Raw genomic sequence first — 54919 nt, 5'->3', positions numbered from 1 at the left:
TTAAGGCTTGTTGAGTTTTCGATTGCATCGGTTGTGTTAATTTGCTGGTCTTAGTGTTAGGCGATTAGAGTTTCGAGTTCTTGCCACCACCGCACATCGCCACCTTCATCAATTTTGCCGTCACCACCGTCGCAGTCACCCACCAAATCACTTTCTATTTGTGTGTGATCTGTTGCCGATAGCTTTTGTGAGTTGCCTTGTATCCTGCCGCCACTAGAAAGGAAATAGACCCTGATTCGAGTGACCTTCCTTAAAACAGTCATATCTTTTTCATACGGACTCGAAATTAGGCTTATAATATATCCACGGACATCTACAAAAAAAGTTACATCCGATTCTCCCCGGCTTTGCCGGGTTCGGCAAATTTAAAATCGCCAAATTCCTCTTGCAAAATTCTGTTTTTGTGGCGAGAAGCTTCGGGACCTATTCGCATAGAACTTTGAAAAAATTCTACAAGCTTCATACTTTGTCCGTTTGAGATAAGATTTTCTGTGGTTGGTTCTAGTGTGCTCCTGGTTGTGAAAAAAATATCAAAAAAATAAAAAAAAAGTTGTGTCTCTCTCCTCAGCACTAGAGAGAGCAAGCAAAAAAAAAAAAAAAGAGAGGATCCAGCGAGCACACCCCACCATTCCCCCTTTGTCACCACCTTCCACCACCGGTTCTTGTTTTCGTTGCTGTTTGGGTTTTGTGTTTTGTGGCGTCCTTTGTGGTTAGGCTCGCGTCTCTACTTCGACTAGCCTAGGACCAGCACTGTACACTATACCCTTGAGCGATTATTCAATTTGCTTTGACTAACGTGGTTTCTAGTTTTCTCTTGAGCATTGCTTTCAGCCCACCAACAGCTCCACCACAAACCCGACTACAGCTTGACAGGTCTTGTTGCTACAGCACCGATACACCTCGCTCCACAGTTGCTAACTTGTGGGTTGCTGTCCCCCTCCTGTGGGCAAGGTAAGAACTGGTAAGAGCTTGTGAGACAAGCTGCAAGTGAAGTGAGAGTGAGCGTCTTGCAAAAGCTACATCCCAATAGTTGTGTAGGGCTTACATTACATCCTCCATTGTTTTGTTGTCCTTCATTTCTAAACCATGGCAGGTCCAGAGGATAAAGATGAGGAGGGTGCATCTCATTCCCCACGCACCAAAGGCATCATCCAATACTTTACAAGGCAAGTGAAGCAGCACACAGAAGGACTTGATACAGATTTGCAGGTGACAAATGAGAAGATTGGACAATTGGAGTCCACGCAGATCTCCACCAGCACTAAGCTTACAGGGCTGGAGACAGCGGTCGCCCGCATTGACACTAGCCTTGCTGCTCTTGTGAGGCATTTTGATGCTCTCAATGCTGGAGGCAATGGTGGGAGTAATGACGATGACATTGACGGAGAGTACGTCGAGGATAATTTGGAGGATGAATATATTGCTGACACTGAACAAGATGATCGAGATGCTCGAGATCATCGACGGCTACACAACAATCGACGAGGTATGGGTGGTCGCCGCCGACGCGAGGTACGCAACAATGATGATGCTTTTTCTAAAATTAAATTTAAGATTCCTCCTTTTGATGGAAAATATGATCCTGATGCGTACCTCTCTTGGGAGATTGCTGTTGACCAAAAATTTGCATGCCATGAGTTTCCTGAGAACACTAGAGTTAGAGCTGCTACGAGTGAGTTCACCGATTTTGCTTCGGTTTGGTGGATAGAACATGGCAAGAAAAATCCTAATAACATGCCACAAACTTGGGATGCTTTGAAACGGGTCATGCGGGCTAGATTTGTTCCTTCTTACTATGCACGTGACTTGCTGAATAGGTTGCAACAATTGAGACAGGGTGCGAAAAGTGTAGAGGAATATTATCAGGAGTTACAAATGGGCTTGCTTCGTTGTAATTTAGAGGAAACTGAGGACGCTGCCATGGCTAGATTTTTGGGTGGGTTAAACCGCGAGATTTATGACATCGTAGACTATAAAGATTACACTAATATGACCCGATTGTTTCATCTTGCTTGTAAGGCTGAAAGGGAAGTGCAGGGACGACGTGCTAGTGCCAAGGCTAATTTTTCTGCAGGTAAAACTTCATCATGGCAGACACGCACCACTCCTCCGGGCGGCCGTACTGCTTCTCCATCTTCCACACCCACAACCAGTCGAGCAGCACCTCCTCCATCTAGTGACAAGTCAGCGACAAAGGCTGCTCAGCCAGCACCGAGTGCTTCTTCAATGGCATCCACAGGCCGAATGAGAGATGTTCAGTGCCACCGTTGCAAGGGTTTTGGGCATGTACAGCGTGACAGCCCTAGCAAGCGAGTTTTGGTAGTCAAAAACGATGGTGAGTACTCCTCTGCTAGTGATTTCGATGATGATACACTTGCTTTGCTTGCGGCTAACCATGCAGATAATGAGCCACCGGAAGAGCACATTGGGGCTGCATTTGCGGATCACTATGAGAGCCTCATTGTGCAGCGTGTCCTTAGCGCACAAATGGAGAAGGCGGAGCAAAATCAGCGACACACGTTGTTCCAAACAAAGTGTGTCGTCAAAGAGCGTTGTTGCCGCATGATCATTGATGGAGGTAGATGCAACAACTTGGCTAGCAGCGAGATGGTGGAGAAGCTTGCACTTAGCACCAAACCGCACCCACATCCATACTACATCCAATGGCTGAACAACAGTGGTAAGGCGAAGGTAACAAAACTGGTGCACATTAATTTTGCAATTGGAAATTACCATGATGTTGTTGAATGTGATGTTGTGCCCATGCAAGCATGTAATATTCTGCTAGGTAGACATGGCAATTTGATAGGGATTCTATGCATCATGGTAGGTCAAACCAGTACTCTTTTCTGTACCATGATAAGAAAATTGTGTTGCATCCCATGTCTCCTGAAGATATTTTGCGTGATGATGTTGCTAAGGCTGCCAAATCCAAATGTGAGAGTGATAAAAAAGCCCAATCTGATGGCAAGAAACCTGAGACAATCAATTTGAAACCCAAATGCTTACTTGCTACTAAATCTGATATTAATGAGTTGATTGCATCATCTTCAGTTGCCTATGCTTTGGTATGCAAAGATGCTTTGATTTCACTTCACGATATGCAGCATTCTTTGCCCCCTGCTGTTGCTAACATTTTGCAGGAGTACTCTGATGTGTTTCCCAAGGAAGTGCCACCGGGGCTGCCACCGGTGCGCGGCATTGAGCATCAAATCTACTTGATCCCAGGTGCTTCCCTACCGAACCGTGCGCCATACCGAACCAACCCTGAGGAAACCAAGGAGATTCAGCGTCAAGTTCATGAGTTGCTTGATAAAGGGTATGTACGCGAGTCTCTTAGTCCATGTGCGGTTCCGGTAATCTTGGTACCAAAGAAAGATGGTTCATGGCGTATGTGTGTTGATTGTAGAGCTATTAATAACATTACCATTCGATATCGTCATCCTATTCCTAGTTTAGATGATATGCTTGATGAATTGAGTGGCTCTGTTGTGTTCTCCAAAGTTGATTTGCTTAGTGGTTACCACCAGATTCGTATGAAGTTGGGTGATGAATGGAAAACAGCATTTAAAACAAAGTTTGGGTTGTATGAGTGGTTAGTGATGCCTTTTGGTTTAACTAATGCACCCAGCAGTTTCATGAGGTTGATGAATGAGGTTTTGCGTCCTTTCATTGGAAAATTTGTGGTGGTCTACTTTGATGATATCTTGATTTACAGCAAGTCTATGGGTGAACATTTTAATCATTTACGTGTTGTTTTTAATGCTCTTCGTGATGCACGTTTATTTGGTAACCTTGAGAAGTGCACCTTTTGCACAGATCGAGTTTCTTTTCTTGGCTATGTTGTAACTCCGCAGGGGATTGAGGTTAATCAAGCCAAGGTTGAGGCAATTCAGAGTTGGCCGACTCCTAAAACGGTCTCACAACTGCGGAGCTTTCTAGGACTCGCGGGGTTCTATCGCCGCTTTGTGCAGGATTTCAGCACCATTGCTGCACCATTGAATGCGCTTACAAAGAAGGGAGTGCCTTTCACTTGGGGCACATCACAAGAGAACGCCTTCCACATGTTGAAAGATAAGTTGACCCATGCACCTCTCCTCCAACTTCCCGATTTTAATAAGACTTTTGAACTTGAATGTGATGCTAGTGGGATTGGATTGGGTGGTGTTTTGCTACAAGAAGGAAAACCTGTTGCATATTTTAGTGAAAAATTGAGTGGGCCTATTCTGAATTATTCTACTTATGATAAGGAATTATATGCTCTTGTGCGAACTTTAGAAACATGGCAGCATTATTTGTGGCCCAAGGAATTTGTCATACATTCTGATCATGAGTCTTTGAAGCATATTCGTAGTCAAGGGAAGCTGAACCGTAGACATGCTAAATGGGTTGAATTTATTGAATCTTTTCCTTATGTTATCAAACACAAGAAAGGGAAGGAGAACATCATTGCTGATGCTTTGTCTAGGAGATACACTTTGTTGACACAACTTGACTACAAGATTTTTGGCCTGGAAACAATCAAAGACCAATATGCGCATGATGCTGATTTTAATGATGTGTTGCTGCATTGTAAGGATGGAAGAACATGGAACAAATTCGTCATCAATGATGGGTTTGTTTTCAGAGCTAACAAGCTATGCATTCCAGCTAGCTCCGTTCGCTTGTTGTTGTTGCAGGAAGCGCATGGAGGCGGTTTGATGGGACATTTTGGTGCCAAGAAGACACATGACATCCTTGCTAGTCATTTCTTTTGGCCACAGATGCGAAGAGATGTTGGCAGGTTCGTTGCTCGCTGCGCTACATGTCAAAAGGCTAAGTCACGCTTACATCCACATGGTTTGTATATGCCTCTTCCTGTTCCTACTGTTCCTTGGGAAGATATTTCAATGGATTTTGTGTTAGGATTGCCTAGGACCAAGAGGGGGCGTGATAGCATTTTTGTGGTTGTGGATAGATTTTCTAAAATGGCACATTTCATACCATGTCATAAAACTGATGATGCTTCTCATATCGCTGATTTGTTCTTTCAAGAAATTGTTCGCTTGCATGGTGTGCCAAACACAATTGTTTCTGATCGTGACACAAAATTTCTTAGCCATTTTTGGAGAACTTTGTGGGCTAAATTGGGGACTAAACTTTTGTTTTCTACTACTTGTCATCCCCAAACTGATGGACAAACTGAAGTGGTGAATAGAACCTTGTCTACTATGCTTAGGGCTGTTTTGAAGAAAAATATCAAGATGTGGGAAGAATGCTTGCCTCATATTGAATTTGCTTATAATCGTTCCTTGCATTCTACTACAAAAATGTGCCTATTTCAGATTGTGTATGGTTTGTTGCCTCGTGCTCCAATTGATTTGATGCCTTTACCATCTTCTGAAAAACTGAATTTTGATACTAAGCAACGTGCTGAGTTGATGTTAAAACTGCATGAGACAACTAAAGAAAACATAGAGCGCATGAATGCTAAGTATAAGTTTGCTGGTGACAAAGGTAGAAGGGAATTGAATTTTGAACCTGGAGATTTGGTTTGGTTGCATTTGCGAAAAGAACGATTTCCTGATTTGAGAAAGTCTAAATTGATGCCTAGAGCTGATGGACCATTTAAAGTGTTAGCAAAGATTAATGAGAATGTATATAAGCTTGATTTGCCTGCAGATTTCGGGGTTAGTCCCACATTTAACGTTGCAGATTTGAAGCCGCATTTGGGAGAAGAAGATGAGCTTGAGTCGAGAACGACTCAAATGCAAGAAGGGGAGGATGATGAGGACATCAACACCATCGATACATCCACGTCCCCCCATGTACAGCATGATGGTCCTATTACCCGCGCTCGTGCACGTCAACTAAATTATCAGGTGAGTTCTTTCTTGAGTTCATATTCCTCGTCTTTATACCCCGGAGACGCGTGCACTCGTGTTTTACTCAGGAACGATGGAGAGGATCCAAAGGGAAGAGGATTCGCGCGGGGTGGATTCGGACTGCAGGGCAGCGCCAACTTCTGACGGCCGCCACGACTTCAAGCGAACTCCGATTTGGGCGTGCCAGTACTTCATGGAAAGCTTATCAAGTCTAGTTTCAAATGGATCCAGCCACATGTCCATATCTGTTCTGGAGAGGCCGCAATTGTCATTTTACTCCCGACTGTTTTCTGTCCATGGTGCTGCGTCACCTCTTTTGGTCCAATAGGCTGTGTATCCAAGTTGGGCCCATTAGGGGCGCGTCCTAGGGTTGGAGCACGACCCTATGGTCGTTCTTCCCCTCTTCTTATACCTCTAGTCGCCGCCAAGAACATTCGGGTTTTGATGATAGAGATAGCTACTTGCTACCGGCTCGCAGCGCGCGTGTTGGCTAAACCGCCCGTCTGCCTGTAATCGGAACCCCACCATATTGAGTTTGATAGTGAAACTTTCATCTTTATCTAGCAATTTCAGTGCTTGTTCTCTACTTGTTCTTGCTTGTTCTTCGATTGCTTGCAGGACGAGTGCCCTCATGGCCGGGTTGACGCGCACCACAAGTTCGCGGCGACCATTCCAGACGGTGTATCGGTTGCTAAGGCGCAGCGTCTTTGGATAGTTGTAGTCGGGCCGTGAACGTCGTCTTCATCCAATCGAGTTATCCCTTACCTCTCATCGAAAGATCGGGCCACAAACCCTAGCGGGATCGCATCACGCACGAATCACGATGTGATTTTTTTCCACGAACGCACCCAATACACTCCAATATGTCCAAAAATCATGTTTTGGTGGTTTTTAAACTTTTGCATTCCGGTGAAAAACTTCGCACTCACGTGTGCCAATATTGGCATTAATTGACAAAAGTTCGCCGCGCGAATCACGAAGTGAGTTTTTACCACGAACGCACCCAATACACTCCAATATGTCTAAAAATCATGTTTTGGTGGTTTTTGAACTTTTGCATTCCGGTGAAAAATTTCACACCAACGTGTTCCAATATATGCCAATATTGGCATTAATTGACAAAAGTTCGCCGCGCGAATCACGAAGTGAGTTTTTGCCATGAACGCACCCAATACACTCCAATATGTCTAAAAATCATGTTTTGGTGGTTTTTGAACTTTTGCATTCCGGTGAAAAACTTCACACCCACGTATACCAATATATGCCAATATTGGCATTAATTGACAAAATTTCGCCGCGCGAATCACGAAGTAAGTTTTTGCTACGAACGCACCCAATACACTCAATATGTCTAAATATTATGTTTTGGTGGTTTTTGAACTTTTGCATTCCGCTGAAAAACTTCGCACCCACGTGTGCCAATATATGCCAATATTGGCATTAATTGACAAAATTTCGCCGCACGAATCACGAAGTGAGTTTTTGCCACGAACGCACCCAATACACTCCAATATGACCAAAAATCATGTTTTGGTGGTTTTTGAACTTTTGCATTCCGGTGAAAAACTTCGCACTCACGTGTGCCAATATTGGCATTAATTGACAAAAGTTCGCCGTGCGAATCACGAAGTGAGTTTTTGCCACGAACGCACCCAATACACTCCAATATGTCCAAATATCATGTTTTTGTGGTTTTTGAAGTTTTGCATTCCGGTGAAAAACTTCACACCCACGTGTGCCAATATTGGCATTAATTGACAAAAGTTCGCGCGCGAGTCACGAAGTGAGTTTTTGCCACGAACGCGCAAAATACACTCCAGTATGTCCAAAAATCATGTTTTGGTAGTTTTTGAACTTTTGAATTCCGGTGAAAAACTTCGCACCCACGTGTGCCACTATTGGCATTAATTGACAAAAATTCACCGCGCGAATCACGTAGTGAGTTTTTGCCACGAACGCACTCAATACACTCCAATATGTCCAAAAATCATGTTTTGGTGGTTTTTGAACTTTTGCATTCCGATGAAAAACTTCACACCCACGTACGCCAATATATGCCAATATTGGCATTAATTGACAAAATTTCGCCGCGCGAATCACGAAGTGAGTTTTTGCCACAAACGCACCCAATAAACTCCAATATGTCTAAAAATTATGTTTTGGTGGTTTTTGAACTTTTGCATTCCGGTGAAAAACTTCACACCCACGTATGCCAATATATGCCAATATTGGCATTAATTGACAAAATTTCGCCGCGCGAATCACGAAGTGAGTTTTTGCCACGAACGCACCCAATACACTCCAATATGTCCAAAAATCATGTTTTGGTGGTTTTTGAACTTTTGCATTCCGATGAAAAACTTCACACCCACGTGTGCTAATATGGGCATTAATTGACAAAAGTTCGCCGCGCGAATCACGAAGTGAGTTTTTGCCACGAAAGCACCCAATACACTCCAATATGACCAAAAATCATGTTTTGGTGGTTTTTGAACTTTTGCATTCCGGTGAAAAACTACACACCCACGTGTGCCATTATTGGCATTAATTGACAAAAGTTCGCCGCGCAAACCACGAAGTGAGTTTTTGCCACGAACGCACCAATACACTCCAATATATCCGAAAATCATGTTTTGGTGGTTTCTGAACTTTTGCATTCCAGTGAAAAACTTCGCACCCACGTGTGCCAATATATGCCAATATTGGCATTAATTGACAAAAGTTCGCCGCGCGAATCACGAAGTGAGTTCTTGCCACAAACGCATCCAATACACTCCAATATGTCCAAAAACCTTGTTTTTGTGGTTTTTGAACTTTTGCATTCCGGTGAAAAACTACACACCCACGTGTGCCATTATTGGCACTAATTGACGAAAGATCGCCGCGCAAATCACGAAGAGAGTTTTTACCACGAGCGTACCCAATACACTCCAATATGTCCAAAAATCATGTTTTTGTGGTTTTTGAACTTTTGCATTCCGGTGAAAAACATCGCACCCACGTGTGCCAATATATGCCAATATTGGTATTAATTGACAAAAGTTCGCCGTGCGAATTACGAAGTGAGTTCTTGCCACAAACGCATCCAATACACTCCAATATGTCCAAAAATCACGTTTTCGTGGTTTTTGAACTTTTGCATTCCGGTGAAAAACTTCGCACCCACGTGTGCCAATATATGCCAATATTGCATTAATTGACAATAGTTCACAGCGCGAATCACGAAGTCACTTTTTGCCACGAACGCACGCAATACACACCAATATTTCCAAAAATCATGTTTTGCTTCTATTTGAACTTTTTCATTCCCGTCAAAAACATCGCACCCATGTGTGCCAATATACACCAATATTGGCATTAATTGACGAAAGTTCGCCGCATGAATCACGCACGTGTGCCAATATATCCCAATATTGGCATTAATTAACAACAGTTCACCGAGCGAATCACGAAGTGTTTTTCTTGCCACGGACGCACCCAATACACTCCAATATGTCCAAAAATCTTTGTTGGTGCTTTTTCAACTTTTTCATTCTGGTCAAAAGCATCGCAACTACGTGGGCCAATATATGCCAATATTGGCATTAATTGACAAAAGATCGCAGCGCGAATCGCCAAGTGTTTTTTTTTTTGCCACGAACGGACCCAATCCACTCCAACATGTTCAAAAATCATGTTTTGGTGTTTTTTGAACTTTTTCTTTCCTGTCAAAAACATCGCACCCACGTGTGACAATATATGCCAATATTGGCATTAATTGACAATAGTTCACCGCGCGAATCACGAAGTCACTTTTTGCCACGAACGCACGCAATACACACCAATATTTCCAAAAATCATGTTTTGCTTCGTTTTGAACTTTTTCATTCCCGTCAAAAACATCGCACCCATGTGTGCCAATATATACCAATATTGGCATTAATTGACAAAAGTTCGCCGCATGAATCACGCAGTGATTTTTTGCGATGAACGCACCCAATGCACTCCAATATGTTCAAAAATCATGTTTTTTTGCCAATATTGCATTAATTGACAAAAGATCGCAGCGCGAATCACTAAGTGATTTTTTTGCCTCGAACGCACCCAATACACTCCAATATGTCCAAAAATCATGTTTTGGTGCTTTTTGAACTTTTTCATTCCCGTGAAAAACATATCACCCACGTGTGCCAATATATCCCAATATTGGCATTAATTAACAACAGTTCGCCGACCGAATCACGAAGTGTTTTTCTTGCCACGGACGCACCCAATACACTCCAATATGTCCAAAAATCTTGTTTTGGTCCTTTTTCAACTTTTTCATTCTGGTCAAAAGCATCGCAACTACGTGGGCCAATATATGCCAATATTGGCATTAATTGACAAAAGAACGCAGCGCGAATGACCAAGTGTTTTTTTTTTTTGCCACGAACGGACCCAATGCACTCCAACATGTTCAAAAATCATGTTTTGGTGCTTTTTGAACTTTTTCTTTCCTGTCAAAAACATCGCACCCACGTGTGACAATATATGCCAATATTGGCATTAATTGACAATAGTTCACCGCGCGAATCACGAAGTCACTTTTTGCCACGAACGCACGCAATACACACCAATATTTCCAAAAATCATGTTTTGCTTCTTTTTGAACTTTTTCATTCCGGTCAAAAACATCGCACCCATGTGTGCCAATATACACCAATATTGGCATTAATTGACAAAAGTTCGCCGCACGAATCACGCAGTGATTTTTTGCGATGAACGCACCCAATGCACTCCAATATGTTCAAAAATCATGTTTTTTTTGCCAATATTGCATTAATTGACAAAAGATCGCAGCACGAATCACTAAGTGATTTTTTTGCCACGAACGCACCCAATACACTCCAATATGTCCAAAAATCATGTTTTGGTGCTTTTTGAACTTTTTCATTCCGGTCGAAAACATCGCACCCATGTGTGCCAATATTGGCATCAATTAACAAAAGTTCACCGCGCGAATCACGAAGTGATTTTTTGCCACGAACGCACCCAATACACTCCAATATGTCAAAAAATCATGTTTCGGTGCTTTTTGAACTTTTGCAATCCGGTGAAAAACATCGCATCCACGTGTGCCAATATATGCCAATATATGCCAAAAGAAATGATCAGCAAGGATATCCTCCGTCTTCTTCACACCAAAGTGTCCCATCAGCCCTCCACCATGCGCTTCCTGCAATAATAGCATACGCACGGAGCTAGCTGGAATGCATAACTTATTAGCTCTGAACACAAACCCATTGGTGAGAACGAATTTGTTCCAAGTCCTTCCCTCCTTGCAATTCAACAACACATCTTTAAAATCATCATCGTGCGCATACTGCTCTTTTATTGTTTCTAAGCCAAAAATTTTGAAGTCAAGTTGGGATAGCATTGCGTAACGTCTAGACAAAGCATCAGCAATGACATTTTCTTTTCCCTTCTTATGTTTGATGACATATGGAAAAGATTCAATAAATTCAACCCATTTAGCATGCCTACGGTTAAGTTTTGCTTGACTTTGAATGTGTTTCAAAGATTCATGATCAGAGTGTATAACAAATTCTTTGGGCCATAAATAATGCTGCCATGTTTCCAATGTTCGCACTAGAGCAAACAATTCCTTATCATAAGTAGAATAATTCAAACTAGGCCCACTCAATTTCTCGCTGAAATATGCTACAGGTTTGCCTTCTTGTAACAACACACCACCCAATCCAATCCCACTAGCATCACATTCAAGCTCAAAAGTTTTGTTGAAATCAGGAAGTTGGAGTAAAGGAGCGTGTGTTAACTTATCTTTCAAAGTGTCGAATGCATTCCTTTGTGTTGCAGCCCAAGTGAATGTGACATTTCTCTTGGTAAGCTCATGTAATGGGGCTGCAATGGTGCTAAAATCCTTCACAAAGCGGCGGTAGAACCCAGCAAGTCCTAGAAAGCTTCTCACTTGTGTGATCGTTGTTGGAACCGGCCAGCTATGTATGGCTTCAACCTTGGCTTGATCTACTTCAATTCCCTGCGGAGTCACAACATAGCCAAGAAAAGAGACTCGATCTGTGCAAAATGTGCACTTCTCAAGGTTACCAAATAAACGTGCATCTCGTAGAGCATCAAAAACAGCACGCAAATGACCATGATGATCCTCTATTGATCTGCTATATATGAGAATGTCATCAAAATATACCACCACAAATCTGCCAATGAAAGCACGTAAAACTTCATTCATTAATCTCATGAAAGTACTGGGTGCATTAGTGAGACCAAAGGGCATGACTAACCACTCATATAGGCCGAATTTAGTTTTAAAAGCTGTTTTCCATTCATCTCCTAACTTCATGCGAATCTGGTGGTAACCACTACGCAAATCAATTTTAGAGAACACAAGTGAACCACTCAATTCATCAAGCATATCATCTAGCCTAGGGATAGGATGACGATATCTGATTGTGATGTTGTTAATTGCTCTACAATCCACACACATGCGCCATGAGCCATCTTTCTTACGAACTAAAAGCACGGGGACAGAACAAGGACTAAGAGACTCACGTACATACCCCTTGTCGAGTAACTCTTGCACTTGACGCTGAATCTCCTTTGTTTCCTCCGGGTTGGTCCTGTATGGCGCACGGTTTGGCAGAGAGGCCCCAGGAATGAGGTCAATTTGGTGCTCAATCCCTCGAATTGGTGGCAGCCCCGGTGGAACCTCCTTTGGGAAAATATCAGCATACTCCTGCAAAAGGTTAGTGACCGGAGGAGGCAAAGAAATAGGAGTATCCTCAATTGGAAATAAGGTTTCTTTGCAAACCAAAGCATAGCAAACAACAGTGTCAGTGTCAACTTCATCCAAATCTGATTTTGTTGCAATGAAACAAGATCCCTTCAGCTTAATCTCATTTTTATTATTTTGAACAGAGTTGGTGGGTTTCTTCTTATGCTTCTCAAGTTCATTAGCCGCAATAAGATGCTCACTCCTAGTATGCTCCTGATTTTTTTGTTTGCTAGCTCTAGCAAGTTCATCCTTTAAAATAACTTCAGGAGACATAGGATGTAACACAAGTTTTTTTCCATTATGCACAAAAGAGTATTGATTGGATTTGCCAAAGTGTAAAGAATCTTTATCAAACTGCCATGGCCTACCTAATAACATAGAACATGCTTGCATAGGCACAACATCACAGTTGATTGAATCATGATAAGAACCAGTGGCAAAATGTACTCTTACCAATCGTGTTACCTTTACCTTGCCGCTGCTATTAAGCCATTGAATATAGTAGGGCTGCGGATGTGGCTGTGTGCTCAATGCAAGTTTCTCCACCATTTCAGCACTAGCCAAATTATTGCAGCTTCCTCCATCTATGATCACGCGGCAAGAGCGTTCCTTGATCACACACTTGGTTTGAAACAAGGTGTGGCGCTGATTCTGTTCAGCCCTTTCCATTTGTGCGCTTAGCACTCGCTGCACCACGAGGCTCTCATAGTGCTCTGCAGCTTCAGCCCTAATGTGTTCCTCATCTTGGTGGGGCGCGTCACCTTCCCCTGCATTGTTAGTTGCAAGCAAAGCATAGGTTTCTTCATCTAAATCACTAGCGGAGGAGTACCCACCATCAGCTCTCACGATCATTACACGAGTGCTTGGGCAGTCCTTGCGCACGTGACCATAGCCCTTGCAGCGTAGGCACTGAATATCTCTTGTCCTTCCTGATGAAGCTACTGATGATGAGCTCTTGGAAGGTGTAGCAGCAACCCCTCTTGTTGGTTCACTCGGGCGTGGTGTAGAGTTTGTTGTAGAGGGACGCAGCTTGTTGCTTGAGGACGATGGTGCTGCTGCTCGAGTTGACGGTGCAGCAGCGTTGGAAGATGTCCAAGAGCTAGCACAACCTGCAGAAATGTTAGTCCTGAAGCTAGCTCTTCGTCCCTGTACTTCCCTTTCAGCTTTACAAGCAAGATGAAACAAACGATTAATTGAATTATATTCTTTGTAGGCTAGAATGTCCTGAATTTCTCGGTTCAGCCCACCCATGAATCTAGCCATACCAGCATCATCATTTTCTACCAATCCACAACGAAGCATTCCTGTTTGCAAAGCTTGATAATACTCCTCTACAGATTTGTTTCCCTGTCTAAGTTGTTGCAATTTGTGCAGCAAATCACGTGCATGATATGAAGGAACAAATCTAGCTCGCATGACTCTTTTCATTGCATCCCAGGTTTGGGGAGTGTTATTTGGATTGGAACGAACAAATTCACTCCACCAAATGGATGCAAAATCAGTGAACTCACTAGTAGCAGCCCTAACACGTTTATTCTCAGGAAAATCATGGCAAGCAAATTTCTGATCAATGGCTAACTCCCAAGTAAGATATGCATCAGGGTCATATTTTCCATCAAAGCAAGGAATGGTAAACTTGATCTTGCCTAAAGAATCATCATTATCACGTACCTCCCGCCGTGGTGGAGCGCCCATGCCATGGCGCTGCCGGCGCTGTTGTCTTTGTGGACGACCAAGTACCTCCTCATCATGCTCAGTGTCAGCAGCGTACTCCAGTTCTTCCCTTGCTGCGATGCTGCTATTAGCATCATGGCCATTGTGGTTGTGCCTAGCCGATCCATCATGACCATCTTGGCCCATTCTCTCCAACGTATTCAAGATACCTGCAAGAGAAGTGTTCACAGCCACAAGGGACCTCTCCAATGAGGAAAGCTTGGAGTTGGTGTCAATTTGAGCAGCCTCCAATTGACCAAGACGATCATTGGCAACCCTAACATCCTCATCAAGGCCTTCAGCATGCTCCCTCACTTGGCGCTCAAAATGTTGTATGATACCCCTCGTACGTGGTGAATGTTGAGGGTGCTCCCCCGATCCTCCTGTCATGGTTAATGGGAAGAAACAATTCACAAGAAATATGTCCTATCAACTATTGGAGCTAGGTGTTGTCCATCTCCACTTCTACCAAACTTGTGCAAACGAGTTCTTACATGTTCTTACTTTGTTATGTAAAAGGCGTTGGCAAACAGCAAGAACAGCAACAACGGTTAGTAGTACCGGAGCCGACAACAAGCACGATCCTGTGATATAGTAGATAAAAATTTGTGGAGCTATAGGTGGCTGCAAGTAATATCAAGTTACAGCTAGAACCACATTAATCAAAGCAAGTTGAATAATCATTCAACGATGGTATTGTGCTGGTCCTAGGCAAAACCCTTTAGAGACGTGAGCCTAGTCACAAGCGTAGCCACTCAAAATAGCACGAAAATAACACAAACAAAACAGCAACAACAACAACTTCCTCTCTTCCCTTCCTTTTTTTTTCTTCTCTTCACTTCTGATTTTTTTTCTTTCTTTTTTTTTGTTTTCTTTCTTTTTTTTTTTTTGTACAGCAAGCTCAAAGCTTCAGCCAACAAGTCAAAACAAGCCTTAGCAAAATAACCTTTTCTCAAACATTTTCGAAATTTCACAAGCTTCAGCCAACAAATCAAAACAAGAAGTAATGATGGGTTGGTTGGCTAGTTACATGATTCAGCCAACAAGTCAAAAGTGAGAGCACTTAAATGCTTTCTTGGGAAGGGCTGATTCACTTCAAAAAGTTGCAAAAGGGTTGGCTGTTGGTGGAGGCAGCAATAAATGCATTTGGGGGTGGCTGATGTGGTGATGAGGGTGCTGCTGGTTGTGGTGGACGAAATTTGGTGGGGTTGGAGGTGGATTTCGTGGTGAATATGGTGGTGATGGTGGCAGCGGGATGAAGATAAATGAAGTGATGGTGGAAGTGTTTGCGGTGACGAAATCGTGAGCAGAACTCGAAACTCTAAAGGACTAAATTACTAGAACCAGCAACTCAACCAATCGATGCAATCGAAAACTCAGCAAGCAAAGACTAAGTAGAACAGCAAGGGCTCAACATGTTTTGGTGATTTCGGGTCTGACCTATTTTAGTGGTTTTTCTTTTGGGCTGTAGGTAAAAACAAAGAAGTGATAAAATCTCTCACCGAGCAACTTGAGCTCTGATACCACTTGATGCAGCAACGGGGGTTCCCGATCTTTCGATGAGAGGAGGATAAACTTCGATTTGGGGAAGGATACGACGTTGGCGGTCCGACTACAACTACCACAGGGGTGCTGCGCCTTAGCAACCGGTACACCGACTCCACGTTGTTGCTGTTCTTGCCGTGCCAAGAACAACCTTGAACCTGCAAGCAATCGAAGAACAAGCAAGAACAAGTTGACAAGGAAACAGCTCACGGCACTTGTCAAATGATGAAACTTAAACAAACCAAAATGGGGTTCTGAATACAAGTATCCGGGTGGTCTAGCCGACACACGCGAGTACAAGGAAGTAGCTGCAGCTAAACTTACATCAAAACAAAACCCAAAGTGCAAAATGGTGGCTGCTAGGAGTTTATATAGGTGGAGGAATGACCAGGAGAGGAGGTGGGAGCAAACCCTAGGTTTTGTGGACCCCTAATGGGCTGTAATGATACAAGGCCCAAGCCCAAGTTTCTGATGTAAAGAACTATTTTCGTCATTCTGAGCAGCCTGGGTCAAACTTGATGGTGAGGCCACACATAGCTGAAAGTAGACGACGAGATCTTTCCAACAAGTACTCATTTGCCCCGTTTGCCCTCCGGAGTGAAGAGCATTGACTTCATCAAATCAGCGCTACTAGTGCTGCTTGCGATTTGGTTCCTCTCCCATATTCCTAACAACAAGTAGATCATAACAACCATTTAGTAGCACCCAATTCTGAGAAGAACTTGTATGATTAGCTAGGAATGACTTTACCTGATAATTAAGTTCACGAGCTCGAGCTCTAGTCATTGGTCCTTGCTGTGCAATAGGCGTGGTTGTATCGTTGGAAGGGATGTCCTCATCATCCTCCCCTTCTTGCATTTGAGTCGTCCTCGACTCTAACTCATCTTCTTCTCCCAAATATGGCTTTAAATCTGCAATGTTAAACATGGGGCTAACCCCAAAATCGGCAGGTAGCTCAAGCTTGTATGCATTGTCATTAATCTTTTGTAGCACTTTGAAAGGACCATCAGCTCTAGGTAGCAACTTAGATTTTCTCAAATTAGGGAACCTATTCTTTCTCAAATGCAACCAAACCAAATCACCAGGTTCAAAAGCAACATGTTTCTTTCCTTTGCTCCCAGCAAGTTTATACTTAATATTCATGCGCTCTATGTTCTCCTTAGTGGTCTCATGCAGTTTTAACATCAATTCAGCGCGATATTTTTGCATCAAAGTTCACTCTCTCTGAAGTTGGGAGGGGCAAAAGATCAGTTGGAGCACGGGGTAGAAGGCCATAAACAATCTCAAAAGGGCACTTCTTAGTAGTAGAATGTTGTGAACGATTATAAGCAAACTCAACATGTTTTGGTGTTTTTTAAACTTTTGCATTCCGGTGAAAAACATCGCACCCACGTGTGCCAATATTGGCATTAATTGACAAAAGTTCGCCGCGCGAATCACGAAGTGATTTTTTGCCACAAACGAACCCAATACACTCCAATATGTCCAAAAATGATGTTTTGGTGGTTTTTAAACTTTTGCATTCCGGTGAAAAACTTCGCTCCCACGTGTTGCAATATTGGCATTAATTGACAAAAGTTCGCCGCGCGAATCACGAAGTGATTTTTTGCCACGAACGCACCCAATACACTCCAATATGTCTTAAAATCATGTTTTTATGGTTTTTGAGCTTTTGCATTCCGGTGAAAAACATCGCACCCACGTGTGCCAATATATGCCAATATTGGCATTAATTGACAAAAGTTCGCCGCGCGAATCACGAAGAGATTTTTTGCCACGAACGCACACAATACAGTCCAATATGTCCAAAAATCATGTTTTGGTGGTTTTTTAACTTTTGCATTCCGGTGAAAAACATCGCACCCACGTGTGCCGATATATACCAATATTGGCATTAATTGACAAAAGTTCGCCTCGCGAATCACGAAGTGAGTTTTTGCCACGAATGCACCCAATACACTCCAATATGTCTTAAAATCATGTTTTTGTGGTTTTTGAACTTTTGCATTCCGGTGAAAAATTTCACACCCACGTGAACCAATATATGCCAATATTGGCATTAATTGACAAAAGTTCGCCGCGCGAATCACGAAGTGAGTTTTTGCCACGAACGCACCCAATACAGTCCAATATGTCCAAAAATCATGTTTTGGTGGTTTTTGAACTTTTGCATTCCGGTGAAAAACTTCGCTCCCACGTGTTGCAATATTGGCATTAATTGACAAAAGTTCGCCGCGCGAATCACCAAGTGATTTTTTACCACGAACGCACCCAATACACTCCAATATGTCTTAAAATCATGTTTTTATGGTTTTTGAACTTTTGCAATCCGGTGAAAAACATCGCACCAACGTGTGCAGATATATACCAATATTGGCATTAATTGACAAAAGTTCGCCTCGCGAATCACGAAGTGAGTTTTTCCCACGAACGTACCCAATACACTCCAATATGTCTTAAAGTCATGTTTTTATGGTTTTTGAACTTTTGCATTCCGGTGAAAAACATCGCACCAACGTGTGCCAATATATGCCAATATTGGCATTAATTGACAAAAGTTCGCCGCGCGAATCACGGAGTGATTTTTTGCCACGAACGCACCCAATACACTCCAATATGTCTTAAAACCATGTTTTTGTGGTTTTTGAACTTTTGCATTCCGGTGAAAAATTTGACACCCACGTGCACCAATATATGCCAATATATGCCGCGCGAATCACGAAGTGAGTTTTTGCCACGAACGCACCCAATACACTCCAATATGTCTTAAAATCATGTTTGGTGGTTTTTGAACTTTTGCATTCCGGTGAAAAACTTCGCACCAACGTGTGCCGATATATACCAATATTGGCATTAATTGACAAAAGTTCGCCTCGCGAATCATGAAGTGAGTTTTTTCCACGAACGTACCCAATACACTCCAATATGTCTTAAAATCATGTTTTCATAGTTTTTGAACTTTTGCATTCCGGTGAAAAACTTCGCACCAACGTGTGCCAATATATACCAATATTGGCATTAATTGACAAAAGTTCGCCGCGCGAATCACGGAGTGATTTTTTGCCACGAACGCACCCAATACACTCCAATATGTCCGAAAATCATGTTTTGGTGGTTTTTGAACTTTTGCATTCCGGTGAAAAACTTCGCACCAACGTGTTCCAATGTATGCCAATATTGGCATTAATTGACAAAAGTTCGCCGCGCGAATCACGGAGTGATTTTTTGCCACGAACGCACCCAATACCCTCCAATATGTCTTAAAATCATGTTTTTATGGTTTTTGAACTTTTGCATTCCGGTGAAAAATTTCACACCCACGTGCACCAATATATGCCAATATTGGCATTAATTGACAAAAGTTCGCCGCGCGAATCTCGAAGTGATTTTTTGCCACGAACGCACCCAATACACTCCAATATGTCTTAAAATCATGTTTTGTTGTTTTTGAACTTTTGCATTCCGGTGAAAAACTTCGCTCCCACGTGACCTAATATTGGCATTAATTGACAAAAGTTCGCCGCGCGATTCACGAAGTGATTTTTTGCCACAAACGCACCCAATACACTCCAATATGTCTTAAAATCATGTTTTTGTTGTTTTTGAACTTTTGCATTCCGGTGAAAAACTTCGCTCCCACGTGACCTAATATTGGCATTAATTGACAAAAGTTCGCCGCGCGATTCACGAAGTGATTTTTTGCCACAAACGCACCCAATACACTCCAATATGTCTTAAAATCATGTTTTTGTTGTTTTTGAACTTTTGCATTCCGGTGAAAAACTTCGCTCCCACGTGACCTAATATTGGCATTAATTGACAAAAGTTCGCTGCGCGAATCACGAAGAGAGTTTTTGCCACGAACGCACCCAATACACTCCAATATGTCCAAAAATCATGTTTTGGTGGTTTTTGAACTTTTGTATTCCGGTGAAAAACTTCGCACCAACGTGTGCCAATATATGCCAATATTGGCATTAATTGACAAAAGTTCGCCGCGCGAATCACGAAGTGATTTTTTGCCACGAACGCACCCAATACACTCCAATATGTCCAAAAATCATGTTTTGGTGGTTTTTGAACTTTTGTATTCCGGTGAAAAACTTCGCACCAGCGTGTGCCAATAGATGCCAATATTGGCATTAATTGACAAAAGTTCGCCGCGCTGATGAACCCTGAGTTCCTCTCGACACTCAAGGCTGTTGTTGGCCCGTTCTTTCGGTGAGTTGTGATAACTACGATTTGGGAGAAACGTTGACGGTCCGACTACAACCGTACGAGACGTTGTGTTGCGGCTTAGCGATCGATACACCTCTCCGTGGGTTGTTGATCTTGCCGGTGCAGATCAACCCTATTCTTGCAAGCAAATTGAAGAAACAAGCAAGAACAAGATAAAAGCAATCTGATATTGCAAATAGGAATTTAAAACAAATGATAAGTTGGGGTTCCAAAGAACAAGCAGACGGACGGTCTAGCCGACACGCGCGTTGCAAGCAAGTAGCAATGGCTAAACTTTAATCTAACAAAACCCAAGAAACCCTGAAGGGGTACCTAACTATTTATAGAGGTGGGAGGACGACCAAGAGGGTCCAAGGGTCGTGCTCCACCAGATTGGGGCGCACCCCACATGGGCCCCAAATAGGCCAGGGTCCAAAACAAAGTTACAAGCCCATTGGCCCAATACAGGAGACGCAGCACGTTGCTTCTGTGATTGCGGCCAAACGAGATAGATTTCCGAGATGAGGCTGGATCCGTTGGAAGGAGGACTTCGAGGGCTTTCCATCAAGTACTCACGGGCCCAAAACGGAGCACGTATGTAGATTTGGCGGCCGTTCGAAGTCAGCAATGTAGCACGTGGCCGAATCAGATTGCAGCACATGGAGGACTTGATCTTGATGTCTTCCTTTTGATTCATGATGTGAGCAATGGTCGTCTCCATAGTAGCCATAGTCACATCACGCGCGAATCACGAAGTGATTTTTTGCCACGAACGCACCCAATACACTCCAATATGCCCAAAAATCATGTTTTGGGGGGTTTTTGAACTTTTGCATTCCGGTGAAAAACTTCGCACCAACATGTGCCAATATATGCCAATATATGCCAATATTGGCATTAATTGACAAAAGTTCGCCGCGCGAATCACGAAGTGATTTTTTGCCACGAACGCACACAATACACTCCAATATGTCCAAAAATCATGTTTTGGTGGTTTTTGAACTTTTGCATTCCGGTGAAAAACTTCGCACCAACGTGTGCCCATATATGCCAATATTGGCATTAATTGACAAAAGTTCACCGCGCGAATCACGAAGTGATTTTTTGCCACAAACGCACCCAATACACTCCAATATGTCTTAAAATCATGTTTTTGTGGTTTTTGAACTTTTGCATTCCGGTAAAAAAATTTCACACCCACGTGCACCAATATATGCCAATATTGGCATTAATTGACAAAAGTTCGCCGCGTGAATCACGAAGTTATTTTTTGCCACGAACGCACCCAATACAGTCCAATATGTCCAAAAATCATGTTTTGGTGGTTTTTGAACTTTTGTATTCCGGTGAAAAACTTCGCACCAACGTGTGCCAATATATGCCAATATTGGCATTAATTGACAAAAGTTCGCCGCGCGAATCTCGAAGTGATTTTTTGCCACGAACGCACCCAATACACTCCAATATGTCTTAAAATCATGTTTTTGTACCAATATTGGCATTAATTGACAAAATTTCACCGCGCGAATCACGAAGTGATTTTTTGCCACGAACGCACCCAATACAGTCCAATATGTCCAAAAATCATGTTTTGGTGGTTCTTGAACTTTTGCATTCCGGTGAAAAACTTCGCACCAACGTGTGCCGATATATACCAATATTGGCATTAATTGACAAAAGTTCGCCTCGCGAATCACGAAGTGAGTTTTTGCCACGAACGTACCCAATACACTCCAATATGTCTTAAAATCATGTTTTTATGGTTTTTGAACTTTTGCATTCCGTTGAAAAACATCGCACCCACGTGTGCCAATATATGCTTATATTGGCATTAATTGACAAAAGTTCGCCGCGCGAATCTCGAAGTGATTTTTTGCCACGAACGCACCCAATACACTCCAATATGTCTTAAAATCATGTTTTTGTGGTTTTTGAACTTTTGCATTCCGGTGAAAAACTTCGCTCCCACGTGTCCTAATATTGGCATTAATTGACAAAAGTTCGCCGCGCGAATCACGAAGTGATTTTTTGCCACGAACGCACACAATACAGTCCAATATGTCCAAAAATCATGTTTTGGTTGTTTTTGAACTTTTGCATTCCGGTGAAAAACTTCGCACCAACGTGTGCCAATATATGCCAATATTGGCATTAATTGACGAAAGTTCGCCGCGCGAATCACGAAGTGAGTTTTTGCCACGAACGCACCCAATACACTCCAATTTGTCCGAAAATCATGTTTTGCTGGTTTTTGAACTTTTGCATTCCCGTGAAAAACTTGGCACCCACGTGTGCCATTATATGCCAATATTAGCATCGATTGACAAAAGTTCGCCGCGCGAATCACGAAGTGAGTTTTTGCTACGAACGCACCCAATACACTCCAATATGTCCAAAAATCATGTTTTGGTGGTTTTTGAACTTTTGCATGCCGTTGAAAAACTTCACACCCACGTGTGCCAGTATTGGCACTAATTGACAAAAGTTCGCCGCGCGAATCACGAAGTGAGTTTTTGCCCCGAACGCACCCAATACACTCCAATATGTCTTAAAATCATGTTTTTGTGGTTTTTGAACTTTTGCATTCCGGTGAAAAATTTCACACCCACGTGTGCCATTATATGCCAATATTGGCATCGATTGACAAAAGTTCGCCGCGCGAATCACGAAGTGAGTTTTTGCCACCAACGCACCCAATACACTCCAATATGTCCAAAAATCATGTTTTGGTGGTTTTTGAACTTTTGCATTCCGGTGAAAAACTTCGCACCCACGTGTTGCAATATTGGCATTAATTGACAAAAGTTCGCCGCGCGAATCACGAAGTGATTTTTTGCCACGAACGCACCCAATACACTCCAATATGTCCAAAAATCATGTTTTGGTGGTTTTTGAACTTTTGCATTCCGGTGAAAAATTTCACACCCACGTGTGCCAATATTTGCCAATATTGGCATTAATTGACAAAAGTTCGCCGCGCGAATCACGAAGTGAGTTTTTGCCCCAAACGCACCCAATACACTCCAATATGTCTTAAAATCATGTTTCTGTGGTTTTTGAACTTTTGCAGTCCGGTGAAAAACTTCGCACCCACATGTGCCAATATATGCCAATATTGGCATTAATTGACAAAAGTTCGCCGCGCGAATCACGAAGTGAGTTTTTGCCCAGAACGCACCCAATACACTCCAATATGTCTTAAAATCATGTTTTTGTGGTTTTTGAACTTTTGCATTCCGGTGAAAAATTTCACACACACGTGTGCTATTATATGCCAATATTGGCATCGATTGACAAAAGTTCGCCGCGCGAATCACGAAGTGAGTTTTTGCCACCAACGCACCCAATACACTCCAATATGTCCAAAAATCATGTTTTGGTGGTTTTTGAACTTTTGCATTCCGGTGAAAAACTTCGCACCCACGTGTTGCAATATTGGCATTAATTGACAAAAGTTCGCCGCGCGAATCACGAAGTGATTTTTTGCCACGAACGCACCCAATACACTCCAATATGTGCAAAAATCATGTTTTGGTGGTTTTTAAACTTTTGCATTCCGGTGAAAAACTTCGCACCCACGTGTTGCAATATTGGCATTAATTGACAAAAGTTCGCCGTGCGAATCACGAAGTGAGTTTTTGCCACGAACGCACCCAATACACTCCAATATGTCCAAAAATCATGTTTTGGTGGTTTTTGAACTTTTGCATTCCGGTGAAAAACTTCGCACCCACGTGTGCCAATATATGCCAATATTGGCATTAATTGACAAAAGTTCGCCGCACTGATGAGGACATCAACACCATCGATACATCCACGTCCCCCCATGTACAGCATGATGGTCCTATTACCCGCGCTCGTGCACGTCAACTAAATTATCAGGTGAGTTCTTTCTTGAGTTCATATTCCTCGTCTTTATACCCCGGAGACGCATGCACTCGTGTTTTACTCAGGAACGATGGAGAGGATCCAAAGGGAAGAGGATTCGCGCGGGGTGGATTCGGACTGCAGGGCAGCGCCAACTTCTGACGGCCGCCACGACTTCATGCGAACTCCAATTTGAGCGTGCAAGTACTTCATAGAAAGCTTATCAAGTCTACTTTCAAATGGATCCAGCCACATGTCCATATCTGTTCTGGAGCGGCCGCAATTGTCATTTTACTCCCGACTGTTTTCTGTCCATGGTGCTGCGTCACCTCTTTTGACCCAATGGGCTGTGTATCCAAGTTGGGCCCAGTAGGGGCGCGTCCTAGGGTTGGAGCACGACCCTATGGTCGTTCTTTCCCTCTTCTTATACCTCTAGTCGCCACCAAGAACAGGCGGGTTTTGATGATAGAGATAGCTTCTTGCTACCGGCTCGCAGCGCGCGTGTTGGCTAAACCGCCCGTCTGCCTATAATCAGAACCCCACCATATTGTGTTTGATAGTGAAACTTTCATCTTTATCTAGCAATTTCAGTGCTTGTCCTACTTGTTCTTGCTTGTTCTTCGATTGCTTGCAGGACGAGTGCCCTCGTGGCCGGGTTGACGCGCACCACAAGTTCGCGACGACCATTGGAGACGGTGTATCGGTTGCTAAGGCGCAGCAGCGTCTTTGGACAGTTGTAGTCGGGCCGTGAATGTCGTCTTCATCCAATCGAGTTATCCCTTACCTCTCATCGAAAGATCGGGCCACAAACCCTAGCGGGTTCTCATCAGGTGGTATCAGATCGTGGTTCGTCGGTGAGAGAATTTACCCTTCCCTTCGTCATTAATTTTTTTTCCTATAGTCCAGAAAAGACCAACAAAAAAATAGTAGATTAGTTTTCCCGTGATCCTATAGACCATTGTGCCTTTTTACTAGTACTGCTTAGTTAAGGCTTGTTGAGTTTTCGATTGCATCGGTTGTGTTAATTTGCTGGTCTTAGTGTTAGGCGATTAGAGTTTCGAGTTCTTGCCACCACCGCACATCGCCACCTTCATCAATTTTGCCGTCACCACCGTCGCAGTCACCCACCAAATCACTTTCTATTTGTGTGTGATCTGTTGCCGATAGCTTTTGTGAGTTGCCTTGTATCCTGCCGCCACTAGAAAGGAAATAGACCCTGATTCGAGTGACCTTCCTTAAAACAGTCATATCTTTTTCATACGGACTCGAAATTAGGCTTATAATATATCCACGGACATCTACAAAAAAAGTTACATCCGATTCTCCCCGGCTCTGCCGGGTTCGGCAAATTTAAAATTGCCAAATTCCTCTTGCAAAATTCTGTTTTTGTGGCGAGAAGCTTCGGGACCTATTCGCATAGAACTTTGAAAAAATTCTACAAGCTTCATACTTTGTCCGTTTGAGATAAGATTTTCTGTGGTTGGTTCTAGTGTGCTCCTGGTTGTGAAAAAAATATCAAAAAAATAAAAAAAAAGTTGTGTCTCTCTCCTCAGCACTAGAGAGAGCAAGCAAAAAAAAAAAAAAAGAGAGGATCCAGCGAGCACACCCCACCATTCCCCCTTTGTCACCACCTTCCACCACCGGTTCTTGTTTTCGTTGCTGTTTGGGTTTTGTGTTTTGTGGCGTCCTTTGTGGTTAGGCTCGCGTCTCTACTTCGACTAGCCTAGGACCAGCACTGTACACTATACCCTTGAGCGATTATTCAATTTGCTTTGACTAACGTGGTTTCTAGTTTTCTCTTGAGCATTGCTTTCAGCCCACCAACAGCTCCACCACAAACCCGACTACAGCTTGACAGGTCTTGTTGCTACAGCACCGATACACCTCGCTCCACAGTTGCTAACTTGTGGGTTGCTGTCCCCCTCCTGTGGGCAAGGTAAGAACTGGTAAGAGCTTGTGAGACAAGCTGCAAGTGAAGTGAGAGTGAGCGTCTTGCAAAAGCTACATCCCAATAGTTGTGTAGGGCTTACATTACATCCTCCATTGTTTTGTTGTCCTTCATTTCTAAACCATGGCAGGTCCAGAGGATAAAGATGAGGAGGGTGCATCTCATTCCCCACGCACCAAAGGCATCATCCAATACTTTACAAGGCAAGTGAAGCAGCACACAGAAGGACTTGATACAGATTTGCAGGTGACAAATGAGAAGATTGGACAATTGGAGTCCACGCAGATCTCCACCAGCACTAAGCTTACAGGGCTGGAGACAGCGGTCGCCCGCATTGACACTAGCCTTGCTGCTCTTGTGAGGCATTTTGATGCTCTCAATGCTGGAGGCAATGGTGGGAGTAATGACGATGACATTGACGGAGAGTACGTCGAGGATAATTTGGAGGATGAATATATTGCTGACACTGAACAAGATGATCGAGATGCTCGAGATCATCGACGGCTACACAACAATCGACGAGGTATGGGTGGTCGCCGCCGACGCGAGGTACGCAACAATGATGATGCTTTTTCTAAAATTAAATTTAAGATTCCTCCTTTTGATGGAAAATATGATCCTGATGCGTACCTCTCTTGGGAGATTGCTGTTGACCAAAAATTTGCATGCCATGAGTTTCCTGAGAACACTAGAGTTAGAGCTGCTACGAGTGAGTTCACCGATTTTGCTTCGGTTTGGTGGATAGAACATGGCAAGAAAAATCCTAATAACATGCCACAAACTTGGGATGCTTTGAAACGGGTCATGCAGGCTAGATTTGTTCCTTCTTACTATGCACGTGACTTGCTGAATAGGTTGCAACAATTGAGACAGGGTGCGAAAAGTGTAGAGGAATATTATCAGGAGTTACAAATGGGCTTGCTTCGTTGTAATTTAGAGGAAACTGAGGACGCTGCCATGGCTAGATTTTTGGGTGGGTTAAACCGCGAGATTTATGACATCGTAGACTATAAAGATTACACTAATATGACCCGATTGTTTCATCTTGCTTGTAAGGCTGAAAGGGAAGTGCAGGGACGACGTGCTAGTGCCAAGGCTAATTTTTCTGCAGGTAAAACTTCATCATGGCAGACACGCACCACTCCTCCGGGCGGCCGTACTGCTTCTCCATCTTCCACACCCACAACCAGTCGAGCAGCACCTCCTCCATCTAGTGACAAGTCAGCGACAAAGGCTGCTCAGCCAGCACCGAGTGCTTCTTCAATGGCATCCACAGGCCGAATGAGAGATGTTCAGTGCCACCGTTGCAAGGGTTTTGGGCATGTACAGCGTGACTGCCCTAGCAAGCGAGTTTTGGTAGTCAAAAACGATGGTGAGTACTCCTCTGCTAGTGATTTCGATGATGATACACTTGCTTTGCTTGCGGCTAACCATGCAGATAATGAGCCACCGGAAGAGCACATTGGGGCTGCATTTGCGGATCACTATGAGAGCCTCATTGTGCAGCGTGTCCTTAGCGCACAAATGGAGAAGGCGGAGCAAAATCAGCGACACACGTTGTTCCAAACAAAGTGTGTCGTCAAAGAGCGTTGTTGCCGCATGATCATTGATGGAGGTAGATGCAACAACTTGGCTAGCAGCGAGATGGTGGAGAAGCTTGCACTTAGCACCAAACCGCACCCACATCCATACTACATCCAATGGCTGAACAACAGTGGTAAGGCGAAGGTAACAAAACTGGTGCACATTAATTTTGCAATTGGAAATTACCATGATGTTGTTGAATGTGATGTTGTGCCCATGCAAGCATGTAATATTCTGCTAGGTAGACCATGGCAATTTGATAGGGATTCTATGCATCATGGTAGGTCAAACCAGTACTCTTTTCTGTACCATGATAAGAAAATTGTGTTGCATCCCATGTCTCCTGAAGATATTTTGCGTGATGATGTTGCTAAGGCTGCCAAATCCAAATGTGAGAGTGATAAAAAAGCCCAATCTGATGGCAAGAAACCTGAGACAATCAATTTGAAACCCAAATGCTTACTTGCTACTAAATCTGATATTAATGAGTTGATTGCATCATCTTCAGTTGCCTATGCTTTGGTATGCAAAGATGCTTTGATTTCACTTCACGATATGCAGCATTCTTTGCCCCCTGCTGTTGCTAACATTTTGCAGGAGTACTCTGATGTGTTTCCCAAGGAAGTGCCACCGGGGCTGCCACCGGTGCACGGCATTGAGCATCAAATCGACTTGATCCCAGGTGCTTCCCTACCGAACCGTGCGCCATACCGAACCAACCCTGAGGAAACCAAGGAGATTCAGCGTCAAGTTCATGAGTTGCTTGATAAAGGGTATGTACGCGAGTCTTTTAGTCCATGTGCGGTTCCGGTAATCTTGGTACCAAAGAAAGATGGTTCATGGCGTATGTGTGTTGATTGTAGAGCTATTAATAACATTACCATTCGATATCGTCATCCTATTCCTAGTTTAGATTATATGCTTGATGAATTGAGTGGCTCTGTTGTGTTCTCCAAAGTTGATTTGCGTAGTGGTTACCACCAGATTCGTATGAAGTTGGGTGATGAATGGAAAACAGCATTTAAAACAAAGTTTGGGTTGTATGAGTGGTTAGTGATGCCTTTTGGTTTAACTAATGCACCCAGCAGTTTCATGAGGTTGATGAATGAGGTTTTGCGTCCTTTCATTGGAAAATTTGTGGTGGTCTACTTTGATGATATCTTGATTTACAGCAAGTCTATGGGTGAACATTTTAATCATTTACGTGTTGTTTTTAATGCTCTTCGTGATGCACGTTTATTTGGTAACCTTGAGAAGTGCACCTTTTGCACAGATCGAGTTTCTTTTCTTGGCTATGTTGTAACTCCGCAGGGGATTGAGGTTAATCAAGCCAAGGTTGAGGCAATTCAGAGTTGGCCGACTCCTAAAACGGTCTCACAACTGCGGAGCTTTCTAGGACTCGCGGGGTTCTATCGCCGCTTTGTGCAGGATTTCAGCACCATTGCTGCACCATTGAATGCGCTTACAAAGAAGGGAGTGCCTTTCACTTGGGGCACATCACAAGAGAACGCCTTCCACATGTTGAAAGATAAGTTGACCCATGCACCTCTCCTCCAACTTCCCGATTTTAATAAGACTTTTGAACTTGAATGTGATGCTAGTGGGATTGGATTGGGTGGTGTTTTGCTACAAGAAGGAAAACCTGTTGCATATTTTAGTGAAAAGTTGAGTGGGCCTGTTCTGAATTATTCTACTTATGATAAGGAATTATATGCTCTTGTGCGAACTTTAGAAACATGGCAGCATTATTTGTGGCCCAAGGAATTTGTCATACATTCTGATCATGAGTCTTTGAAGCATATTCGTAGTCAAGGGAAGCTGAACCGTAGACATGCTAAATGGGTTGAATTTATTGAATCTTTTCCTTATGTTATGAAACACAAGAAAGGGAAGGAGAACATCATTGCTGATGCTTTGTCTAGGAGATACACTTTGTTGACACAACTTGACTACAAGATTTTTGGCCTGGAAACAATCAAAGACCAATATGCGCATGATGCTGATTTTAATGATGTGTTGCTGCATTGTAAGGATGGAAGAACATGGAACAAATTCGTCATCAATGATGGGTTTGTTTTCAGAGCTAACAAGCTATGCATTCCAGCTAGCTCCGTTCGCTTGTTGTTGTTGCAGGAAGCGCATGGAGGTGGTTTGATGGGACATTTTGGTGCCAAGAAGACACATGACATCCTTGCTAGTCATTTCTTTTGGCCACAGATGCGAAGAGATGTTGGCAGGTTCGTTGCTCACTGCGCTACATGTCAAAAGGCTAAGTCACGCTTACATCCACATGGTTTGTATATGCCTCTTCCTGTTCCTACTGTTCCTTGGGAAGATATTTCAATGGATTTTGTGTTAGGATTGCCTAGGACCAAGAGGGGGCGTGATAGCATTTTTGTGGTTGTGGATATATTTTCTAAAATGGCACATTTCATACCATGTCATAAAACTGATGATGCTTCTCATATCGCTAATTTGTTCTTTCAAGAAATTGTTCGCTTGCATGGTGTGCCAAACACAATTGTTTCTGATCGTGACACAAAATTTCTTAGCCATTTTTGGAGAACTTTGTGGGCTAAATTGGGGACTAAACTTTTGTTTTCTACTACTTGTCATCCCCAAACTGATGGACAAACTGAAGTGGTGAATAGAACCTTGTCTACTATGCTTAGGGCTGTTTTGAAGAAAAATATCAAGATGTGGGAAGAATGCTTGCCTCATATTGAATTTGCTTATAATCGTTCCTTGCATTCTACTACAAAAATGTGCCTATTTCAGATTGTGTATGGTTTGTTGCCTCGTGCTCCAATTGATTTGATGCCTTTACCATCTTCTGAAAAACTGAATTTTGATACTAAGCAACGTGCTGAGTTGATGTTAAAACTGCATGAGACAACTAAAGAAAACATAGAGCGCATGAATGCTAAGTATAAGTTTGCTGGTGACAAAGGTAGAAGGGAATTGAATTTTGAACCTGGAGATTTGGTTTGGTTGCATTTGCGAAAAGAACGATTTCCTGATTTGAGAAAGTCTAAATTGATGCCTAGAGCTGATGGACCATTTAAAGTGTTAGCAAAGATTAATGAGAATGTATATAAGCTTGATTTGCCTGCAGATTTCAGGGTTAGTCCCACATTTAACGTTGCAGATTTGAAGCCGCATTATGGAGAAGAAGATGAGCTTGAGTCGAGAACGACTCAAATGCAAGAAGGGGAGGATGATGAGGACATCAACACCATCGATACATCCAAGTCCCCCCATGTACAGCATGATGGTCCTATTACCCGCGCTCGTGCACGTCAACTAAATTATCAGGTGAGTTCTTTCTTGAGTTCATATTCCTCGTCTCTATACCCCGGAGACGCGTGCACTCGTGTTTTACTCAGGAACGATGGAGAGGATCCAAAGGGAAGAGGATTCGCGCGGGGTGGATTCGGACTGCAGGGCAGCGCCAACTTCTGACGGCCGCCACGACTTCATGCGAACTCCGATTTAGGCGTGCAAGTACTTCATGCAAAGCTTATCAAGTCTACTTTCAAATGGATCCAGCCACATGTCCATATCTGTTCTGGAGCGGCCGCAATTGTCATTTTACTCCCGACTGTTTTCTGTCCATGGTGCTGCGTCACCTCTTTTGACCCAATGGGCTGTGTATCCAAGTTGGGCCCATTAGGGGCGCGTCCTAGGGTTGGAGCACGACCCTATGGTCGTTCTTTCCCTCTTCTTATACCTCTAGTCGCCACCAAGAACAGGCGGGTTTTGATGATAGAGATAGCATCTTGTTACCGGCTCGCAGCGCGCGTGTTGGCTAAACCGCCCGTCTGCCTATAATCGGAACCCCACCATATTGTGTTTGATAGTGAAACTTTCATCTTTATCTATCAATTTCAGTGCTTGTCCTACTTGTTCTTGCTTGTTCTTCGATTGATTGCAGGACGAGTGCCCTCGTGGCCGGGTTGACGCGCACCACAAGTTCGCGGCGACCATTCGAGACGGTGTATCGGTTGCTAAGGCGCAGCGTCTTTGGACAGTTGTAGTCGGGCCGTGAACGTCGTCTTCATCCAATCGAGTTATCCCTTACCTCTCATCGAAAGATCGGGCCACAAACCCTAGCGGGATCGCATCACGCACGAATCACGATGTGATTTTTTGCCACGAACGCACCCAATACACTCCAATATGTCCAAAAATCATGTTTTGGTGGTTTTTAAACTTTTGCATTCCGGTGAAAAACTTCGCACTCACGTGTGCCAATATTGGCATTAATTGACAAAAGTTCGCCGCGCGAATCACGAAGTGAGTTTTTACCACGAACGCACCCAATACACTCCAATATGTCTAAAAATGATGTTTTGGTGGTTTTTGAACTTTTGCATTCCGGTGAAAAACTTCACACCCACGTATACCAATATATGCCAATATTGGCATTAATTGACAAAATTTCGCCGCGCGAATCACGAAGTGAGTTTTTGCCACGAACGCACCCAATACACTCCAATATGTCTAAAAATCATGTTTTGGTGGTTTTTGAACTTTTGCATTCCGGTGAAAACCTTCGCACCCACGTGTGCCAATATTGGCATTAATTGACAAAAGTTCGCCGTGCGAATCACGAAGTGAGTTTTTGCCACGAACGCGCCCAATACACTCCAATATGTCCAAATATAATGTTTTTGTGGTTTTTGAACTTTTGCATTCCGGTGAAAAACTTCACACCCACGTGTGCCAATATTGGCATTAATTGACAAAAGTTCGCGCGCGAGTCACGAAGTGAGTTTTTGCCACGAACGCGCAAAATACACTCCAGTATGTCCAAAAATCATGTTTTGGTAGTTTTTGAACTTTTGCATTCCGGTGAAAAACTTCGCACCCACGTGTGCCACTATTGGCATTAATTGACAAAAATTCACCGCGCGAATCACGTAGTGAGTTTTTGCCACGAACGCACTCAATACACTCCAATATGTCCAAAAATCATGTTTTGGGGGTTTTTGAACTTTTGCATTCCGATGAAAAACTTCACACCCACGTACGCCAATATATGCCAATATTGGCATTAATTGACAAAATTTCGCCGCGCGAATCACGAAGTGAGTTTTTGCCACAAACGCACCCAATAAACTCCAATATGTCTAAAAATTATGTTTTGGTGGTTTTTGAACTTTTGCATTCCGGTGAAAAACTTCACACCCACGTATGCCAATATATGCCATTATTGGCATTAATTGACAAAATTTCGCCGCGCGAATCACGAAGTGAGTTTTTGCCACGAACGCACCCAATACACTCCAATATGACCAAAAATCATGTTTTGGTGGTTTTTGAACTTTTGCATTCCGGTGAAAAACTTCGCACCCACGTGTGCCAATATTGGTATTAATTGACAAAAGTTCGCCGCGCAAATCACGAAGTGAGATTTTGCCACGAACGCACCCAATACACTCCAATATGTCCAAAAATCATGTTTTGGTGGTTTTTGAACTTTTGCATTCCGATGAAAAACTTCACACCCACGTGTGCTAATATGGGCATTAATTGACAAAAGTTCGCCGCGCGAATCACGAAGTGAGTTTTTGCCACGAAAGCACCCAACACACTCCAATATGACCAAAAATCATGTTTTGGTGGTTTTTGAACTTTTGCATTCCGGTGAAAAACTACACACCCACGTGTGCCATTATTGGCATTAATTGACAAAAGTTCGCCGCGCAAACCACGAAGTGAGTTTTTGCCACGAACGCACCAATACACTCCAATATATCCGAAAATCATGTTTTGGTGGTTTCTGAACTTTTCCATTCCAGTGAAAAACTTCGCACCCACGTGTGCCAATATATGCCAATATTGGCATTAATTGACAAAAGTTCGCCGCGCGAATCACGAAGTGAGTTCTTGCCACAAACGCATCCAATACACTCCAATATGTCCAAAAATCTTTTTTTTGTGGTTTTTGAACTTTTGCATTCCAGTGAAAAACTACACACCCACGTCTGCCATTATTGGCATTAATTGACGAAAGATCGCCGCGCGAATCACGAAGAGAGTTTTTGCCACAAGCGTACCCAATACACTCCAATATGTCCAAAAATCATGTTTTTGTGGTTTTTGAACTTTTGCATTCCGGTGAAAAACATCGCACCCACGTGTGCCAATATATGCCAATATTGGTATTAATTGACAAAAGTTCGCCGTGCTAATTACGAAGTGAGTTCTTGCCACAAACGCACCCAATACACTCCAATATGTCCAAAAATCACGTTTTCGTGGTTTTTGAACTTTTGCATTCCGGTGAAAAACTTCGCACCCACGTGTGCCAATATATGCCAATATTGCATTAATTGACAACAGTTCGCCGCGCGAATCACGAAGTGAGTTTCTGCCACGAACGCACCCAATACACTCCAATATGTCCAACAATGATGTTTTGGTGGTTTTTGAACTTTTGCATTCAGGTGAAAAACTTCGCACCCACGTGTGCCAATATTGGCATTAATTGCCAATATGTCCGCGCGAATCACGAAGTGATTTTTTGCCACGAACGCACCCAATACACTCCAATATGTCCAAAAATCATGTTTTGCTGGTTTTTGAACTTTTGCATTCCGGAGAAAAACTTCGCACTGACGTGTGCCAATATTGGCATTAATTGACAAAAGTTCGCCGCGCGAATCACGAAGTGAGTTTGTGCCTCGAACGCACCCAATACACACCAATATGTCCAAAAATCATGTTTTTGTTGTTTTTGAACTTTTACATTCCAGTGAAAAACTTCCACCCGCGTGTGCCAATATATGCCAATATTGGCATTAATTGACAAAAGTTCGCCGCACGAATCGCGAAGTGATTTTTTGCCACGAACGCACCCAATACACTCCAATATGTCCGAAAATTATGTTTGGTGGTTTTTGAACTTTTGCATTCCGGTGAAAAACTTCACACCCACGTGTGCCAAGATATGTCAATATTGGCATTAATTGACAAAAGTTCGCCGCACGAATCACGAAGTAAGTTTTTGCCACGAACGCACCCAATACACTCCAATATGTCCAAAAATCATGTTTTGGTGGTTTTTGAACTTTTGCATTCCGATGAAAAACTTCACACCCACGTGTGCCAATATTGGCATTAATTGACAAAAGTTCGCCGCGCGAATCACGAAGTGATTTTTTGCCACGAACGCACCCAATACACTCCAATATGTCCAAAAATCATGTTTTGGTGGTTTTTGAACTTTTGCATTCCGGTGAAAAACTTCGCACCCACGTGTGCCAATATATGCCAATATTGGCATTAATTGACAAAAGTTCGCCGCACGAATCGCGAAGTGATTTTTTGCCACGAACGCACCCAATACACTCCAATATGTCCGAAAATCATGTTTGGGGGTTTTTGAACTTTTGCATTCCGGTGAAAAACTTCACAGCCACGTGTGCCAATATATCTCAATATTGGCATTAATTGACAAAAGTTCGCCGCACGAATCACGAAGTGAGTTTTTGCCACGAACGCACCCAATACACTCCAATATGTCCAAAAATCATGTTTTGGTGGTTTTTGAACTTTTGCATTCCGATGAAAAACTTCACACCCACGTGTGCCAATATTGGCATTAATTGACAAAAGTTCGCCGCGCGAATCACGAAGTGATTTTTTGCCACGAACGCACCCAACACACTCCAATATGTCCAAAAATCATGTTTTGGTGGTTTTTAAACTTTTGCATTCAGGTGAAAAACTTCGCACCCACGTGTGGCAATATATGCCAATATTGGCATTAATTGACAAAAGTTCGCCGCACGAATCGCGAAGTGATTTTTTGCCACGAACGCACCCAATACACTCCAATATGTCCGAAAATCATGTTTGGGGGTTTTTGAACTTTTGCATTCCGGTGAAAAACTTCACAGCCACGTGTGCCAATATATGTCAATATTGGCATTAATTGACAAAAGTTCGCCGCGCGAATCACGAAGTGAGTTTTTGCCACGAACTCACTCAATAAACTCCAATATGTCCGAAAATCATGTTTTGGTGGTTTTTGAACTTTTGCATTCCGGTGAAAAACTTCATAGTCACGTGTGCCAATATATGTCAATATTGGCATTAATTGACAAAAGTTCGCCGCGCGAATCACGAAGTGATTTTTTGCCACGAACGCACCCAATACACTCCAATATGTCCAAAAATCTTGTTTTGGTGGTTTTTGCTCTTTTGCATTCCGGTGAAAAACTTCACACCCACGTGTGACAACGATGCGAACCCGCTAGGGTTTGTGGCCCGATCTTTCGATGAGAGGTAAGGGATAACTCGATTGGATGAAGACGACGTTCACGGCCCGACTACAACCGTCCGAAGACGCTGTGCCTTAGCAACCGATACACCGTCTCCAATGGTCGCCGCGAACTTGTGGTGCGCGTCAACCCGACCACGAGGGCACTCGTCCTGCAAGCAATCGAAGAACAAGCAAGAACAAGTAGGACAAGCACTGAAATTGCTAGATAAAGATGAAAGTTTCACTATCAAACTCAATATGGTGGGGTTCCGATTACAGGCAGACGGGCGGTTTAGCCAACACGCGCGCTGCGAGCCGGTAGCAAGTAGCTATCTCTATCATCAAAACCCGAATGTTCTTGGCGGCGACTAGAGGTATAAGAAGAGGGGAAGAACGACCATAGGGTCGTGCTCCAACCCTAGGACGCGCCCCTAATGGGCCCAACTTGGATACACAGCCTATTGGACCAAAAGAGGTGACGCAGCACCATGGACAGAAAACAGTCGGGAGTAAAATGACAATTGCGGCCTCTCCAGAACAGATATGGACATGTGGCTGGATCCATTTGAAACTAGACTTGATAAGCTTTCCATGAAGTACTGGCACGCCCAAATCGGAGTTCGCTTGAAGTCGTGGCGGCCGTCAGAAGTTGGCGCTGCCCTGCAGTCCGAATCCACCCCGCGCGAATCCTCTTCCCTTTGGATCCTCTCCATCGTTCCTGAGTAAAACACGAGTGCACGCGTCTCCGGGGTATAAAGACGAGGAATATGAACTCAAGAAAGAACTCACCTGATAATTTAGTTGACGTGCACGAGCGCGGGTAATAGGACCATCATGCTGTACATGGGGGGACGTGGATGTATCGATGGTGTTGATGTCCTCATCATCCTCCCCTTCTTGCATTTGAGTCGTTCTCGACTCAAGCTCATCTTCTTCTCCCAAATGCGGCTTCAAATCTGCAACGTTAAATGTGGGACTAACCCCGAAATCTGCAGGCAAATCAAGCTTATATACATTCTCATTAATCTTTGCTAACACTTTAAATGGTCCATCAGCTCTAGGCATCAATTTAGACTTTCTCAAATCAGGAAATCGTTCTTTTCGCAAATGCAACCAAACCAAATCTCCAGGTTCAAAATTCAATTCCCTTCTACCTTTGTCACCAGCAAACTTATACTTAGCATTCATGCGCTCTATGTTTTCTTTAGTTGTCTCATGCAGTTTGAACATCAACTCAGCACGTTGCTTAGCATCAAAATTCAGTTTTTCAGAAGATGGTAAAGGCATCAAATCAATTGGAGCACGAGGCAACAAACCATACACAATCTGAAATGGGCACATTTTTGTAGTAGAATACAAGGAACGATTATAAGAAAATTCAATATGAGGCATGCATTCTTCCCACATCTTGATATTTTTCTTCAAAACAGCCCTAAGAATAGTAGACAAGGTTCTATTCACCACTTCAGTTTGTCCATCAGTTTGGGGATGACAAGTAGTAGAAAACAAAAGTTTAGTCCCCAATTTAGCCCACAAAGTTCTCCAAAAATGGCTAAGAAATTTTGTGTCACGATCAGAAACAATTGTGTTAGGCACACCATGCAAGCGAACAATTTCTCGAAAGAACAAATCAGCGATATGAGAAGCATCATCAGTTTTTGCCACGAACACACCCAATACACCCCAATATGTCCAAAAATCATGTTTTTGTTGTTGTTGAACTTTTACATTCCGGTGAAAAACTTCCACCCACGTGTGCCAATATATGCCAATATTGGCATTAATTGACAAAAGTTCGCCACGCGAATCACGATATGATTTTTTGCCACAAACGCACCCAATACACTCCAATATGTCCAAAAATCATCTTTTGGTGGTTTTTGAACTTTTGCATTTTGGTGAAAAACATCGCACCCACGTGTGCCAATATATGCCAACATTGGCATTAATAGACAAAAGTTCGCCGCGCGAATCTCGAAGTGAGTTTTTGCCCCGAACGCACCCAATACACTCCAATATGTCCAAAAATCATGTTTTTGTTGTTTTTGAACCTTTACATTCCAGTGAAAAACTTCCACCCACGTGTGCCAATATATGCCAATATTGGCATTAATTGACAAAACTTCGCCGCACGAATCACGAAGTGATTTTTTGCCACGAACACACCCAATACACTCCAATATGTCCGAAAATCATGTTTTGGTGGTTTTTGAACTTTTGCATTCCGGTGAAAAACTTCGCACTCACGTGTGCCAATATTGGCATTAATCGACAAAAGTTCGCCGTGCGAATCACGAAGTGAGTTTTTGCCACGAACAGACCCAATACACTCCAATATTGGAATTAATTGACAAAAGTTCGCCGCGCGAATCACGAAGTGATTTTTTGCCACGAACGCACCCAATACACTTCAATATGTCCAAAAATCATGTTTTGGTGGTTTTTAAACTTTTGCATTCAGGTGAAAAACTTCGCACCCACGTGTGCCAATATATGCCAATATTGGCATTAATTGACAAAAGTTCGCCGCACGAATCGCGAAGTGATTTTTTGCCACGAACGCACCCAATACACTCCAATATGTCCGAAAATCATGTTTTGGTGGTTTTTTAACTTTTGCATTCCGGTGAAAACTTCACACCCACGTGTTCCAATATGTGCCAATATTGGCATTAATTGACAAAAGTTCGCCGCGCGAATCACGAAGTGTGTTTTTGCCACGAACGCACCCAATACACACCAATATGTCCAAAAATCATGTTTTTGTGGTTTTTGAACTTTTGCATTCCGGTGAAAAACTTCACACCCACGTGTGCCAATATGTGCCAATATTGGCATTAATTGACAAAAATTCGCCGCGCGAATCACGTAGTGTGTTTTTGCCACGAACGCACCCAATACACTCCAATATGTCCAAAAATCATGTTTTGGTGGTTTTTGAACTTTTGCATTCCGGTGAAAAACTTCACACCCACATGTGCCAATATGTGCCAATATTGGCATTAATTGACAAAAGCTCGCCGCACGAATCACGAAGTGATTTTTTGCCACGAACGCACCCAATATACTCCAATATGTCCGAATATCATTTTTTGGTGGTTTTTGAACTTTTGCATTCCGGTGAAAAACTTCACACCCACGTGTGCCAATATTGGCATTAATTGACAAAAGTTCGCCGCACGATTCACGAAGTGAGTTTTTGCCACGAACGCACCCAATATACCCCAATATGTCCGAATATCATTTTTTGGTGGTTTTTGAACTTTTGCATTCCGGTGAAAAACTTCACACCCACGTGTGCCAATATATGTCAATATTGGCATTAATTGACAAAAGTTCGCCGCGCGAATCACGAAGTGATTTTTTGCCACGAACGCACCCAATACACTCCAATATGTCCAAAAATCATGTTTTGGTGGTTTTTGAACTTTTGCATTCAGGTGAAAAACTTCGCACCCACATGTGCCAATATATGCCAATATTGGCATTAATTGACAAAAGTTCGCCGCACGAATCACGAAGTGTGTTTTTGCCACGAACGAACCCAATACACTCCAATATGTCCAACAATCATGTTTTTGTTGTTTTTGAACTTTTGCATTGCGGTGAAAAACTTTGCACGCACGTGTGCCAATATTGGCATTAATTGACAAAAGTTCGCCGGGCGAATCACGAAGTGAGTTTTTGCCACGAACGCACCCAATACACTCTAATATGTCCAGAAATCATGTTTTTGTGGTTTTTGAACTTTTGCATTCCGGTGAAAATCTTCACACCCACGTGTGCCAATATTGGCATTAATTGACAAAACTTCGCCGCGCGAATCACGAAGTGAGTTTTTGCCACGAACGCACCGCATACACTCCAATATGTCCAAAAATTATGTTTTGGGGGTTTTTGAACTTTTGCATTCTGGTGAAAAACTTCTACCCACGTGTGCCAATATATGCCAATATTGGCATTAATTGACAAAAGTTCGCAACACGAATCACGATGTGATTTTTTGCCACAAACGCACCCAATACACTCCAATATGTCCAGAAATCATGTTTTGGTGGTTTTTGAACTTTTGCATTCCGGTGAAAAACTTCACACCCACGTCTGCCAATATATGCCAATATTGGCATTGATTGACAAAAGTTCGCCGCGCGAATAACGAAGTGATTTTTTGCCACGAACGCACCCAATACACTCCAATATGTCCAAAAATCATGTTTTGGTGGTTTTTGAACTTTTGCATTCAGGTGAAAAACTTCGCACCCACGTGTGCCAATATATGCCAATATTGGCATTAATTGACAAAAGTTCGCCGCACGAATCGCGAAGTGTGTTTTTGCCACGAACGAACCCAATACACTCCAATATGTCCAACAATCATGTTTTTGTTGTTTTTGAACTTTTGCATTGCGGTGAAAAACTTTGCACGCACGTGTGCCAATATTGGCATTAATTGACAAAAGTTCGCCGGGCGAATCACGAAGTGAGTTTTTGCCACGAACGCACCCAATACACTCTAATATGTCCAGAAATCATGTTTTTGTGGTTTTTGAACTTTTGCATTCCGGTGAAAAACTTCACACCCACGTGTGCCAATATTGGCATTAATTGACAAAACTTCGCCGCGCGAATCACGAAGTGAGTTTTTGCCACGAACGCACCGCATACACTCCAATATGTCCAAAAATTATGTTTTGGGGGTTTTTGAACTTTTGCATTCTGGTGAAAAACTTCCACCCACGTGTGCCAATATATGCCAATATTGGCATTAATTGACAAAAGTTCGCCGCGCGAATCACGAAGTGAGTTTTTGCCACGAACGCACCCAATACACTCCAATATGTCCAAAAATCAGGTTTTTGTCGTTTTTGAACTTTTGCATTCCGGCGAAAAACTTCACACTCACGTGTGCCAATATTGGCATTAATTGACAAAAGTTCGCTGTGCGATTCACGAAGTGAGTTTTTGCCACGAACGCACCCAATACACTCCAATATGTCCAGAAATCATGTTTTTGTGGTTTTTGAACTTTTGCATTCCGGTGAAAAACTTCACACCCACGTGTGCCAATATATGCCAATATTGGCATTAATTGACAAAAGTTCGCCGCACGAATCACGAAGTGATTTTTTGCCACGAACGCACCCAATACAGTCCAATATGTCCGAAAATCATGTTTTGGTGCTTTTTGAACTTTTGCATTCCGGTGAAAAACTTCACACCCACGTGTGCCAATATTGGCATTAATTGACAAAAGTTCGCCGCACGATTCACGAATTGAGTATTTGCCACGAACGCACCCAATAAACTCCAATATGTCCGAAAATCATGTCTTGGTGGTTTTTGAACTTTTGCATTCCGGTGAAAAACTTCACACCCACGTGTGCCAATATGTGCCAATATTGGCATTAATTGACAAAAGCTCGCCGCACGAATCACGAAGTGATTTTTTGCCACGAACGCACCCAATATACTCCAATATGTCCGAATATCATTTTTTGGTGGTTTTTGAACTTTTGCATTCCGGTGAAAAACTTCACACCCACGTGTGCCAATATTGGCATTAATTGACAAAAGTTCGCCGCACGATTCACGAAGTGAGTTTTTGCCACGAACGCACCCAATATACTCCAATATGTCCGAATATCATTTTTTGGTGGTTTTTGAACTTTTGCATTCCGGTGAAAAACTTCACACCCACGTGTGCCAATATATGTCAATATTGGCATTAATTGACAAAAGTTCGCCGCGCGAATCATTAAGTGAGTTTTTGCCACGAACGCACCCAATACACTCCAATATGTCCAGAAATCATGTTTTGGTGGTTTTTGAACTTTTGCATTCCGGTGAAAAACTTCACACCCACGTGTGCCAATATATGCCAATATTGGCATTAATTGACAAAAGTTCGCCGCACGAATCACAAAGTGATTTTTTGCCACGAACGCACCCAATACTGATGAACCCTGAGTTCCTCTCGACACTCATGGCTGTTGTTGGCCCGATCTTTTGGTGAGTTGTGATAACTACGATTTGGGAGAAACGTTGACGATCCGACTACAACCGTACGAGACGTTGTGTTGCGCTTTAGCGATCGATACACCTCTCCGTTGGTTGTTGATCTTGCCGGTGCAGATCAACCCTATTACTGCAAGCAAATCGAAGAAACAAGCAAGAACAAGATAAAAGCAATCTGATATTGCAAATAGGAATTTAATACAAATGATAAGTTGGGGTTCCGAAGAACAAGCAGACGGACGGTCTAGCCGACACGCGCGCTGCCAGCAAGTAGCAATGGCTAAACTTCAATCTATCAAAACCCAAGAAACCCTGAAGGGGTACCTAGCTATATAAATAGGGGTGGGAGGACGACCTAGGGGTGCCTAGGGTCGTGCTCCACCTGGCTGGGGCGTACCCCACATGGGCCCCACCTAGGCCGGGATCCCAAATGAAGTTTCAAGCCCATAGGCCCATTATAGGTGACGCAGCACCTTGTGCGTGTGATTCTGACCACACGAGATGGAATTCGGCGATGAGGCTGGATCCGTTGGAAAGAGGGCTCTGAAAGCTTTCCATCAAGTACTCACGGGCCGAAAATGGAGGTCGTATGCAGATTCGGCAGCCGTTTGAAGTCAGCAGTGTAGCAGGTGGCCGAATCGGATTCCGGCACTTGGAGGACTCGAACTTGATATCTTGTGTTCATCCATGATGTGAGCAACGGATGTATCCGTAGTAGCCATGGTCACATCATCCTCCCCTTTTTCACGGAAAACCGTCCTCGGTTTTTCCATATGGTGTTCTTCACATAGTCCATTCAAATTAACCTGTTTCATCCAATCAAAACTAGAGAAACTCGAAGTAGTGTGATTAGCAATAACATGTTTCTCTAAATCCGAACAAATGAAAACTCTATGCACCAAATATATTCCCCTATCATTATATTTGCCAAAGATATGAAAAATAGCATTAGTTGGACATGGCAAATCAGACTTAGCAAATAATTTCTCCTTCAAATTATCGAGCTCACAAAAATCATCAAACTGAACATAGCCCAAAGTATTTAAAGAAGATAGCAATTTACGTTCCTCAACTTCATTAGCAATGTGAACAGCATGCTTAAAATCAGCACATAAAGAAACACTAGAAATAGCATGTTCATTCACTAGTTGTGGCATGGATATAAGTGAAGCATTATCACACAACTCTTCTTTATCACAAGGAATAGCGAGTAAATCAACTTGTGACAAAGGAATTCCAGCATTTGATTCCACTAACGGTTGCTCTACTTTAGTATGAAAAGTGGACAAATTTACTTCGTTAACAACGCACTCACCATGATTAATTTCAGTACCATTTACTTTACCTTTGATGTCCTCTTCAGATGATGGAGGTGCCTCGACTTTGAGTGTGAACAATGGGATTGGCGGCTCTTTCATGTCTCTCTCCTCTATTTTACTTTCAGCATTGCAAGCAAGTTGTAACAAATGAGAAAGAGATGTATATCTTTGACAATCAAGCATGTCCTGAAATTCTTTGTTTAGCCCACGTAAAAACCTCAATTCTTTAGCTTCTTCGCATTCATCTAAACCATAACGTAATAAACAAGCTTGCATATCATGATAGTATGAAGTAACAGTTCTTGTATCTTGTTTTAAACATTGCAGTTTGTTGAACAAAATGTCAGCATAATACATGGGAACATAAACATCTCTGAAATATCGTTTCAGGTCTTTCCAAGATTGTGGTATTTTGTTATGCCTACAAAGATGTTTCCAATCATTAGAAGCATGTTTAATTAAAACACTAGAAGCACACATAACCTTTTGTTTCTCAGACAAGACATGCTTTATAAATTCTCTATCAACCGCTAGCTCCCAATTAATGTAAGCATGAGGATCATAATTTCCCTCGAAATAAGGTAGTGCAGATTTGATATTACATAGAACATTGTCACTTACCTTATAATGGTCGTGTTGATCACTCCTCATGTCTCGACGAAGATGTCGATGTTGAGCACAGTTCTCCTCAATTATCTTGCGTATCGCTGCCATTGTTAGTAGAAAACAAGAAACATACACAAAAATATGCGCGTTCCTATTAACTACTAGGTAGTGGTAGCTGAAATTTCACACACACTCAAGCTTTTCACCAAGCTCTTACAAGTTCTTACCAAAGCAAGCGGAATGGTGACGTACACCGACTCAACCAAGCACCCCAATGGAGGTTGGATGTATCGATGCCTTGGCAAACACTTGCTGTACGGCTGCAATTAAATCTGTGGAGCTCTGGGTAGGCTTAAATATGTAACAAAGGAATAGCAAATGCCAAATCAGAGAACGCAAAGTTGAATAATTGTTCAAAGTCAAGTACCGTGCTGGTCCTAGGCTAGAACGTACTAGAGACGCGAGCCTAGACACAAACGGTACCACAAAATAGCACCAGAAACAACTCAAGCACACTCTGATGTATGAAAGCAAACTCAAAGATACAACTAATTTTTCCTTTTGCTTCTTTCTTTCCTTTTCTTTCTTTTCTATTTTCTTTTCTTTTTCTTTTCTCTTTTCTTTTCTTGGTGCGGCTTTTCTTCTCTTTTTTTTATGCACCTTTCTGCCTTTTTTTTCATTCTTTTTTTTTTTGATTATTTTTTTACCAAAAACAGACTCAAGGACCTCAATGTAAGATCATAGGGACTCAAATGTAAATATGAAAATTACAGGGACTCAACTGTAAAGTCCACACCAAAATTAAAAATTATAAAAAATGGAATGCTGAATTTATGCCGGTTCCGTTTTTCCAAATAGATCTCGAAATCGACACCAAACGAAATTTCACCAAGGTGTTTGACACAACTTGGAACTAAGATAACGTGATTTGGAGAGGGAGGAGGGAGTCGGACTGTCACGGTGGTGGTGGGTACGGTAGGTAGGAGGGTTCGGCCTGGCCCTCCACAAGTGGAAACCAAATCCAATCAAAAAAAAAACTTTCCTTTTCTTTTCTTTCCTTTTTTTTTTCTTTCCTTCCACCCCACCGAATCCAAACTGATCTTCTATATTCCTCTATTCTTCCTCGCACACATGCACGGCACAGCCACCGAACAGAAGCTATGCAACTCAAGAACTCAAAAACTAACCGACAAAAACTTCTGAAAACTACGAAAATAGAATCGTGGCAGCGAACCGATTCCGTTTTCGTAGGTCCCGACGACAACAGAGACACGGAGGCGACGACGACTGTGGTATAAAACGTGACCAGAACTCGAAATTCTAAACGGACTAAACGCTAAGACCAGCAACACGACTCGACGATGCAACATAGATTCAACAAAGCAAAAACTGAAAAGAACAATGCAATGGCACAATATGGCTAGGTAAATGATACAATTTTTTTTTGTCTGGCTATTTTCTGGTTATAGGTAGAAGAAAACTCACCGAGAAACGAAAGCTCTGATACCACCTGATGAACCCTGAGTTCCTCTCGACACTCAAGGCTGTTGTTGGCCCGATCTTTCGGTGAGTTGTGATAACTACGATTTGGGAGAAACGTTGACGATCCGACTACAACCGTACGAGACGTTGTGTTGCGCCTTAGCGATCGATACACCTCTCCGTTGGTTGTTGATCTTGCCGGTGCAGATCAACCCTATTCCTGCAAGCAAATCGAAGAAACAAGCAAAAACAAGATAAAAGCAATCTGATATTGCAAATAGGAATTTAATACAAATGATAAGTTGGGGTTCCGAAGAACAAGCAGACGGACGGTCTAGCCGACACGCGCGCTGCCAGCAAGTAGCAATGGCTAAACTTCAATCTATTAAAACCCAAGAAACACTGAAGGGGTACCTAGCTATATAAATAGGGGTGGGAGGACGACCTAGGGGTGCCTAGGGTCGTGCTCCACCTGGCTGGGGCGTACCCCACATGGGCCCCACCTAGGCCGGGATCCCAAATGAAGTTTCAAGCCCATAGGCCCATTATAGGTGACGCAGCACATTGTGCGTCTGATTCTGACCACACGAGATGGAATTCGGCGATGAGGCTGGATCCGTTGGAAAGAGGGCTCTGAAAGCTTTCCATCAAGTACTCACGGGCCGAAAATGGAGGTCGTATGCAGATTCGGCAGCCGTTTGAAGTCAGCAGTGTAGCAGGTGGCCGAATCGGATTCCGGCACTTGGAGGACTCGAACTTGATATCTTGTTGTTCATCCATGATGTGAGCAACGGATGTATCCGTAGTAGCCATGGTCACATCAAATACACTCCAATATGTCCGAAAATCATGTTTTGGTGGTTTTTAAACTTTTGCATTCCGGTGAATAACTTCGCACTCACGTGTGCCAATATTGGCATTAATTTAGAAAAGTTCGCCGTGCGAATCACGAAGTGAGTTTTTTTGCCACGAACGCACCCAGTACACTCCAATATGTCCAAAAATCATGTTTTTGTGGTTTTTGAATTTTTGCATTCCGGTGAAAAACGTCACACCCACGTGTGCCAATATTGGCATTAATTGACAAAAGTTCGCGCGCGAGTCACGAAGTGAGTTTTTGCCACGAACGCGCAAAATACACTCCAGTATGTCCAAAAATCATGTTTTGGTAGTTTTTGAACTTTTGCATTCCGGTGAAAAACTTCGCACCCACGTGTGCCACTATTGGCACTAATTGACAAAAATTCACCGCGCGAATCACGTAGTGAGTTTTTGCCACGAACACACTCAATACACTCCAATATGTCCAAAAATCATGTCTTGGTGGTTTTTGAACTTTTGCATTCCGGTGAAAAACTTCACACCCACGTGTGCCAATATGTGCCAATATTGGCATTAATTGACAAAAGCTCGCCGCACGAATCACGAAGTGATTTTTTGCCACGAACGCACCCAATATACTCCAATATGTCCGAATATCATTTTTTGGTGGTTTTTGAACTTTTGCATTCCGGTGAAAAACTTCACACCCACGTGTGCCAATATTGGCATTAATTGACAAAAGTTCGCCGCACGATTCACGAAGTGAGTTTTTGCCACGAACGCACCCAATATACTCCAATATGTCCGAATATCATTTTTTGGTGGTTTTTGAACTTTTGCATTCCGGTGAAAAACTTCACACCCACGTGTGCCAATATATGTCAATATTGGCATTAATTGACAAAAGTTCGCCGCGCGAATCACGAAGTGAGTTTTTGCCACGAACGCACCCAATACACTGCAATATGTCCAGAAATCATGTTTTGGTGGTTTATTAACTTTTGCATTCCGGTGAAAAACATCGCACCCATGTGTGCCAATATATGCCAATATTGGCATTAATTGATAAAAGTTCGCCGCACGAATCACAAAGTGATTTTTTGCCACGAACGCACCCAATACTGATGAACCCTGAGTTCCTCTCGACACTCATGGCTGTTGTTGGCCCGATCTTTTCGTGAGTTGTGATAACTACGATTTGGGAGAAACGTTGACGATCCGACTACAACCGTACGAGACGTTGTGTTGCGCTTTAGCGATCGATACACCTCTCCGTTGGTTGTTGATCTTGCCGGTGCAGATCAACCCTATTACTGCAAGCAAATCGAAGAAACAAGCAAGAACAAGATAAAAGCAATCTGATATTGCAAATAGGAATTTAATACAAATGATAAGTTGGGGTTCCGAAGAACAAGCAGACGGACGGTCTAGCCGACACGCGCGCTGCCAGCAAGTAGCAATGGCTAAACTTCAATCTATCAAAACCCAAGAAACCCTGAAGGGGTACCTAGCTATATAAATAGGGGTGGGAGGACGACCTAGGGGTGCCTAGGGTCGTGCTCCACCTGGCTGGGGCGTACCCCACATGGGCCCCACCTAGGCCGGGATCCCAAATGAAGTTTCAAGCCCATAGGCCCATTATAGGTGACGCAGCACCTTGTGCGTGTGATTCTGACCACACGAGATGGAATTCGGAGATGAGGCTGGATCCGTTGGAAAGAGGGCTCTGAAAGCTTTCCATCTAGTACTCACGGGCCGAAAATGGAGGTCGTATGCAGATTCGGCAGCCGTTTGAAGTCAGCAGTGTAGCAGGTGGCCGAATCGGATTCCGGCACTTGGAGGACTCGAACTTGATATCTTGTTGTTCATCCATGATGTGAGCAACGGATGTATCCGTAGTAGCCATGGTCACATCAAATACACTCCAATATGTCCGAAAATCATGTTTTGGTGGTTTTTAAACTTTTGCATTCCGGTGAATAACTTCGCACTCACGTGTGCCAATATTGGCATTAATTTAGAAAAGTTCGCCGTGCGAATCACGAAGTGAGTTTTTTTGCCACGAACGCACCCAGTACACTCCAATATGTCCAAAAATCATGTTTTTGTGGTTTTTGAATTTTTGCATTCCGGTGAAAAACGTCACACCCACGTGTGCCAATATTGGCATTAATTGACAAAAGTTCGCGCGCGAGTCACGAAGTGAGTTTTTGCCACGAACGCGCAAAATACACTCCAGTATGTCCAAAAATCATGTTTTGGTAGTTTTTGAACTTTTGCATTCCGGTGAAAAACTTCGCACCCACGTGTGCCACTATTGGCACTAATTGACAAAAATTCACCGCGCGAATCACGTAGTGAGTTTTTGCCACGAACACACTCAATACACTCCAATATGTCCAAAAATCATGTCTTGGTGGTTTTTGAACTTTTGCATTCCGGTGAAAAACTTCACACCCACGTGTGCCAATATGTGCCAATATTGGCATTAATTGACAAAAGCTCGCCGCACGAATCACGAAGTGATTTTTTGCCACGAACGCACCCAATATACTCCAATATGTCCGAATATCATTTTTTGGTGGTTTTTGAACTTTTGCATTCCGGTGAAAAACTTCACACCCACGTGTGCCAATATTGGCATTAATTGACAAAAGTTCGCCGCACGATTCACGAAGTGAGTTTTTGCCACGAACGCACCCAATATACTCCAATATGTCCGAATATCATTTTTTGGTGGTTTTTGAACTTTTGCATTCCGGTGAAAAACTTCACACCCACGTGTGCCAATATATGTCAATATTGGCATTAATTGACAAAAGTTCGCCGCGCGAATCACGAAGTGAGTTTTTGCCACGAACGCACCCAATACACTGCAATATGTCCAGAAATCATGTTTTGGTGGTTTATTAACTTTTGCATTCCGGTGAAAAACATCGCACCCATGTGTGCCAATATATGCCAATATTGGCATTAATTGATAAAAGTTCGCCGCACGAATCACAAAGTGATTTTTTGCCACGAACGCACCCAATACTGATGAACCCTGAGTTCCTCTCGACACTCATGGCTGTTGTTGGCCCGATCTTTTCGTGAGTTGTGATAACTACGATTTGGGAGAAACGTTGACGATCCGACTACAACCGTACGAGACGTTGTGTTGCGCTTTAGCGATCGATACACCTCTCCGTTGGTTGTTGATCTTGCCGGTGCAGATCAACCCTATTACTGCAAGCAAATCGAAGAAACAAGCAAGAACAAGATAAAAGCAATCTGATATTGCAAATAGGAATTTAATACAAATGATAAGTTGGGGTTCCGAAGAACAAGCAGACGGACGGTCTAGCCGACACGCGCGCTGCCAGCAAGTAGCAATGGCTAAACTTCAATCTATCAAAACCCAAGAAACCCTGAAGGGGTACCTAGCTATATAAATAGGGGTGGGAGGACGACCTAGGGGTGCCTAGGGTCGTGCTCCACCTGGCTGGGGCGTACCCCACATGGGCCCCACCTAGGCCGGGATCCCAAATGAAGTTTCAAGCCCATAGGCCCATTATAGGTGACGCAGCACCTTGTGCGTGTGATTCTGACCACACGAGATGGAATTCGGAGATGAGGCTGGATCCGTTGGAAAGAGGGCTCTGAAAGCTTTCCATCTAGTACTCACGGGCCGAAAATGGAGGTCGTATGCAGATTCGGCAGCCGTTTGAAGTCAGCAGTGTAGCAGGTGGCCGAATCGGATTCCGGCACTTGGAGGACTCGAACTTGATATCTTGTTGTTCATCCATGATGTGAGCAACGGATGTATCCGTAGTAGCCATGGTCACATCAAATACACTCCAATATGTCCGAAAATCATGTTTTGGTGGTTTTTGAACTTTTGCATTCCGGTGAATAACTTCGCACTCACGTGTGCCAATATTGGCATTAATTGAGAAAAGTTCGCCGTGCGAATCACGAAGTGAGTTTTTTTGCCACGAACGCACCCAGTACACTCCAATATGTCCAAAAATCATGTTTTTGTGGTTTTTGAATTTTTGCATTCCGGTGAAAAACGTCACACCCACGTGTGCCAATATTGGCATTAATTGACAAAAGTTCGCCGCGCGATTCACGAAGTGAATTTTTGCCACGGACGCACCCCATACACTCCAATATGTCCAAAAATTATGTTTTGGGGGCTTTTGAACTTTTGCATTCCGGTGAAAAACTTCCACCCACGTGTGCCAATATATGCCAATATTGGCATTAATTGACAAAAGTTCGCAACGCGAATCACGATGTGATTTTTTGCCACAAACGCACCCAATACACTCCAATATGTCCAGAAATCATGTTTTGGTGGTTTTTGAACTTTTGCATTCCGGTGAAAAACTTCACACCCACGTGTGCCAATATAAGACAATATTGGCATTAATTGACAAAAGTTCGCCGCACGAATAACGAAGTGATTTTTTGCCACGAACGCACCCAATACACTCCAATATGTCCGAAAATCTTGTTTTGGTGGTTTTTGAACTTTTGCATTCCGGTGAAAAACGTCACACCCACGTGTGCCAATATTGGCATTAATTGACAAAAGTTCGCCGTGCGAATCACGAAGTGAGTTTTTGCCACGAACGTACCTAATACACTCCAATATGTCTAGAAATCATGTTTTGGTGGTTTTTGAACTTTTGCATTCCGGTGAAAAACTTCGCACCCACGTGTGCCAATATATGCCAATATTGGCATTAATTGACAAAAGTTCGCCGCACGAATCACGAAGTGAGTTTTTGCCACGAACGCACCCAATACACTCCAATATGTCTTAAAATCATGTTTTGGTGGTTTTTGAACTTTTGCATTCCGATGAAAAACTTCACACCCACGGGTGCCAATATATGTCAATATTGGCATTAATTGACAAAACTTCGCTGCGCGAATCACGAAGTGAGTTTTTGCCACGAACGTACCCAATACACTCCAATATGTCCAAAAATCATGTTTTGGTGCTTTTTGAACTTTTTCATTCCGGTCGAAAACATCGCACCCATGTGTGCCAATATTGGCATCAATTAACAAAAGTTCACCGCGCAAATCACGAAGTGATTTTTTGCCACGAACGCACCCAATACACTCCAATATGTCAAAAAATCATGTTTCGGTGCTTTTTGAACTTTTGCAATCCGGTGAAAAACATCGCATCCACGTGTGCCAATATATGCCAATATTGGCATTAATTGATAAAAGTTCGCCGCGCGAATCACGAAGTGAGTTTTTGCCACGAACGCACCCAATACACTCCAATATGTCCAAAAATCTTGTTTTGGTGCTTTTTCAACTTTTTCATTCTGGTCAAAAGCATCGCACCTACGTGGGCCAATATATGCCAATATTGGCATTAATTGACAAAAGATCGCAGCGCGAATCACCAAGTGTTTTTTTTTTGCCACGAACGGACCCAATGCACTCCAACATGTTCAAAAATCATGTTTTGGTGCTTTTTGAACTTTTTCTTTCCTGTCAAAAACATCGCACCCACGTGTGACAATATATGCCAATATTGGCATTAATTGACAATAGTTCACCGCGCGAATCACGAAGTGAGTTTTTGCCACGAACGGACCCAATACACTCCAATATGTCCGAAAATCATGTTTTTGTGGTTTTTGAACTTTTGCATTCCGGTGAAAAACTTCACACCCACGTGTGCCAATATTGGCATTAATTTACAAAAGTTCGCCGCGCTATTCACGAAGTGAGTTTTTGCCACGAACGCACCCCATACACTCCAATATGTCCAAAAATTATGTTTTGGGGGTTTTTGAACTTTTGCATTCCGGTGAAAAACTTCCACCCACGTGTGCCAATATATGCCAATATTGGCATTAATTGACAAAAGTTCGCAACGCGAATCACGATGTGATTTTTTGCCACAAACGCACCCAATACACTCCAATATGTCCAGAAATCTTGTTTTGGTGCTTTTTGAACTTTTTCTTTCCTGTCAAAAACATCGCACCCACGTGTGACAATATATGCCAATATTGGCATTAATTGACAATAGTTCACCGCGCGAATCACGAAGTCACTTTTTGCCACGAACGCACGCAATACACACCAATATTTCCAAAAATCATGTTTTGCTTCTTTTTGAACTTTTTCATTCCCGTCAAAAACATCGCACCCATGTGTGCCAATATACACCAATATTAGCATTAATTGACAAAAGTTCGCCGCATGAATCACGCAGTGATTTTTTGCGATGAACGCACCCAATGCACTCCAATATGTTCAAAAATCATGTTTTTTTGCCAATATTGCATTAATTGACAAAAGATCGCAGCGCGAATCACTAAGTGATTTTTTTGCCACGAACGCACCTAATACACTCCAATATGTCCAAAAATCATGTTTTGGTGCTTTTTGAACTTTTTCATTCCCGTGAAAAACATATCACCCACGTGTGCCAATATATCCCAATATTGGCATTAATTAACAACAGTTCACCGAGCGAATCACGAAGTGTTTTTCTTGCCACGGACGCACCCAATACACTCCAATATGTCAAAAACTCATGTTTCGGTGCTTTTTGAACTTTTGCAATCCGGTGAAAAACATCGCATCCACGTGTGCCAATATATGCCAATATTGGCATTAATTGATAAAAGTTCGCCGCGCGAATCACGAAGTGAGTTTTTGCCACGAACGCACCCAATACACTCCAATATGTCCGAAAATCATGTTTTGGTGGTTTTTGAACTTTTGCATTCCGGTGAAAAACTTCACACCCACGTGTGCCAATATTGGCATTAATTTACAAAAGTTCGCCGCGCTATTCACGAAGTGAGTTTTTGCCACGAACGCACCCCATACACTACAATATGTCCAAAAATTATGTTTTGGGGGTTTTTGAACTTTTGCATTCCGGTGAAAAACTTCCACCCACGTGTGCCAATATATGCCAATATTGGCATTAATTGACAAAAGTTCGCAACGCGAATCACGATGTGATTTTTTGCCACAAACGCACCCAATACACTCCAATATGTCCAGAAATCATGTTTTGGTGCTTTTTGAACTTTTTCTTTCCTGTCAAAAACATCGCACCCACGTGTGACAATATATGCCAATATTGGCATTAATTGACAATAGTTCACCGCGCGAATCACGAAGTCACTTTTTGCCACGAACGCACGCAATACACACCAATATTTCCAAAAATCATGTTTTGCTTCTTTTTGAACTTTTTCATTCCCGTCAAAAACATCGCACCCATGTGTGCCAATATACACCAATATTGGCATTAATTGACAAAAGTTCGCCGCATGAATCACGCAGTGATTTTTTGCGATGAACGCACCCAATGCACTCCAATATGTTCAAAAATCAAGTTTTTTTTCCCAATATTGCATTAATTGACAAAAGATCGCAGCGCGAATCACTAAGTGATTTTTTTGCCACGAACGCACCTAATACACTCCAATATGTCCAAAAATCATGTTTTGGTGCTTTTTGAACTTTTTCATTCCCGTGAAAAACATATCACCCACGTGTGCCAATATATCCCAATATTGGCATTAATTAACAACAGTTCACCGAGCGAATCACGAAGTGTTTTTCTTGCCACGGACGCACCCAATACACTCCAATATGTCCAAAAATCTTTGTTGATGCTTTTTCAACTTTTTCATTCTGGTCAAAAGCATCGCAACTACGTGGGCCAATATATGCCAATATTGGCATTAATTGACAAAAGATCGCAGCGCGAATCGCCAAGTGTTTTTTTTTTGCCACGAACGGACCCAATGCACTCCAACATGTTCAAAAATCATGTTTTGGTGTTTTTTGAACTTTTTCTTTCCTGTCAAAAACATCGCACCCACGTGTGACAATATATGCCAATATTGGCATTAATTGACAATAGTTCACCGCGCGAATCACGAAGTCACTTTTTGCCACGAACGCACGCAATACACACCAATATTTCCAAAAATCATGTTTTGCTTCGTTTTGAACTTTTTCATTCCCGTCAAAAACATCGCACCCATGTGTGCCAATATACACCAATATTGGCATTAATTGACAAAAGTTCGCCGCATGAATCACGCAGTGATTTTTTGCGATGAACGCACCCAATGCTCTCCAATATGTTCAAATATCATGTTTTTTTGCCAATATTGCATTAATTGACAAAAGATCGCAGCGTGAATCACTAAGTGATTTGTTTGCCTCGAACGCACCCAATACACTCCAATATGTCCAAAAATCATGTTTTGGTGCTTTTTGAACTTTTTCATTCCCGTGAAAAACATATCACCCTCGTGTGCCAATATATCCCAATATTGGCATTAATTAACAACACTTCGCCGAGCGAATCACGAAGTGTTTTTCTTGCCACAGACGCACCCAATACACTCCAATATGTCCAAAAATCTTGTTTTGGTGCTTTTTCAACTTTTTCATTCTGGTCAAAAGCATCGCAACTACGTGGGCCAATATATGCCAATATTGGCATTAATTGACAAAAGAACGCAGCGCGAATGACCAAGTGTTTTTTGTTTTTTTTGCCACGAACGGACCCAATGCACTCCAACAGGTTCAAAAATCATGTTTTGGTGCTTTTTGAACTTTTTCTTTCCTGTCAAAAACATCGCACCCACGTGTGACAATATATGCCAATATTGGCATTAATTGACAATAGTTCACCGCGCGAATCACGAAGTCACATTTTGCCACGAACGCACGCAATACACACCAATATTTCCAAAAATCATGTTTTGCTTCTTTTTGAACTTTTTCATTCCGGTCAAAAACATCGCACCCATGTGTGCCAATATACACCAATATTGGCATTAATTGACAAAAGTTCGCCGCACGAATCACGCAGTGATTTTTTGCGATGAACGC

The 54919-nt window shown here is 42.8% G+C and overlaps 2 protein-coding genes and 1 long non-coding RNA gene across 3 annotated transcripts; 1 reads left to right on the top strand and 2 right to left on the bottom strand.

Annotated features, from left to right (window-relative positions):
• Positions 1-11719: 11719 nt before the first annotated feature.
• Positions 11720-15792, bottom strand: LOC136356318 (uncharacterized). Its single transcript, XM_066310062.1, has 2 exons — positions 12422-15792; positions 11720-11883 (listed from the first exon to the last, which is right to left on the bottom strand). The coding sequence occupies exons 1-2, from the start codon at positions 14737-14739 to the stop codon at positions 11871-11873; spliced, it is 2331 nt and encodes a 776-aa protein (XP_066166159.1). The 5' UTR covers positions 14740-15792; the 3' UTR covers positions 11720-11870.
• A 317-nt stretch (positions 15793-16109) lies between these two features.
• LOC136356320 (uncharacterized) lies at positions 16110-17206 on the bottom strand. The gene is made up of 2 exons (XR_010741034.1): positions 16645-17206; positions 16110-16561 (listed from the first exon to the last, which is right to left on the bottom strand). It is a non-coding gene; the product is annotated as an uncharacterized lncRNA (long non-coding RNA).
• Positions 17207-27083: 9877 nt separating this feature from the next.
• On the top strand, positions 27084-28473 carry LOC136356160 (uncharacterized). Its single transcript, XM_066309741.1, has 3 exons — positions 27084-28033; positions 28109-28284; positions 28470-28473. The coding sequence occupies exons 1-3, from the start codon at positions 27191-27193 to the stop codon at positions 28471-28473; spliced, it is 1023 nt and encodes a 340-aa protein (XP_066165838.1). The 5' UTR covers positions 27084-27190.
• The last annotated feature ends 26446 nt before the right edge of the window (positions 28474-54919 follow it).

The sequence above is a fragment of the Oryza sativa genome, chromosome 4, assembly GCF_034140825.1.
Source record: "Oryza sativa Japonica Group chromosome 4, ASM3414082v1".
Taxonomy (NCBI): domain Eukaryota; kingdom Viridiplantae; phylum Streptophyta; class Magnoliopsida; order Poales; family Poaceae; genus Oryza; species Oryza sativa.
Note: the sequence above shows the minus strand (reverse complement) of the source record. Positions and strands in the feature narration are given on the sequence as shown.

Bases quoted from the DNA above. Each gene is read 5' to 3' on its own strand.
- LOC136356318 (XM_066310062.1), bottom strand. From the start codon at position 14,739: ATGACAGGAGGATCGGGGGAGCACCCTCAACATTCACCACGTACGAGG.
- LOC136356160 (XM_066309741.1), top strand. From the start codon at position 27,191: ATGGCATCCACAGGCCGAATGAGAGATGTTCAGTGCCACCGTTGCAAG. The intron at 28,034-28,108 runs GTATGCAAAGAT...AACATTTTGCAG, and splicing joins CTTCAGTTGCCTATGCTTTG to GAGTACTCTGATGTGTTTCC.